Below are 72,089 nucleotides of genomic sequence, written 5' to 3' on the forward strand. Positions count from 1 at the left end.
AAGGGTATCAGCGGTGACTGTAGATTCATACTGCCGGTGTTAATCATTAAACCAACAGCAGAAAAAACCATTAAATTTGAAAGAAAAAGCAACAAAAAGAGAGAATAATGGATACCTAAATCTCGGTTGATTTCGAAGATGGTAACAAATCCAGGCTGTGGAAACGAAGGCATAATCTTCAACCCTTTCTCTCTTCAATTTTTGGGTGAAAAACGAAAGAAAAAAAGAGTTTTGAAGTAAGAGCAATTGTTGAGCTTCGAGAAGGCAGGCTTTAGGGGGGTGAAAGAGGGTTTTTCTTCGACTCTATTATACAAGTTGGTGTTGAACTTTATAACTAGGGTAAATTAAAAATTTGATGACTAAACTTTTATGAGATTCTTATTTCAGTCATTATACTTTCAAAATTTTTAATTTTCTCATTGAACTTTTTTTTATCGCTAAACAGTTTAATCAATAACAGTTGCATGATGTGGAATTATTTAATATTAAAAGAGCCACATCAGATTGGCCACATCAACAAATAAGCCATGTATGATTTACACGTAATAAAATAAAATTCATAAAATATTAATATTAATCAAAATCATCCCGAGAATTTTCTAAACCCAAACTTCAATGCTCACACTATGTTGATAAATGCTCAAAATGTAACCATTTCATAACGGTATTTAATTATATTAAAAATAGAATTAAATTGAACATTTGAAATGTCATTTTTGCCCTCATTATTTAGCTTATAAATAGTGGTCCATCTTTCGGGTGTATGGAATTTGAAAAATCGTGTTAATTTCAAGGATTGTTCGTTCATTGTAGCGATTACACACATCAGGGTAAATTTGTTTCTAAGACAGTAGATTACTATGACACGGTTATCGTTTTGATTAATTATTTTGTTTTATATTTTCAATCAGTGCTAACGACTCATTTTATACCAATATATTTTTTCAATTTATTAAGACATGATAATAAATCATGAAACACTGTAAACAATTTTCATATGACCTTTTTATAATTAGTTTTAAATGACATAATCCACCAATTTATTTTTTCAAATTTTCAAAAATAAAAATAAAATTATTTTAAAAGATAGAAGAAATTATAAGGAAAAAAATAAAATAGAAGCTAATTAATTTCAAAAAGAGGAAAAGACAAATTATGTTGAAGTAATGTTGACACAAACCACAGCTACTTAAGCGAAATTTAAAAAAAAATAAAAGAAAATAAATAAGATAAAAAAATGTTGAAATGAGTTGAAATGAGTAAAAAAGTCTACTTTAGAAGAAATTAAAATAAAATTAATCAACATACCAAATTGATTTTTTTAAACAATCTTTGGGCTCACGAAATAATTATCCTATACTCAAATGAAAATACACGGATCCTATAGGAAATTCGGATCGAGTTCTCGAGTCATTTAATTAAATGTCATGATAATTGTACTAGCTCAAAATTTGAAGACAAATTCCTATCCCTAATTACTAATTTTAGTTTAAGAATTTTGATATCTCCCTAATTTCCCGACTTTTTTTTTGTAATTTCCTTAACTTTTTCTCGTATTCTAGTCTCATTTCATAACTGAACAAGGATCCAATGAGTTCGTCGAAAGGCAACTTGTTCATATCATGACCAGTGCCGTGGCTGGGGCGGTGCGAGATGGGCGACCGCGCAAGGCCCCCAAAAAAGTATATCTATAGTCGCGTTTTTCCAATAAACGCCACTATAGATGGACTTATTGCGGTGTTTTTCAAAAAAACTCCACTATTGTTGCGCCTTTTTATTGAAAAAATGCTACTATAGATGGACCTATTGTGGTCTATTGCGGCGTTTGTCAAAAAAAACGCCACTATTATTGCCCCGAAATCGAATATATTTAGAAAATAGGGACCCCTTTTAAGAATTTGTATATGGCCCCCGACAAACTAGCCACGACCCTAATCATGACGTTCTTCTACTACCGTCACCTTTGTTCTCCACGATGTTGGGAAAATATTCAAAACCTTTCGCGACATCTCTGCATTCGAATAAGTGCACCTGAGACCCTTCGACCTGCTAATGATGTCGATGAAACGATCGGACATCTCCATGTTTCCTTCATCCAGATTCATCTTAAATGAGCTAAATTCCAACGCGAATAAACCTTTCTTGGCTTGTTTCACTCTACTAGTACCTTCGTAAGTGACCTCGAGCTTGTCCCACATCTCCTTTGCATTGTCACACATACATCATATTATCTTCTTGAGGTCCAATAGCACAATATAAGATGTGCATCGCCTTGTAATTTAGTTGCACCATCTTGATGTCATTTGCATCCGATTCATCTTCAACCTTTGGCACATTTGATTCCTTTTCTTTCTTCATTGGAATGTATGGTCCATGAGTGATGACCCTCTATAGTTCGTAATCGTTGGTTTGAATGAACGGCTTCATCATTGTCTTCCAATACAAGTAGTTAGAACCATCGAAGAAAAGTGGTTTCGTCGTCGATTGGCCTTTAAATCGCTTTTTCTCTAACTTAATGAAACAAAAGAAAAGCCCATGTAAATAAATAACCTAAACAATTGGAGAATTATATATGTGTATATAACTATCGATATTCGATCTATTAATTGACAATAAAACACATAGATTAATGTGCACTTATTAATTATATTTTTTTAACTCGTATTCAGACCGTAACTTACCCAAGTGTTGCATTTGTATTGTTGTGGTCGGAACTGGATCGGCGAGGAAATGAGTCCGACAGAGAGGGTGAGAAGCCGGAGGGGTAAGCCTGTCGGCATAACGACATTAGGTTAAGCTCTGATTCTGGCATAGCGTCTATGTTGCCGGCGATTAGAAAAAGACTAATTAGGTGAATATATATATATATATATATATATAAAAGTAGAAATAAAATAAATAAAATATACAGAATGCTGTGCACGAGTAACGGCTAATTCAGGAGCATCCTCCAACGGTCACCAAGTGGGACACTTTAGAGATTAATATGATTTTATAATAAATTTTGAAATTCGAGAGAAAAAAAGCTGAGTTCTTTCCACGTCACGAAGAAAGATTTTTTTTTAGAGTCACGAAGAAAGATAAATTTAAAAGTTTAATTTATTTTAGGTGAAATACATAAATGGTCCTGATTATAGGGTACAGTTTTATTGAGTCATTTGATTATTAAAGTTATAAAATGATCCCTAATTATAAGGTGATACTTTATTGAGTCATCTGATTATTAAAAGTTACAAAATGATCACTCGACTATTTATATGTTCCAAATTCATGGGTTTCTATTAAAAATTAACGACTATATAAGTTGGACATTAATGTACTTACTGTGATATAATAAATAATATTTGAATGATGTATATTAGCATTACTATTACTTTCAAATACTAACTCAATAGATTATGTCCAAATTTCGCAAATAGATTATGTCCAAACTCGATTCGATCTTTTGAGATAAAACTTGAATCCAACCCGACTTGAAATAATATATTCATAAAAATATTATTTTTGTTCAATAAAAAATAAGGATTTAATTGAAATAAATAGTATATAAATGAGTCTTATTGTAGTTTTTCATAAATATATAAGGTAAAATTCTTTTTAAAGGTCGGTCAAATATGTATTTTTCATCCTAAACTTGAACCCAACTTGAATCAAACATAATCTCTAAAAAATCTGACTCGATTCGATCCGTATCCGACTTAAAAAACTCGATCTGATCGGATCGAAACTCATCAGGTTCGAATCTCGTGCCCATCCCTACTTGAGCTTAGAGGTGGACATTAGTTGGCTTTTCATTCAATATGATATGATCCGAAAATCAGTGTTTTGAAAATCGGACCGGACTGGTCGATTCAACCGGGAATTATTGTCTGGTCCGGTTCATTCTATACCGGTCAAACCACTACTAGTGAACCGGAAGGAATCGTTAAACCGGTTGTGAACCGTTCGAACCGGACCGAACCGTGAACCGATTGAAAACCGATTCTATTTTTAAAAAAAAAATTAAATCAAAAAACATCGTTTGTTAAACGAGCCGAGTCAAGCTTGAGTATTGCTGAGCTCGAATCGAACTCAAAAACTTTAAAAGTAAGCTCAACTCGACTAAAAAACTCACGAGCTAAAATTATCAAGTTCAACTCGAACTCGAAATATAATATTGAAACTTGAACTCAAAAAGGCTTGAACTCAAAAAAATCTTAGAAGCTCAATTGAAGCATGAAATTCGAGCTCAACTGAAGGAAAAGAATAGTTCGCTCTGTGCTCACCAAAAGACTCCATGATTTTGAATGTCAAATTACCTATATTATTTATAGAAGTCAGTTGGGTTGCTCTTCTATGTTTCTTAGCCATGTGAGATTTAAAAAAATTAAATCAAACAACATCGTTTGTTATGATTTTTTTAGCCCCAAATTTATTTTTTGATTATAGTTGTAGACACCCGTTTTTGTCCGGGTCATTTTTTCTTTATTTTTAATTTATTATTATTATTATTATAATTACATTTATATTTTTGCAGGCTTAATGGGAAGCCCAGATTACAGACAAGCCCAATACACCCAAGGCCCACTCATGTGACCCATCAACCCAGAAGCCCAACACATTAGGGTTTCTAAACCCTAGCTCAGCCGCCGCCTTCTAGCTCCCACCAACGCTCCAACTGCCGCCGAGCCACCAAGTCTCTGCCAAGCCTCCTGACACCATCGCCGTCGACAATATCTGCACCAAACAGTGACCATTGTACATCCATCAATCCATCAATAATAGAAAATTCAGAAAATCCAAAAGAAATCTTATCCTAATTCTAGGATATTATGAACCTATATGAAAAGCAATCAAATCTATCATCCAGCCATCACCAATCACAGAGACAAGATAAAAGGAAAAAAAGAAAAGATAGAGAGGGCATTCGGGTTCAGGGGGAGGAACGAAAAAACCAGAAAAAAAGGAAAAAGAGAACTACTCGAACCAAACAAGAAAAATACAAAACCAAGGAGAAAAATAAAGAGAGGGGGTTCTTACCTTGGTTCGAGGCCGTAGAATCCGTAAGGTCGCTGGAGCCTCCATTTCCCGAGAGGTAAACCCTCTAGATTTGTGTCTTTAGGGGATGTTTTAGGCTAAGGGGAGTCGGGTTTCGAGACGAGAGTAAGGAGAGAATGCTTTTGAGGTGATTTCCTCTCTCCGACCACCGCCGACCACCGTGAACTCCGCCGTGAGTTCCGCCGGTGGCCGTTGCTTCTTCTCTTTGTGGAGGAGAGAGTTGAGAGAACTTTATTTTTCTCTCTTCTCTCTCGGTTGAAAACCAGAGAAATGAAAATGGGTGGCCTTTTTAGGCCTTGAAAATCATATATGTGAAACTCCAAACGGTGTCGTTTTGGCACTAGCAGAAACGACACCGTTTCGCCTCTCCACTTTCTGTGTTTTATGTTTAGGGGTAAATGTCCCTTTTAGTCCTTATGATCTTGTAATATTATTATTAAATCATTAAATGAAGTCTCATTTTCTTTGATTTCGAGTACTTACATTTCAGAATTTATATTTAAGTCACTAGTTTGTTTATTTTACCATGTTTGTTTATATTTGACATTGGTCATATTATTTGTGATTACCTCATTCTAGTCACTGGTTTATTGTGTTATCATATTTTGTTAATATTTGAATTTAGCCATGGTATTTGTAAATTTATTATTTTAGTCACTATCCATGTTTTATATCATTTTTGTCTATATTTGATTTTTGTCTTCAATATTTTCAAATATTTCAATTCGATCACTGATTCCATATATTTTATAATCTTTGCGCTATTCGAATTTGGCCACCATATTTGTAATAATTTTATTTTAGTCACTTATCTTACATAGTTCTGCGATTGCTTGAATATGGTCATGATACTTTTAATTATTCCATTTTAGTCATTGTTTTAGTGTATTGTTCATTTTCATTGACATCCTAATTTGGCCATGACATTTGTAAAGTCTTTATTTTAGTCACTGCTGGATATTTAGTTTAATTATTGTTTAGTCCTCTGTGTATATGGTTATTTTATTTTAGTCCTAAATGTTAATTATGGTTTTATTTCATTTACAGTTCCTGTATTATTAAACATTTGTGATATGGGTTCTATTTTATTTGTAATTATTATTTTGGTCCCTTTGGTTTCTATTTTTATTATTTTAATCCTTTATGTTTAAATTTGTGTTATTTTTGTCCTTCAAATTTTTGTTAATTTTATTTTAGTCTTGTAAATGTTTGTATTTTAATGATTTCATTTTGGTTTGTAATGTTTACTTATTTTGATGCTAGTCATTTATGTATGAATATATTTTATTTATTTTATGCTTATGTGTATTATGTAAATAATGTTTTCAATTTCATATAATGTAATCATGTTATTTTTGTATTTTTAGTAACATTTATTTCCATTGTATTTTACCCATGGTTGAAATATTCGAATCGTTTCAAGGACACGTATTCGTAAAATGAGCGTGGAAAGTATCACTTGGTCGAAGTGGTGCGATCCGGTACGGCATTTTAATGATATAGTAATTTGAAACAAATCAAGTGTATGTTACTAATTAATTTATTTTAATGATGCCCTGTGTTTTTTTATTACTCACAATCCATTTCATTTTATGCGAATGCAAATTCTCGATATTCATTTATATTCAATTTGTATATTTTAATCAACGAGGACTAGATATTCTTTAACAATAGAAAATAGTTGAAATAGCTTTCCCAACGGAGGATTGTTAATTTCAAGATTTTTTATCAAGTTAAAGGATTTTCTTTAATTACAAATTTTGAAGTAAATTAATTATATTTCAATAAATGGATCGTAATTTAACTTTATATTCGATTAATAATTTTCATCATTACGACAACGTGTAAGCGACACAGTACCAATTTTGGGTGTTATGGGGGTGTTTACCCTTCCCCACACGTAACCGATTCCCAAATCCATTTAAATAAATCTTTGGTAACGCAGACCAAATTTTGTCTTAAAAATGATTTTTTCTTAAAATTATTTTAAAAGACCTTTCTAGGTATTCGACATACCTAACCCAAAGGTCGATGGTGACTCTTTTTAATTTAATTTCAAATCCCCAATTTTTTCAAATAAAGGTCATAATCATTTTTTAAAATAATATTTAATTGTTTTACCTAAAAAATGGTTATGACAGCTTGGCGACTCCGCTGGGGACCTTTTTTTTAGAGAGTCAGGCTGTAGGTCGCTTACTCATTGTTGTTTGGTGGAAATTATTAATTCTAGTCTTTAGTTAACTTATGATCCGTTTATTGAAGTTTTTAATTGTTTCATTTTTAACTGTCATATTAACATTTGAATTTTTTCTTTCAGATCGGTCCAAGTTTTTATCGAGTTTTTTTCGTTTTTGAGTAAAAGGTAGGTACGTTCCTTCTCACACACATCACATACATTTGCATAACATAAGCTCTAGACACGAGCTTCGATCCAAATTAGTCGGGTGAATGCTTTACTCTCGTAAGAATTTATTCTTCGTATGAGTTTTAGCAAATAACCCATGGGATACATATCTTATACCTTCGTAGGGATTTATTTCTCGTATGGGTATAAGGCAATGGATCCCCTCGAATTGAACTCGTTCTGTTTGAAACCTGTAATGGGTGAGGATCGAGGGTTTGGCAACCTAAGGGGGCACCTACATCAAGGACAATTCAGGTACCATTTTTCTGTTATAGCCGAAACCATGCATATAGTAAACCCTAGAACGGTCACCCTAGGTATAGTTATATCGAACCTCTGTCCGCCAGTAGGTACCCAAATTAGGTATACACAAAGGAGGATTATTTCTGAACATTTCCTTTTTGCTTTAAATTTTGTTAAATAATTGCATGCGAACTAGATATCATGCGGTTAGGACCAATTTCTTGAAAATAGATAATTTTGGGTAGAAATCATGTCCGGGTAGGATTGCTATCTATTGAAAGCATGTTTGCGTAGTATCATGACGGGGTAGGTGTTATATTTATCTTGGAATAATATTTTTATCCATATCAATTATTTTACATGTACTAACTCGTTTTTCTCTTTTGTTTTTACACACTAACTTATTTATTTTGTCTGTGTCATCTTTTTTATCATTCTTTGCATTGCATTGCAACATCATAATATAATGCGAAAATGTTGATCATCAAGGGGATATTCTAGAGAAAATTTTCACAAGAATAGGTGAAAGTTTTCAATCAAGCAGTCATGTGCACAAACATGCGTCGAAGGCTAAAAGGAGTTCAGAGTGCAAGAACGATAATTGCTCGAGGATCGTGCAACATTCAAGACTAAAATGATGATCCACTGATTCGATGAGTAATCCAACAGTGGAGTTTTATCTACAATCATATCATCGCTAGTCATCAAAGAGCAACACAATGTCTTCAGCACCATCGAGGCATTAATGATTTAGTTTGTAGAGCATTGAGGGGCATCAGTTCCAAATACAAAGATCCGAGATGAAGTAGTGAGCTCGAAGATTGTGCAACATTTGAGACTGAAACGATGATTTATTGAGCCAAAGAGTAATCCAACAGTAAATTCTCATATACAATCATTCCATCGCTAGTTATCAAGGAGCGACACATCGACTTTACCATCACATGGACATTAACCGAGTTAGATTACAGAACGCTTAAAGGGGATCATTTTCGAGGATGAAGATCCGAGATGAGATAGTGATCCACTTCAGACTCAATATCTAAGCGAAGGCATGTCTGTAAGTGGACTGTCTTGTAATGAGAAAGCTTTTATCTCTGGTGAAAATTGGTCTACGATATTCATCGTTGGGATCAACATTTTTGCATCTGCATTTGCATCTTTGCATTTTTGCATATGTATTTTATTTTTGAGCATTATCATATGCATCATTCATAAAAACATGGGATTAATTTGTGGAGAAGTCAATGGAAGTGATCCTGATCACGTTACCATATTGAGAATAGAAACAAGAAGCTGAAATCAACATGATGAAAGCTTGTTCGACTGGTTGTATAATTGAGCTCTCCAGGATGATCTGAGAAAAGAGTCATCATATCATGAGGTCTACGATGTTGATCTCGTGTAAAACTACCACATAAGAAGCTCCAGACATTCCGCTAAGAACTACAAGGCACTAAAGCACAAGATCCAGAACCTGATTTACTTAGGGGCATGGGCAATCGAATAATGATGGGGCATTGCATCTACCATTTTCATTGAGAGATTATTTTGTTTGAACTCGTTTTTGTTCTATCTTTAATTTTCTTAAATATTTTTAATCTTAATGTTTGAATTTATCTCACATTCTAAGGTGGAATAATTGAACAAATTTTAATCTTTAGTTCTTTGAATATCGAATGAAGTACGTATTCTTTTAATTCTTCAAGAATTATAGATTTTTGACATATGGCAAGATTAGACCTTTCATATCCTGTCCAAAACCAAAAATAAAATCTCTCGATTTTTACCCAAAATAATTCATTGTCACTACCAAAGAACCAATTTTTGACATTCCCTCTCTTTGAGACCTTGAAACATTCTTTTCGACCTTGAAACATTGCATCTATCCTTTCGATACACAAAAGTCATACACATTCTTTTTTTAGCCAATAAAATTACCATCGTCTTCTTAGAAGTAAACCCGACATATTTTTCTACCAATAAAACCTACAAGCACTAAGTACAAGGTGTTAACTTGAACATGAACCTTCCTATCATAATAAACAATGTGGGGCATCTTGAGAAGACAATGAGGAGTATCTCGACTCAACTTCCTGAAGATAAGTTTGTACAATTAAGGCATGTTGAAAGCAAGAAGCAGAAAAAAGAAATTATTTCAAAATAATTCTATCATGCATTAATTACATTTTTCATGTGAATAAAACTAATCCTGAAAATCTATCCCCCTGGGGATATCTCTTCTGCGTGGACTTCTGTGTATGAGATGATGAACGGCTTTCTTTCTTTATCCCTTCACAAAAGGAGAAAATATATCCCTTGTGTCCCCTTTTGAGCCTGAATGATATTTTTTCTGATTCAACCCTAACCAAGGATCACCCTCCACATTGGGGGGCAAGTTGGAGGATATCTGCTCGCATGAGTGAAGATATTGATTCAGATGAGATACCAAAAGGTGAACCAAATACATAGTGCAAAGATCATATCAAAGCGAAGAGAACAAGAAAAAGAGAGAAAAGAAGCAAAGTAAAAATAAAGGGCAAAAAAAAAAAGAAAGAGAAAAGAAACAAAGAAAAAAGCAAAAACAAAGAAAAAGCAAAGAACAAAAAGAGGACAAAGAGCACAAACAAAGTCTCTCGACTCAAATGACGCATCGAGCTTCAAACTGTGAGATTGATCAAGCACAAGTATTTCAGAATCACTTCACTAGAAGATCACAGAACATCAAGAGAAAGACACATACGAGTAGATTCAAATTGAGCAAGACAAAATCTAAGGCATCATAACAAATTGATCATTGGTTCAATTACCCTTAAACACTTATTTGGGCCTATTTATCCATTTATTTCATAACCGTGAACCATGGCCTACGTTATGTTCCTAAAAAGTCCTTTCTAATCATACATGGATTTCTAAGCAAAAGATACTCTTCAGATTTCATTCCACCCATCAGGATTAATATTTTATTTAAAAAAAAGGTTTTCTAAAATCTTTAATGCATGATAGAGAAAAAATAACAAAGGGGGTTCAAGATGTAAATTCTAAGTAACGTCTTGAAACCAAAGGAGGATTCGAGTTGAAAACCTGAAAAGGCAACTCGAATATGGAGACTATTTCATATGAGGCGATCGTACAAGTCCCTTAATAAGGCATCACACAACCCGAATAAGAACACGAGAACTGGGAGTCGGACCAATAAATGAGTACAAAAGCTACTCTATCAGATTAGTGAACAAAAAATAAAGGAGAACACCATACCTTTGACCAAAAATAACCACTTTAGACTTTTTTATCATTCCTTACTTAACCATTTCTCAAAGATAGCATTGATCTTGACACTTGTCAAATAGCTATAATTTATTGAAGGATTAAAAGTGTAATTAATTCTTTGATATCCAATGAACTCTTGTTCTATGATTTGTCAATTGTGAAACCTTAAAAGGTGCAATATTTTCAAATCTTTTGATTAAACATTTTTCAAAACTATTTTAATTGATATTTTCAGACTTTTGAAAATAAAAAAATAAGAAAAACATTTTCAAACAAGATAATCTCTCTGGAGGCGTATCTTGGAATTCAAAAAATATATCTCTGAAGCTCATAATCGAAGCTGGGGCAAGAGAAGACAAATTTTTGGGGCAAAATTTGATGGGACAAAGAAAACAAATTATCTCAGGTCGAAGTTTGCAAGAGTACACCCTGGTGGAAATGAAGACAAACAAACTGAGTCATGGATAGAATGAAGACTGCTCACGCAACCATCCCCCCCACAGATTAACATGCATACATCAATACATACATCAACACATACATACATATTACATGAGTTTGCATCATCTCATCAAACATTTATCATCATGTGTATTAAAGACATTTTTCGCCTCACTTGAGGACAAATTCAATAAAAAATCAAATAAATTTCATCTTGACATCCATCATAACATCCAAGATAGTCAGTCAAAAACATACCATTTCGATCTTTCAGGAAATAAAAGCTCAGAAATGACCAAATGTATTCAACCTGAAAGAACAATGACATCCAAAGATGTGACTTCCTGAAGTCAACAATTAAGACATTTCCTTCATCAGCAGGAACAAACAGACTAGCAGTATCCTTTGATCTTGTTTCTCTCGAAACAAAATGTCGTCTCGCTAGAGGCAGTTTCTTTTGAAAAACAAATTTTGTCTCTCTTGAGCCAGTTTCTTATGAAAAACCAACCTTTGAGATTGTTTCATTTGAAATAAATTTCGTCTCACTTAAGACGTAATCTATCTTTGAGTATGTTTCTTTGGAAACAAAATTTTGTCTCTCTTGAGACAGCTTATTTTAAGAAAAATCTTTGAGTCTGTTTCTTTAGAAACAAAATTAATCATCTTTGAGTTTGTTTCCCTTGAAACAAAACAAACATCTTTGAGATTGTTTCCCTTGAAACAAAACCTATCTTTGAGTTTGTTTCTTTTGAAATAAAAATCTTTGAGTTGTTTCTTTTGAAAAATTCTTTGAGTCTGTTTCTTTTGAACCAAAGTTTTGTTTCTCTTAAGACAATTTCGTGAAAAAATCTTTGAGTAATTTCTTTTGAAACCAAAATCTCTGAGTTTGTTTCTTTTGAAACAAAGTTTTGTCTCTCTTGAGACAGTTTTCTTGAGAAAAATCTTTGAGTCTATTCCTTTCGAAAAATCTTTGAGATTGTGTCTCTTAACGAAATCATCTGTGATTCTATTTCTTTAAAAATAAATTTTGTCTCTTGAGACAATTTTTAATGAAAAAACCAACCTTTGAGATTGTTTCTTTTGAGAAAAATCCTTGAGTCTGTTTCTTTGGAAACAAAATTTACAATCTTTGAGTCTGTTTCTTTTGAAACATCATCTTTGAGTTGGATTCTTTTGAAATCATTATCCCTAAAGATGGTCATAACTCTTCATCATGTATGAGCGGTGTCATCTCCTGACCAGATCTCTTCATCACGTAGGAGTCGTGTCACCCCTAGATAACCAGACGTCCTCATCATGTAGGAACTGTGTTATCGCCCTTCCTAAAAATGGCCAGAACTCTTCATCACGTATGAGTCGTGTCATCCCCTGACCAGATCTCCTCATTGCGTAGGAGCCGTGTCACCCCTAGATAACCTGCCGTCCTCATCGCGTAAGAACCGAGTTATCACCCTTCCTAAAGATGACTAGAACTCTTCAGCACGTATGAGTCGTGTCATCCCCCGACCAGATTTCCTCATCACGTAGGAACTGTATCACCCTTAAACGACCATAACTCTTCATCATGTATGAGCAGTGTCGTCCCCAACAAACCTTATCAAATTTTTACGCATAAAAGGAAGAGAGCCAGACAAAAACGTGTTGTCTTGTCGTCTTTGCCCTATTCTTGTTAACACAAGAATGTGCAAAGAGGGGCAGCTGTAGACACCCGTTTTTGTCTGGGTCTTTTTTTCTTTATTTTTAATTATTATTATTATTATTATTATTATTATTATTATTAATATAACATTTATATTTTTGCAGGCTTAATGGGCAGCCCAGATTACAGACAAGCCCAATACACCCAAGGCCCACTCATGTGACCCATTAACCCAGAAGCCCAATACATTAGGGTTTCTAAACCCTAGCTCAGTCCCGCCTTCTAGCTCCCACCAACGCTCCAACTGTCGCCGAGCCACCAAGCCTCTGCCAAGCCTCCTGACACCATCGCCGTCGACAATATCTACACCAAACAGTGAGCATTGTACATCCATCAATCCATCAACAATAGAAAATTCAGAAAATCCAAAAGAAATCTTATCCTAATTCTAGGATATTATGAACCTATATGAAAAGCAATCAAATCTATCATCCAGCCATCACCAATCACAGAGACAAGATAAAAGGAAAAAAAGAAAAGATAGAGAGGGCATTCGAGTTCAGGGGGAGGAACGAAAAAACCAGAAAAAAAGGAAAAATAGAACTACTCGAACCAAACAAGAAAATACAAAACCAAGGAGAAAAATAAAGAGAGGGGGTTCTTACCTTGGTTCGAGGCCGTGGAATCCGTAAGGTCGCTGGAGCTGCCATTTCCTGAGAGGTAAACCCTTTAGATTTGTGGCTTTAGGGGATGTTTTAGGCTAAGAGGAGTCGAGTTTCGAGACGAGAGTAAGGAGAGAATGCTTTTGAGGTGATTTCCTCTCTCCGACCACCGTCGACCACTGTGAACTCCGCCGTGAGTTCCGTCGGTGGTCGTTGCTTATTCTCTTTGTAGAGGAGAGAGTTGAGAGAACTTTATTTTTCTATCTCTTCTCTCTCGGTTGAAAACCAGAGAAATGAAAATGGATGGCCTTTTTAGGCCTTGAAAATCATATATGTGAAACTCTAAACGGTGTCGTTTTGGCACCAACAGAAACGACACCGTTTCGCCTCCCCACTTTCTGTGTTTTATGTTTAGGGGTAAATGTCCCTTTTAGTCCCTATGATCTTGTAATATTATTATTAAATCATTAAATAAAGTCTCATTTTCTTTGATTTCGAGTACTTACATTTCAGAATTTATATTTAAGTCACTAGTTTGTTTATTTTACCATGTTTGTTTATATTTGACGTTGGTCATATTATTTGTGATTACCTCATTCTAGTCACTGGTTTATCATATTTTGTTAATATTTGAATTTAGCCATGGTATTTGTAAATTTATTATTTTAGTCACTATCCATGTTTTATATCATTTTTGTCTATATTTGATTTTTGTCTTCAATATTTTCAAATATTTCAATTCGATCACTGATTCCATGTATTTTATAATCTTTGCGCTATTCGAATTTGGCCACCATATTTGTAATAATTTTATTTTAGTCACTTATCTTACATAGTTCTGCGATTGCTTGAATATGGTCATGATACTTTTAATTATTCCATTTTAGTCTCTGTTTTAGTGTATTGTTCATTTTCATTGACATCCTAATTTAGCCATGACATTTGCAAAGTCTTTATTTTAGTCACTACTGGATATTTGGTTTAATTATTGTTTAGTCCTCTGTGTATATGGTTATTTTATTTTAGTCCTAAATGTTAATTATGGTTTTATTTCATTTACAGTTCATGTATTATTAAACATTTGTGATCTGGGTTCTATTTTATTTGTAATTATTATTTTGGTCCCTTTGGTTTCTATTTTTATTATTTTAATCCTTTATGTTTAAATTTGTGTTATTTTTGTCCTTCAAATTTTTGTTAATTTTATTTTAGTCTTGTAAATATTTGTATTTTAATGATTTCATTTTGGTTTGTAATGTTTACTTATTTTTATGCTAGTCATTTATGTATGAATATATTTTATTTATTTTATGCTTATGTGTATTATGTAAATAATGTTTTCAATTTCATTTAATGTAATCATGTTATTTTTGTATTTTTAGTAACATTTATTTCCATTGTATTTTACCCATGGTTGAAATATTCGAATCGTTTCAAGGACACGTATTCGTAAAATGAGCGTGGAAAGTATCACTTGGTCGAAGTGGTGCGATCCGGTACGGCATTTTAATGATATAGTAATTTGAAACAAATCAAGTGTATGTTACTAATTAATTTATTTTAATGATGCCCTGTGTTTTTTTATTATGCGAATGCAAATTCTCGATATTCATTTATATTCAATTTGTATATTTTAATCAACGAGGACTAGATATTCTTTAACAATAGAAAATAGTTAAAATAACTTTCCCAACGGAGGATTGTTAATTTCAAGATTTTTTATAAAGTTAAAGAATTTTCTTTAATTACAAATTTTGAAGTAAATTAATTATATTTCAATAAATGGATCGTAATTTAACTTTATATTCGATTAATAATTTTCATCATTACGACAACGTGTAAGCGACACAGTACCAATTTTGGGCGTTATGGGGGTGTTTACCATTCCCCACACGTAACCGATTCTCGAATCTATTTAAATAAATATTTGGTAACGCAGACCGAATTTTGTCTTAAAAATGATTTTTCTTAAAATTGTTTTAAAAGACCTTTTTAGGTATTCGACCTACCTAACCCAAAGGTCGATGACGATTCTTTTTAATTTAATTTCAAATCCCCAATTTTTCCAAATAGAGGTCATAATCGTTTTTTAAAATAATATTTAATTGTTTTACCTAAAAAATGGTTATGACAATAGTTATATAATTATATTTATTATTTAACATGTTTTACCTTAAATATTATGTTGTAGTTGATTTGAATCATTTTGTTTCACTTGATTTTATTGTTTTTAACTTATATATATTATAACTTGCTTTGAATATGACTTGTGATATAAAAACTGTTTTTTATTAATTTTTTTTTATATTTTTATTAAATTTTTTAAATAATTAATTAATTATGACGTCGTCCGGTTCTTCCAACCGGTTCGACCGGTTGAACCGGTGAACCGGTAGCACGACCGGTTCGCTGATCGGTCCAGTTCTGAAAATCATGCCAAAAATATACACTCCACCTGAAATTCAATCAAATTCGAGTTTAGGGGCGATTTTACCCAATTCGAATTTGATCTTGTTCTGATGCGACCTAAAATAAATATTTTTAAAATATATTATTTTTATTTAATAAAAAATAAAGATCTAATTTAAAAATAATATATAGATGATTATTATTGTAATTGTCCTTAAATATATAAGATAAATTTATATTATTTTTCAAATCAAATCAAATCAAATCATTTATTTTATACTCTAAATCCAAACTCAAACCAAATATATTCTTTAAAAAACTCAACCCGATCTAATTCTATCTTTTAAGAAAAAATATAATCCGATCAAATTAGATAAATCAAAATCTATTAAATTTGAATCTCGTGTCTATCCCTACCTTGAACATCACTTGAGCTTAACTCTGGTTTAGAAATCTCAGTCCCGTGAATATGGTGTAGGCCGGTCTAAAATAAAAAACATTATTCTAAAGAATTTAACGTCTTTTCTAATTTTCTTTCTCGTGACAATGTAATTGCCCGAAGGGTGAACTACCAAAATGGTTAATTTCATTGATAAAGTATAAAAATGGTCCCCAAACTGCATAGAGTTATTTTACTGAGTACTTTTATTATTAAAAGTTATAAAATGATCCTTTAATTATAAGATATTACTTTGTTAATTCCATCAACTATTAAAAGTTACAGAATAATCATTGAATTATAAGAAATTAACGGCAATATGAGCTAGGCCTTAATGTCCAGCTTATATTGTTGTCAAATTTTAATCGAAAATGATGAATTTGAAATATATAAATAGTTGAGTGATCATTTTGTAATTTTTTATAATCGAGAGATCAAACAAAATAATTTTCTATAATCATATAAATCTTTTTATAACTTTTATAATTAATGGACTGACAAAACAATACTTTATAATAAAGAGACCATTTATAAACTTTACCTTAATTTCATTTCACAAGTGATCATTTTTTAATCACTATTTTTTTTATATCTAATTATTTATATTACCAATTTATAATACTTTAATTATTAAGAGTTAAATATTGTTAGTTTAATAATTTCACAATTAATAACGGTAAAGTATAAATTTAGTAACTGAATTTTATTCTCTTCTCTATTCTACTTATTATATTTTAAATCCTTTCAATTTTCTCACTAAATTTAATACATTATATTTTTTTTGTTATTCAGCCATTTTCTCACTAACGGCGTCATGACGCGTTTTTTCTATTTTATTTTTTAATGACTAAATTATAAGTTTAATCATTAAACTTTATTCTTTCTTCTATTTCAATCACTATACTTATAATTATTTTAAATCTAATCAATAAACTTTACACATTAGATTTTTTTAGTCACTCCTCTTATAACAACAAAAAAACACGTCATAACATCCCTACTGATGAAACGAATGAGTGACCAAAACACTCAATATACTAAATTCAGTAAAGAAATTAAAAAGATTTAAATTACAATTAGTGAAATAAAAAAGAGTAAAATTTAATTATAAAATTTATAATTTACCTATTAATAATTGAATTAATTTTTAATTTAATTAATAATTTTGGAATAAAATATTAATTTAACGTTTAAATTTTAGATAAAATAATAAAAGAAATATTAAAATCTAAATAGAATATTAATTTAATCAAATTCCAACGACTATATTTTGGTAAAAACAATACAAAATTTGAAAGTGGACCCTACTTGGAGACAACAAGCATTGATTGTCGGTCGCTGTGCCACCAGTTTCCTTTTTCGAATAAATAAATACACAAAATATTAAATAAAAAAATAAAAAAAATAAAACGCTCTCCTCAAAATCAACCAATCAATCATTCCATTTCATAACCAAGGCGAAAGAAAACAAGGGGAGAGAAAGAGTGAAGAGATCGCCTTCCTCAGTCTTTTGTGTATTAAGCCCTAAGGTAACCTTTCTCAATCTCTTCAACTTGTTCGGTGTCGGGTTCTTTATGTTTTCTTTTTTTTTTTGTATTTTTTTAAATTTTTTTGGGGGTTTAATTTAGTTTCTTTTGATCGGAAAAAGAAAAAGTAGATTGGTCGATTCTTTCTCTCTTTCGATGATAATGCTTTCCTGCTGAAATGGGTATGTTACAGATTCTTTTCTTGGTTGATCTGTTGTATGGGTTTTCCTTTTTTTCTCGGTTTTTAATACGCACTGAGTTGTTGGGAAACGTGTTAGGCTTTGACTTGGTGTTTGATTTAGGTTTGTTTTCTGGAGATATATTCGTTGGATTGAAATCCCTTTTTGAGGGTTTTGATAGTATGTTCATAGTTCTTTTTGGGTAAATTTTGCATTTAGTACTTAAACAAATTATCAGTTTTGGTTTAAGTTCGTTTTAATACCTAAACTTTTTTTTTGTATGTTCATAGTTCTTTTTGGGTAAATTATGCATTTAGTATCTAAGCTATCAGATTAGGTCTACTTTAGTAGTTAAACTTTCGTTTTTTTCAAAACCTAGCTTCAAATTTTGAACTGGTACTAAGAAACAAAAGCTAAAGTTTTTGATGAGATATTAAAATTAAATAAAAACTAAACTTTAGGTATGGTTTTGAATTTTTTTTGAAAGTTTAGGTAATAAAATAGACCGAAACTTATAATTTATGTATTAGACGTGTAATTTGCCCTTGTTTTTTTAGATGCTGATTATAGGGATATAATGTATGAGCCACTGCATGCTTCAAACAGATTTTTCATTTGCTTGATGCTAAGTTTGACTTAATTCGTTTTTTAGAAAGAGAATGCATAAGCAGTTGGTAGTATAGATGTAATTTGTGAGTGAAATATTATCTTTGCTCTGACTACTTTGTGCTGCAGATTTAAGAAACCATTTGATGCTAGTTGAGCTTGCTTGACTGCAAATGAGAAATGGAATTTCACTTGTTTTTGTTTCATTTGGAGTATAAAATATGAGCTATGTTCATCTTCTGACACTTTTTATGGCTTGTTTTGTGATTGCAGAATTCTTGCCTTTCTCACTGTAAGTAAGTGCAAAAGTTGTTGAGCTTTTGTGACGAGTCTTACCGAGGTTCTGAGCCTTTTCTTCTAACATTCTTGTTCTTCCCTTGGCATGGTAAGTTTCTGCCATTTGCATAACACCATTTGTTCTTCCTGTCTAGCTCAGTTGGTAGAGCGCAAGGCTCTTAACCTTGTGGTCGTGGGATCGAGTCCCACTGAGGGCAATTTATAACGGAGGTCTTCCACGGAAGCTGCTCTCAACCTGGCGTTGGGGGCAGCCTACTATCCTACCTCCCCCTTACCCCATTACATATGGGAATAGGGTCAGCTAATTTTTTTGTTCGATTGTGAGTTGCGTGTTATTCCTTTGCCCTAGTTAGCTAAGAAAGATTTAGGGATATAGTTTCATATTAGACACACTTGTATATGGTGTGGCATTTTCATGAACTTGTATTTTGAAATCTTTATTTTATCGTGTAGCTGTATAGGAATTATATTGTTTGTTTGTGTTTTGTTAGGCGACCAATGAAAATCTTCCACCAAATGTTATAAAGCAACTGGCGAAGGAATTGAAGAGTCTTGATGAATCGCCTCCGGAAGGCATTAAAGTTAGTGTAAATGATGACGACTTTTCGATCATTTATGCTGACATTGAAGGGCCAGGCATGTAGTTTTGTCCACACAAATTTACTTCCTTTGCGGCATGCTTGTTTCTTTTCAGTTACTGAGTATTTTTTTGGCCTTGCAGCTGGGACTCCGTATGAAAATGGTGTTTTCCGTATGAAGTTGTTACTGTCTCACGACTTCCCTCATTCTCCTCCAAAAGGTATGTTTAATAGGTTATCGTGGTAAACAACGCATAATTAGATTCAACACTGCTACAAGCTACAAAAAAAAATTATAAAACCTGAGTCATGTTAGGCTTCTGAAGTATGATTCTGTTTGTGGTGCAACTATAAGTAGAAAAATGTTTTATTTTGTGCACCTAGTGAATATTCTGAAGTCCTTTGGTCCCGCAGGCTACTTCCTGACAAAGATTTTCCATCCTAATATTGCGACCAATGGTGAAATTTGCGTAAACACGCTAAAAAAGGATTGGAACCCAAGTCTTGGATTACGGCACGTGCTCATTGTAAGTTCCACTGCACCCGGACTTCATTCGGTATCTGTTTTTCTATCAGTTTGTTTGATCAAACCAGGGACTGCAAATTTCTTTCGTTAATCCAGCTTTAGATATTTAGCTTCACGATTTCTTTATCTTCCTCGGCACTGCCTAATGCCACTGCAGGTAGTTAGGTGTTTATTGATTGAACCATTTCCAGAATCAGCTCTAAATGAACAGGCTGGCAAGATGCTGCTTGAAAACTATGACGAGTATGCCCGACATGCCAGGTGAGGCTTGCCTAACACATCATTCGTTAGTTCTTTAATATTTTGCGATGCGGAAACATAGAACCTTCAGCTGGAAGGGAATAAACTCTTCCAGCTGAAATGGCTTCGCATTTGGTAATATTACTTTTGTTGTTCGAATTCTACAAATGATCGATCAAGCTTTCAATTATTGTATTCTATTACACCTTATATGATATTATAGTATACTCTTGAAGGAATTCAATCGGCATGCGGTTCTCACAATCTTCTGTCCTTAACACAGGCTTTATACCGGAATCCATGCGAAGCCGAAACCCAAGTTCAAATCAGGAGCTATTTGTGAGTCAACTACGGCACTGAACGTGGAGCAGCGTAACACCTCGGTTCTGAATTTTGAGCAGAAAAATGCAGCAAGCAGTGCCGGGTTATCATTACCAACCCCACTCGCTCCATCAACCGCATCAACAAAAGGAGGCAACAATCCGGACCACCAGCATCAACAGTCCACAGGTCTTGCAAGTGAAACCGGGGTTAGTGGAACCGGCATTGTAGGAATATCGGGCACCACCGCGCCTAAGAAGGAAGGTTTGCCAAAAATTCTTGCGGACAAGAAGAAAATGGATGCTAGAAAGAAAAGTCTCAAGAGATTGTAAAGTCATGGTGTCTTAAGTAATAAAACAACGTAAGGCGTTCGGAAACTGGTTGTTTGTAATGGGTGCTTTAATTTGGGAAGGTGATGAATGCTTTAATTTGCTTTAGGAACCTTTTTTACAAGGTTTAATTATATGATATGTTTTCGTCTATCTTTGTAACACACATTTCTTTGTCTTTTGGTACATTTTCGTTCGTCTGACTTTTTTTTATTTAATTTTCTCAAAATTGAATTTGACGATACATCGACTGATCAAGATGATATTTATTTATTGTCATATTGATCTTCATTGTTTTGGACCGTTACATTGGTTTGTATATGTGATTTGCATTCAAAGATGTTTTTCTCTCGACGTCAACTATGGTTCGTGATTGTTTATAGTTTTTCAATAATTTAATCTATTGTTGTGGTTCATTTGTTAATATAGTCAAATTTGTTTGTATTGATCTTTTGTTCGCGTTTTTTGGATTGACTTTTAACATTTTCCTCGTATAATTTTATATGATTTCAAGTGACTTGTTTATTGTGTCAATGATTATAGAGATATATCCTAATTATATATTTAGTTTACATTTAAGATTATAAATTTCCGTTGTAATTTTAATATTTTCCCAATAAATTTAGCTAGGGGTGTTCAATCGATCGATTCGTTTAAAAGATCGAATCAAACTTTCAAAATTTCATTAACCGAATTTTTTCTTTAACCGTTAATAGAACTGTAATTTTTTCGAAAATAATTAATTGAATTGAACAAAATTTGATAATCGGTTGGTTAATCAAATTAAACTAAATTTATAAATAATATATATTATATTTTTTAATATTTTGTATTTTCTATAATTCGGTTAAAGTCGAGGTTTAAACACTATAATATATAATATATTAAATTTGTAATAATTTCGGTTAATTTGATTAACTTATCAATTTCGAATCGAATTAACTGATAACCAACCAAAGTTTAATAAATCTTTAATCGTTAATTGATCGAACCTAAAATTAAGTTAATTAATCGGACCTAAAATTAAACAACCAATTAATAAAAAAAAGCCTTCGATTCAATCGATTTTAACCGAACTTTGAACACCCGTAAATTTAACTGCTTCAAAATCGCATTAATTTTTTTAATAAAAAATAAATTATCTGCAAATATCTTAATAATTTACTTACACTTTCCATTTGTTTTTCTCATCTCCTCCCTCAAATGCGAATTGAATTAACCATTCACTCATTATCAGTGGTCTCACTTACATCTCTTGTTTGCTTCATGCCGCCGCAATTCATCTTCATCTTCAGCCGTTACTCTCTCTTAGGGTTTGGTTTCTCTCAGATTTCTCAATCTTCAATTTGATTGCTGATTCCATTATTCCTGTTGATATTTTAACGATTAGAAAGCAAGAAGAAGGAGGAGAAGAAAAGAAGCGGCAGGTGAAATGGAATCGGAGGATGAGTTCGATATGCACGACGCCAACAACGAATCGGGCGAAGAAGACGATTTCTACAGCGGCGGCGATGACGACGACGATGATGCTGAACCCGTCGGTGCTTATGAGAATTCCGATGCGGATGTTGCCGATTACGATTTCATCGACAACGATTCGGATGATTCCGACTATCTTGTCTATCACCGACACCAAGTATTTCTTTTTCTGTTCGATTTTTTGCTTTGTTTTCGCTGGTTTTTCAATTTTCTTTTTGGAATTTTAAAGCTCTAGCTACCTGGCTTTTGTTAGTGTTAGAGTATTTTGGCATCATTTGATGATTTGGTCTGGTTTTGATTAGGATGTTTGTCGAATCTATACTATTTAGTTTGGTATGAAGTAGGAAGAGCTAAGTGACCAGCTCAAATGTTGAACGTGGAAGTGCAAAAGAACCAGTAAGATCATAAAATTTGAAAGGGAAAAACAAAGGATAATTATATGTTTCAACTTTCTATATATATTTTTAAAAAGCCTTATTTCTAAAAATAGTTACTTATTTTTCCGTTTACATAAATTGCCAATTATATTCATGTCATTTATCAACCTTAACAAGAAACTAGTAAACTGTCCACTTTTTTCTTTACAGATGCCAACTCTAGGGTATAATTACTCCGTTCTAATTCAAATCAATTTTTTTGGGTGTATCATGTATGATTTTGCGTATTACCCTTAACTACAAGAATAGGGTTGACATAGATTGTATATGTTAGACAAATTGTAGTTTATTTTTGTTGAGGCAGTGCTTGCAAAGCTTTGGCTATCAGGAATGTGTTTGATTTTAATTCCCCTTGTTTTTTAATTTTTTTGACAATATACAAAAAGAGTTTGAATTTCATTGGTGGATTTGGTTTAATGCAAGTGGTGTAATTGAATCCTAATAACTAGAAAGGAGACCTCAACTGTGAAAGGAATTTACCTATTCTTTGCTTCTAAGATCGAAGCTTTTACTTAAAATGAACTATTAGATTATATCAATACTAAGATTACTGAACAGTTCATAGTGAATGTTGGAAAAACCTAGTTTTTCTAATGCTGCATAGTAAACTTACAGCCCTATCTAACATCTAAAATTGAAACAACTCTTTGTCAATCTTATGATTGGTCTTACAAATGTGATAATTTCTGCTCCACTTTGCACAGCATGCATTCAGCTATTTTGCTATTAACCCTTCCTCCAAGCTTATATCTTTTCTCAACCTTGTGTACATAAAAGTTTGTGGTTTTTGAGCGCTTCTATTGTTAATTATTTTGTTTCTCCAAAGCAGTTTGTACTAAATTGATGTTTCTTTTTGTCTTAGCATAATTATACCATTTTGAGTGAAGTAGATATTCGCCAGCATCAAGAAGATGATATCATGAGGATATCTACTGTGCTCTCCATCTCAAAGGTTGAAGCAAGCATCCTTCTACGGTACTATAGTTGGTGAGTGATTTAAATTATGTTAATTGAAATCTCTTTCCTTCTGCTCCTTTTCAAATTTTGCTTAGTTTTTTTTTTTTACTTATTTACAAAATTATTTTTAATAGACTTTAACTGCATCTCTGTAAATGTAGAGTGAAATTAGCATTGTTTTTCTCTGTTTTGATGAATAAGGGTCTATTTTGTAATCTATTGGCAATGATATATTTGGCGGCTTGATGTTGTAAATGATTTATGTTCATTTTGGACTTACAGGAGCGTCAGCAAAGTACACGATGAATGGTTTGCAGATGAGGAGAAGGTTCGCAGGTCTGTTGGGTTATTGGAGAAGCCTGTAGTTCCATTTCTTGATGGTAGAGAAGTGAGTTGTGGAACACTCAACCGAGAGTTTTCACATTTTTTTAGCTAGAATTTCCTATGCTCGTTCGGTCTGTGCTCTTTTACACCTTATAACTTTTATATTTCTTTTTCTGGCAGATGATTTGTGGGATATGTTTCGATAACTATTCTTATGATAGGATTCATTCTGCTGCATGTGGTCATCCTTTCTGTAAATCTTGCTGGGCAGGTTTGTTTTGATCCAGCTATGCTTTATGTTTTTTGGTTTTTAGTTTTGATGTTGTTTCAAGAAGTTATAGGTCAGATTTTGGAAATCTTTTTTTGGTCTAAGCGATGGCTGAACATGCTCAGCTGGCTTTGAAGGGGTAAAGGGATAAATGATGTGCGAATAATTATTTATTTAAACTATTTATCCTGATTATATTGAATACTCCATATTTTGGAACTATTAATCAGCTTAATAGTGCCCTTTTACATGTAAAAACAATTTTTTGTAATTTATTATCCACATTGTACTTTAGCTGTATTTATTGTTAAGCTCAGTAGCTGGTCTGACAGTATTTTAGCCATTCTAGCTGTACTTTGTTTACCTTTCCATGGAACTGACCTTCATCTCAATGATTTTTCTGTCCGAGTTTATATGCAAAGCTATTTGAAGTTGTGTGTTTACTGACCTTTTCATATTTTCTTGTGAAATTTTCTTATACATACCCTTGTTTTCTTGCTTAGGTTATATTAGCACAGCCATCAATGATGGTCCTGGATGTTTGATGTTGCGGTGTCCTGATCCATCCTGTGCTGCTGCTGTTGGTCAAGATATGATTAGTGCATTGGCTTCTGAAGAAGACAGAGAGAAGTACTTCCATTATTTCATTAGATCTTATGTTGAAGACAATAGGAAGGTAATAATACTAATGATATGCGTATTCTGGCTTGTTTTATCCCAAAAAATATGCGTATTCTGGCTTGTAGGATTTAAATTTTTTAAATTTTCCTTAATGATTTTGAAGTTTACTATATACATTTGAATGACCGTCCAGCTCTGTTGGTAGAGCACAAGGTTCTTAACTTTGTAAAGAAAGAAAAAAAACTTGTTCAGAATAAATCGTGTTTATTTCTGCTGAATATGGCTGACTTAAATAGGGTTTACAATGTAACAACTTTACATAAAAAGATGCATAAAATTAGCAACATAATAAAAATGATTCTATTTAATTAAAAATGATCCTATCTAATAACTAATAGAATAAAAAACTGATTCTATCTAATTAAAAATGATCCTATCTAATAACTAATAGAATAAAAACTGATTCTATCTAATTAAAACTGATCCTATCTAATATTTAATTTAGATATTCTCGACACCCCCCCTCAAGCTGGAGAATAGATATCGATCATTCCCAGCTTGGACAGAAATCCTTCGAACATCGTAGTAAACAGTCCCTTGGTGAGAACATCGGCGAGCTGCTCTGATGATGGAACAAACGGTATGCAGATATCGCCATTTTCCAGCCTCTCCTTGATGAAATGTCAATCTATTTCGACATGTTTGGTCCTGTCATGCTGTACAGGATTCTGAGCAATACTGATTGCCGATTTGTTGTCGCAATACAACTTCATCGGTTTATCTCTTTCAACCTTCAGCTCCTCTAAGATCCTCCTAAGCCATAACAACTCACATACTCCTTGCGCCATGGCTCTGAACTCGGCCTCCGCACTGCTTCTAGAGACAACTGGTTGCTTCTTGCTCCTCCAAGTAACTAAGTTGCCCCAGACAAAGGAGCAATAATCGGTAGTAGATCTTCTGTCTGTAGAACTTCCGCCCCAATCAGCATCAGTGAAGATCTCCACTCTTCGACTTCCATTCTTCGAAAACATGATTCCTTTACCAGGACTCCCTTTCAAGTAATGAAGAATCCGGTAAACAGCTTTGGAGTGTTTTTCTGAGGGACAATGCATAAACTGACTAACCAAGCTCACAGCAAATGCAATATCTGGTCTCGTATGAGCCAAATAAATCAGTTTCCCCACCAGTTTCTGATACCGATTCTTGTCCACAGGCTCAGCACCATCTTCTTTTTCGAGTTTTTGATTCGGATCAATAGGAGTCGCCACTGGTTTACATCCGAGTAATCCGGTCTCTTTCAAGATATCGAGGACATATTTCCTTTGCGAGATAATTATACCTTTTGAGGATCTAGCCACCTCCATTCCAAGGAAATACTTGAGTTGTCCTAGATCCTTGACTTCAAACTGGTTGGATAAGAAGTTCTTCAACGACTCCAACTCTACTGTGTCATCTCCTGTCATAACAATGTCATCTACATACACAATTAAAATAGCAATTTTACCATTATTGTGTTTGTAGAACATAGTATGATCAGACTGGGCCTGAGTGTAACCATGTTGTTTCACAGCTCTCGTGAATCTCTCGAACCAGGCTCTCGGAGATTGTTTCAATCCATAAATGGATTTCTTTAGCTTGCAGACCCTGCCATCCTTCTTCAATTCATCAAAGCCTGGAGGAACTTCCATAAACACCTCTTCCTCTAGCTCACCGTTTAGGAACGCATTCTTCACATCAAACTGTCTGAGAGTCCAATCCAGATTGGCGGCTAGTGAGAGTAGGACACGTACGGTGTTTAGTTTGGCCACAGGTGCGAAGGTCTCCTCGTAGTCAAGGCTGTATGTCTGAGTGAAGCCTCGTGCTACGAGTCTTGCCTTGTATCTCTCGACCGAGCCATCTGCATGGTATTTGATGGTGAACACCCACTTGCTGCCTACAGATTGTTTCCCCTCAGGTAAAGGAGTTAGATCCCATGTGTCATTCTTCTTCAGGGCCTTTAACTCCTCAAAAACTGCCTCTCTCCATCTCGGAACTTCTAGAGCTTCATGTATCGACTTAATCCATAATCCTGGTGGAAAAAGCTTTGAAATCTGGAGAGAGTTTATTATAAGATAAGAAATTGGATATTGGATGTTTTGTGGTACATGATCTAACACCTTTGCGCAAGGCTATGGGTTCAAAGAATTCTGTAGAAGGCTCTAAATTTGGAGAAGAAATAGGAGAAAGAGAAGTCGTACCTTGGACCATAGTCGAGTCCGATGGTTGACATACCTTGGGGATCGGTGGAACATTACTTGGTCGAGTCATCCGTCTAGAATAAACACGAAGTTCAGTAGGTGGTTCCAAGTTGGTTTCTACCTGAGTCTCACGAGGTTGTGAATTTATAGGTTGTGAAATCCTAGGATTAGTTACGGAAATATGAATTGGTTCCACTGAGCTATTTACAACCAATTTTGGCAAGGATGTTTGTTCCCAAAAACTCATTTCAGAGTCATTCTCCCCCGGAAGAGAGTTTTTGTCAAAAAAAGGTTGTTTTTCAAAAAACGTGACATCCATACTCACATAATACTTCCCAAATTTAGGATCAAAGCATTTATACCCTTTTTGTGTTGGTGAAAAACCTAGAAATATGCATTTATGTGCTCGGGGATCGAGTTTTCCTCTATTTTGGCCGTGTATATGAACAAAAGCAATGCAACCAAAAATTTTAGGTGTTAAATCAGTGAAAGATCTATTTTCAGGAAACATATTCTTTAGAGCTTGCAAAGGAGTAATATAATTAAGAACTCTTGTAGGCATTCGATTTATCAAATAAGACGCTGTTAAGAGTGCTTCATTCCAAAAACGATTAGGAACATTCATAGCAAACAGTAAAGCCCTAGTCACCTCTAATAAATGCCTATTTTTCTTTCAGCAACTCCATTTTGTTGGGGAGTATCAACGCAAGAACTGTGATGAATAATTCCTTTTTGTTTCAAAAAATCACCTAAGATTGCATTAAAATATTCTCGACCATTATCGGTTCTAAGAACTTGAATATTTGCTTGAAACTGAGTATTGATCAGTGAGTGAAAATTTTTGAAAACACTTGCTGCCTCGGATTTTTGTTTTAGTAAATAAATCCACGTGACTCTAGTGTGATCATCAATGAATGTGATGAACCATCTAGATCCTGAGGCTGTTTTTACTCGTGAAGGGCCCCAAATATCACTATGCACAAGAGAAAAAGGTTTTGATGGCATATACTTTAAAGATGGATAAACAGATCTATGATGTTTTGCCAATTCACAAGCTTCACACTGAAAAGAAAAACCGTCCCTTTTTTTGAAAAGATTTGGAAACAAATATTTCAAATAATTAAAACTAGGATGGCCTAACCTATAATGCCACAACATTATTTCATTCTCACAAGACAAGGTAGTAAAGCATCTCGGTTTCTGAACTTGTTTATTTGAAGGATTGTCCGTGACCAAGTGATAAAGTCCATCAACCTCCTTAGCATTGCCAATCATCTTCCCCGAACAAGGGTCCTGAAATTCAAATCCAGTAAATGTTATTGTAGCAATGCATTTGCAATCATGAATAATACGATTAACAGAGATGAGATTGCAAGAGAGCTTTGGGACATGTAGGACATTTAGTAATGTGAGAGATGGAGAAATAATGATAGAGCCTTTTCCAGCTATAGAGGTTAGGGAGCCATCAGTAATTTTTACCTTCAGATTACCAGATAAAGGAAAATAAGATGAGAATATGGAGGAATTACCGGTCATGTGATCTGTTGCCCCTGAATCTATGATCCAAGGGTTTGATTTAGAACCGGCTATGAAAGCTGTAGGATATGTACCTTTCTAGGCTAATGATGAAGAGGCAATATAAGATGATGGGTTAGGAGTGTTGGATATGGAATGAGAACTCATTAGTTGATACAATTGCTCTAGCTGTTCTTTGCTGAAGGCAGACAGTTCTGAGGCAGGTTTCGGCTCTTCAGAAGCATCTTCAGATGAGGCATGGAATCCCTTTGCATTACGAGAATTTCGATTGGTTGAAAAATTCTCGGCTGGCTTCCCGTGTAGCTTCCAACACTTGGCTTTAGTGTGTCCCGGCTTGTTGCAGTGCTCGCAGATTGGCCGATCTCTGTCGTTCCGACGATCGTTGCGACGTGGTGGCTGACCCGAGAACAAGGCAGAAGACTCGGTGGGATTTGGTGAGTGGCCTCCAAGCATGACTGTCCGCCGGCTCTCCTCTCGTCTGACTTCGGAGAAGACTTCTCTTGTGCTTGGTAGTGGTTCACGACCAAGGATGCGCCCTCTGACTTCATCCAATTCCTTGTTAAGGCCGACAAGGAATTCGAAGACGCGTTCTTTTTCCACCATCTTCTGGAATAGAGCCCTGTCCTTAGCACAACTCCATTCATAGTCGCTGAACATGTCAACCTCTTGCCACAAGGTCTTGAGTTCAGTGTAGTATTGAGTGACAGTTTTTTTTCCTTGTTTTAGCCTCCATAATCGAGTTTTTAGTTCAAACCATTGTCCTGCGTTCCCAAGATCAGAATAGGTCTCGTTCACAGCATTCCAAATGTCATGAGCAGTAGGTAGGAAGAGATAAGTTCTCCCTACACTCGGATCCATGGAATTTATGAGCCAAGACATAATCATCGAGTTTTCTGCCTCCCATCTTTCAGATTCTTCATCTTCTTCGGCAGGTTTCGTAGTGATACCTGAGAGATAGCCGAATTTTCCACGGCCACGAATAAACAGTTTCACAGATTGTGACCACTGTAAGAAATTATTTCCATTCAACTTGTGAGAAGTGATGGATATGTTTTGGAAGGATTCAGTGTTTAGGGTGATTGAAGGTGAGCGAGTAGAACTCATAGAGTCGATACCAGAGGTATCATCGTAGAATTTGGCCATTTTGGCTCTGACACCATAAAGAAAGAAAAAAAACTTGTTCAGAATAAATCGTGTTTATTTCTGCTGAATATGGCTGACTTAAATAGAGTTTACAATGTAACAACTTTACATAAAAAGATGCATAAAATTAGCAACATAATAAAAATGATTCTATTTAATTAAAAATGATCCTATCTAATAACTAATAGAATAAAAAACTGATTCTATCTAATTAAAAATGATCCTATCTAATAACTAATAGAATAAAAACTGATTCTATCTAATTAAAACTGATCCTATCTAATATTTAATTTAGATATTCTCGACACTTTGTGGTCGTGGGATCGAGTCCCACGGAGATCATTTCATAATTCGGAGGTCTCCTACGGAAGCTGCTCTCAACCTGCCGTTGGGGGCAGCTTACTATCCTACCTCCCTCTTACCCCATTACATATGGGAATAAGGGTAAACTAATTTATATAATATATACATTTGAATTTTAAAAAATATAAAAATATGAATTTTAAGTAAACCTGTTTTCTATATTTTTTTATATGTTATTTTGTAGACATTTTTTTAATTACTGTGTTGTGTGTATTCAGTACCATAATCACTAAAAGAAATAGATGTATAACTTTTCATTAATCAATTTTCACCTCTTTGGTATTGTAACCCATTTTTCTAAATTATTTATGTGCTATTTTGTAGACCAAATGGTGTCCTGCACCAGGGTGTGATTATGCTGTGGAATTTATTTTGGGCAGTGGAAATTATGATGTTACATGTCGCTGCTCATATAGCTTTTGTTGGAATGTAAGATTTTTTTTCACATTCTTTCTCGTTATAGTTCCTTTAATGATTCACGCGTAAGAATTTCTGCTTGATTCTATTTCACTTTCAAAATTGCTAACATGAATTTTGACCCATAATGTGCATTTGACCTTGCAGTGTGCTGAGGAAGCTCACCGTCCTGTTGATTGTGGCACTGTAGGCAAGTGGATACTGAAAAATAGTGCAGAGTCTGAAAATATGAATTGGTAGGAATTAGTAACTAGATTTATTTCAATTCACGAGGTTGTTTAATTCATTCCATAATGTGAGGTTCTTAGTTTGTGTGGTATTGGCACACCTAAAAGAATAAATTTGCTTGCTTTCCCTTACTAAAAGTAAACAGTATGTGCGTTAGAGTGCTTTGTTATCTGAATATCACTTTTTCTGGAGAAAGCTTGTCTAGATTCAGTCCTTAATCATTTATGTTCTTTTCTTTGTACTCTTTTTGCTACATGTAGTTAAATAAGAATTCCCTTATACATGATATACATCTGCACCAATGACAATTTTATACTAATGCATCATTTAACTTTCTTCTGAATATGTTGAAATTTGAGGTGAACAAAGTGAATGTGTCTTAATCTTATATATAAAATGAAGTTCCATTTTCTTTTTCCCCTTCTGCCAATGGACCTGAAGGTGAATATTATAATGGTTCTGCAATGTTATATCATTCCATGCTATATTGTCATAATGGTCAGTTTCTCAATCATCGTGTCTGTTTTAATCATCAGGATATTGGCTAATTCCAAGCCTTGTCCAAAATGCAAGCGTCCAATTGAGAAGAACCAGGGGTGTATGCATATTACATGCACACCACCTTGTAAATTTGAATTTTGCTGGTGAGCTGCTACCTCTGCTTACATATGCGTTGCTTGTATTTTGATTAAACTTTGACATCCCAATTTTATTTGGGTTATTTTATTTTTATTGAAAAGCAAAATAAATAATAGCCCTATTTGTGTGTATTTTTTGTTATTGTTTGTTTAGCTTCATTGTCCACTGAACTAGAGGTAGAGTACTTTTCCTAAATGAAGGCTGAACCTAAGATTTCGTGTCAAAACAAAACGATCCTTTCTCTTTCTTGTTTCTCCACTTTATGAGAATTGCTATCAGTTGACCATATGTATATGTAGGCTTTGCCTTGGTGCATGGTCAGATCATGGTGAGAGAACTGGTGGGTTTTATGCCTGCAACCGTTATGAGACAGCAAAGCAAGATGGTGTGGTATGGAAAGTGTTCTTTCCTCTGGCATTCAGGATTTCTGGGGATTGTCATTAGTCATTTTGCGCCATTCTTTAACTTTACTCCTTGAGTTTCTGATCCATAGTATTTATTTCTAGTATGATGAGGCTGAGAAACGAAGAGAGATGGCTAAAAATTCTCTGGAGAGATATACTCATTATTATGAACGATGGGCAACAAACCAATCGGTATGTATTACTTGCAAGATTTATAGTAAAAATGAGATGATGCTTGTCACTGTGACTGTTTTCAAATCCTATTGACTGCTTAAGTTTATTTTCTGGTAACACTTTCTGGGTGATTATACACAATATACTTGAGTGAGAAAACACTTGCTGCTACTTCTAAATCTTTTCTTTACTTGATGCAGTCTAGGCAGAAGGCACTAGCAGATCTACAGCAAATGCAATCTGTGCATGTAAGCCAAATTTGTATAATTTTTGACCAACTATTAGTGATGCTGGTCAAGACGATTATTTTTACTACCATTTACATGAATGTGATGAAGATAGTTTTTGAAGGCTATCAAAAGCATTGAAGAATGTCTGATAATTTTGTGTCAATTGCAGCTTGAGAAGCTGAGTGACATACAATGCCAACCTGAGTCGCAGCTGAACTTCATCACTGAGGCATGGCTACAGGTGATTTCCAGAAATTTGTTTGGCTCACTAACTAAATGTTTCTTTAGCTCATCACTGCTACTTTAATTGTGCAGATAGTAGAATGTAGGAGAGTTCTCAAATGGACATATGCCTATGGATATTATTTACCCGAACATGAACATGCTAAACGACAGTTCTTTGAATACTTGCAAGGTGATGCTCGCAGTCTATGAGCTATGTGTAGGATAAATTGGACCTATGAGCTATGTGTAGGATAAATTGGACCATTCTTCAGAGTTTGTTCTTATATTTATTTATCTTAAGCTTATTTTATTTATGCTTACGGATGCCAAAAAAAAATCACATATCGTTCACTTTTCTTCACTTAAGTGAGTTTTTTTTAGCGCCTTTTGCCTCAGGCAATACATTTGTTATAGCAGCCAAACTGCCGCATTGTGCCCTTAACATGACTGGTTTGCACTAATGCTCTCTATTATCTTGCAGGTGAGGCTGAGTCTGGGTTAGAACGACTTCATCAATGTGCTGAGAAGGAGCTGCAGGTTTACCTCAATGCAGAGGGGCCGTCAGAAGATTTTAATGAGTTTCGGACAAAACTTGCTGGATTAACGAGGTAACTTTTTGCTTAAAATATGTTAACCACGTAGATTCCTTTTGAAATTCATGATGAAGTAGAATTTGATGATCTTATCATTATTGAAAAAATTCTGTTCAAAAGCTTTGCATGTGTGGAAAAATCTCTTATGTTAGAGAATTAGCAACCCTTCTTTTGTCTGAATTTAGTTATAAAACTTCGTGACCAGTGTGACACGGAATTACTTCGAGAATTTAGTTCGAGCTCTAGAAACTGGCCTATCAGATGTGGACTCCCGGGGAGCCTGCAGCAGGATGGGCAGCTCGAAGGGCATGGGAGGCGGTAGTAGTAGGGGAAGAAGTGGAAAGGGCAAAGGTTCAACCTCTAGACCCAGCTTCTCCAGCAGAAATATCGACGACTCTGGCCATTGGTCCTGCGAATATTGCACCTTCGCGAACATCAAGTCGGCCACCATTTGCCTAATGTGCCAGCAGCGTCGATAAATTTCATTGGCTATACCGGATCCAAGCCGGCCTTGCCTCTTGTTTCCATGGCATAGGGCTTTAGAGGATTGCCAAAGGGCAAGCAAAAAAAGGTTTTTCCACTTCTCTTTTCATCTCTTAAATCAAATTTGCCGTGATACAACGCCTGAGAAACTGATATCGAGCGAAGGGGTATGTTTATGTTATGCAAATTGTATATGGTCATACGTGTAGGTCCGAAAACCCTTCGACTTGCTTCCATTGGAGTCTTTCCAATATATTCCTGTGTTATTTTCTAGGGTTCAACTAGGATTTCAAGCGGACCGCAATGAAAATTCGATGATAGGCTGAGCTGTGACCATCTGCAGTGATAAATAATTTGTTGTAACCTTTCAAATTAGTGGGGGGTACTAAGTTTATTACGTGCTTGTATTGTTGCATGGATAATTTGGTCCGATGTCTTCATTAATACTTGTAGATCGGTTGTTGGTGGTGTCGAACGGTATAAATCGAGTGGCGTTTTCTTCGATCATCGACGGATGCTCTTTGTAATTATGTCTTACATGGTTTTCCAACACATTTTGCTGCGTTTTCAATAACATGCTGAAGTGAACATAAAAGATCCTCTATTTATTAAGATTGATTCTCTCTGCTTGTATGCTCAGGTATCTAGGATGATAATGATTTTTAGTAGGATGTGCAGTGCATACGTTAATTTTCAAGAGAGTTCAAATATAAAGTAAAGTACATAAATTATCTCTCGATTATAGGATAATATTTTATTAAATCTCTCGACTATTAAAAGTTATAAAATGATTTTTCGACTATAGAATGTTGTTTTGTTAAGTCATTTAACTATTAGGGGGTGTTTAGATGGGGAATGTGAAATTCCCATGGGAATTGAATTCACATTCTCCCGTTTGGTTAGTCCGAAAATTCCATTCTTGCTTATGTAAGATTATCAATAGTGTATTTTTTTTAGTATATTATCGAGAATGTCATTACCTCCTTTTCCTTATGTATTGTTGGATTACCAGCGTTTTGGACTAAAATGCTCTTAATATTTTTTAAATATTATTCTTCTGTCATTGAATAAAAAAAATTCTACGAAAGTTAAATTATAAATTTATCTTTAAACTATTTTAGATTTACAAAAAAAGGTTATAATTAAAATTTTATATGAAGTTCAGGGGTTAAAATAAAATTTTATCTTTTAATTAAACCTTTTTATATTTTTAATTTTGTAAAAAAATTATATAAATTTTATGAATTTAAATTTTTTAAGAAATTATATACATATTTTTCAACTTGTTAAAAAAATAAATATATAATAAGGACAATTTGATTAAATATACATTCCAATAATCTTTTATTCTTTTAACAAAAAATAGTAATCTTACATTTCTGCTAAGTTAACCAAACACAAAATACAACATTCTTAGTATTCATATTCCCTCATAATCTTACATTCCCAACGGTAATCTTACATTCCGTGAACCAAACACACCCTTAAAAGTTGTAGAATAGTTACTCAATTATTTATTATGTTTTAAACTCACTATTTTCTAGTAAAAAATGTACGTTGTCTAAACTGTACACTAACATGATAATTGAGATGTGATAATCGTTTAAGATTATGAGATTAGATTTTATCATATAATCGTCAGTAAGTTAACGTTTAGTTCATAATATCGTTAATTTTTTAATAGAAAATGACAAGTTTAGAACATAATGGATAGTCGAATGATTATTTTATAATTTTTGACGGCCGAGGGACTCAACAAAGTAATATTATATAGTTAGAGGATTATTTTGTAACTTTTAATAGTTAATGAACTTAATAAAATAATACTCTATAGTTGAAAACCATTTACGTACTTTACCCTTAAAAGTCTAACTTTCGTACTTAGAGCAAGCTGGGTAAATTTTAATCTCAATTACTCAATGAGTAATCACAACACTCGATAAAATATTAAGTTTAATAAATGTTTGAATAGTTTTTCATCCTTTCTTTCATGAAATCCACGTAATTGTGTTGTTGAATAGTTTGATAATGAACGTTCGATCAACTTGCTGCAGCCATTGGTACTTGCATTGATGACTTTTAAAAATAATAACTATTCTTTTTGTAACACCTAGACCTGATCTATGCGTTACGATCAGATCTAACAGATTACAATAGAATTTTTCAAAATAATTTCTGAACTTTAATAATCATAACTTCTTTAAAAACAAGGTTATAACAATAAAAACCAAATTGAGTGATGTAAAACATAAAATATCGCAGGTTAAATAAAATACCAATAACTAGTGTAAATATAATCTATACATCAGAGGTGGTAGAAAATACGTCATAAAACAATATATCGAAACATAGTCACATGTCACCAAAATAAACGTAGTTTGAAATATTAAAACATTACAACAAAATATATAATATACAGAACGTGTCGATCCTTCAAGTGTCTGATCTAGAAGCCTATCCAAAATATCTCGCGAAACGGGTCGGTCCAAAAAATCTACTGAGCACCAATCTTGCTACGATCAAAAGCAGTAAACGATTAAATAATCGCGGCTCACACGACCAGACGCATCGAGAGGAGCTGGATCTAGCAATCTAACATAGGGAGAATCATGGGTACCGTCGTCGATGATGTCAAAAATGGTGACGATAAGGTGATCCACTGGTCGGGTTTTGACCGGAACTGGACGAGGAGTCCAACGAAACTAGACTGAAATTTTTTATATATGGGTACTGAACCCGACCCGATAATATATATAGTTTAAATTATATTTTTATTTTAGGTTCCTTAATATTTGTACCTTAAAATTAAATTTAAATCTCTAATTTTTTCTTACATTTGTATTATGTACTTTTAATTTTTAAATTTTACAAAATATGAGATTCGAAAAAAATACGATCGATATTAATAACTTTAATTTTTTTTCTTTTGGAAATAAACTTTAATATATATATATATATATCTCCAAATATTTATCCTTAAAACTAGCTTCAAATCACTATTTTTTGTGTATGAATTGTGTATAATACACCTTTAAATTTTTATGTATTTTCTATGCGTTTTTTAAAAAAATATTAAATTAAAAAAATAGATGAACCAGATACCCGTGACCAAAAAATGCGGGTACTCAAATTTTACGGGTACCCATACTTAATGTGTCGGGTCACATGCTAACAAATATACTACCCGGAGAACTAGGTACCCGATTTTGAACACCCCTAAAAAAATACAAAGAGAAATAATCTATCAAGTTGCCATAGTGGTTAAGGGGAGTATTATTTTTTTTCCCAGAGGTTCTGGGTTTGAACAATTGTATTTGTAGGGTGTATGTGCGTTGTCAACAATTAAGAAAAATTCTAAACAGAAACTACTTTATAATCAGTCTAGACTATTAAAAAATACAATTAGGGATTTATATGTATAACAAAAAGGTCTAGGAATATACCAAACATAATTAGCAAGTTCAAACAACCATAAATCAAAATTATTCATAATTATTTTTTATGAGTTTAGAGTGATTACAAGATAATACTTGTTCGAAAGATTCAATAACTTGATAATGAGAGTTCAAACACCCACATACTACATGCTCAAACCTGAGACCTCTAGAGATAATAAATCATTCATTTAACCATTAAAATCGCTTGGGTAGTGCTATTTATAATCCTTTCAAATTTATAAACCAAGGACTAAATCGAGTTTAAGTGGGCCCAAACTCATTTGTTTCAAGTTGGACAAATGGGCCATGCCAATTAATTAATGGAGTCATTGGGCCTAATGTTACACAACTCTTTACTTAAGTTAGGGCAAATCATCCTTTGCTAATCATAACAAGAATGGTCTAATAAACCCATTCTTTCTTCATCAAACCATTCACCTAATCCCAAACTTTATGGGATCATAAGAGTTTAGGTTGAAGTTCTATCATAAGTATATTATGTGTAAATTTTGTTTAAATTTATTATAGTTTAAATTTCGTTGCGAATGAACCGTACAAGTGAAGAGAAGAAAAGAAAATGAATAAAATTTGAATGATAAAATGATATTCGTAAACTCAACAAACTCTAATTTTTTACTTATCGAATACTCCCACTATGCACACCCTAAACTTAAGTAAGGTTTCAAGTTCAAGTATTGTCTATAACAAAGAGAAATTTACTCATGTTTAGGAGCTCGACTCTAATCGAATCCACTATGAATATAATTGAAATCTATAAAACACTAATAAAAAACTAATATTTTAACTAGTTTATTATATGGTAGGTTGATACATTATTTTGGTCAATTATAGATGAATGTGGTTGACGAACTTGACAAGTAAACAAACCAACAGAAGAGCTATGCTAAGCAGAAGACAACAGTTTGAAACATCAGAGAGAGAGAAGGGGTTAATAATAAGGGTAAAATATATAAATGATCTCCAACTATAAAGCATTGCTTTATTGATACATTATTTTGGTCAATTATAGATGAATGTGGTTTACAAAGTTGACAAGTGAACAAACGAAAAGAAGAGCTATGCTAAGCAGAAGGCAACAGTTGAAACAACAGAGACATAAATGTTCCCCTGGAATATAGGGAGTTATTTTGTTAAGTCCATTAACTATTAAAATTTATAAAATGATCCTCCAACATATGGTGTTGCCTTATTGAGTCTTTGTTGAAACTTACAAGAAACCCTTAGAACTTTATCAAGAAACTTATCAAAGATGACTATTAACCAAGATATGCAGTGCATTTTTATATTACCTTATATTTACCTCAAATTAATTAAAAAAATTCGAAGACTCAAAACAACATCATATAATCAGATAATTATTTTAGAACACTTAGTATTTAGGAGCAACGTTATATAGTTGGAGGACTATTTGTATATTTTACCTATTTGTATATTTTACCCTAATAATAAACAGGGAGTGGGCAAAGCATTGAATGGAAAAGCATCATTTCAAAAGTACGTAATGATTACCATGCATGCAATGCAAAGGCAGTTTTTCTCTCTTCTCCATTATCAATGAATGAAAATATTGCTTTGGGTTTAGAGATGGGAAAATGGCAAACGCAAGTGAGCCTTAAATGCTTTCCTTTTTCTTCTTCTTTTTTTTTTTATGAATTTTTTATGACATTTTCCTCTGCAAAATGTGAAGCTTAAATTCCCACACCAACCCTCCCTTTTGTCCTCTTTGTCTTATTCACTTTCTTCTGTTTTCTATACCTAACCTGCCTCTCACTTTTAATGCTCATGTATATCCTAGGGATCACAATTGGTCGGGTTATGGTAAGGGACGGATGCATGATTTTATGTTAGGAAGGACGAATTTAAACTTATAAAATTTTCAGGATGAACTTGAATTTATAAAATTTTAGGGAGTGAAAACATATTTTCAATAGAAAATACATATAAAATATCTTAAAATTTATGGTAATTTTAGATTTTCCATCCCTGGTTACGGTCAATTTGATTCAAAAAATATGTATCCTCCAATCGAACTCGACCTGATTCGAAAAATATATATCTTTCATCCGACATCGACTCGACCCGGATTTTTTGAAGTATAAATCCAACCCGATCTGACCTAGTATGAAATAAAGACTTAATTAAAAATAATAATTATTTTTGTGGAAATTATATTATTATTTCCGGGTTAGATCAAGTCAGGGTTTTTTACCCTCCACCCAAACCCGACCTAATTCGACCTGAACCCAATTTTTTTAAAAAAAGTTTGACCCCATCAGTTTAGGTCGGGTAGCAACCCATCAAATTCGTATTAAAGTGTCATCTCTATCTATCTCCCTTCTCCTCTTTCTCCTTTTCAATTTGAAGAAGGTTTAGTTTATCTAATATTTAAATTCATAAGGACTTACATTGTCATTAGATAGAAAAGGGTCTCTATATGTTCATGATTGTACTTGAAGTCGTTAGTTTTATTAAAATAATTTTTCTTTTCAATTTTCATATTTCAAATTGTGTGCGTATGTGTTAATGATCGAACATTGAGAGGGTTAATATACTTTTAAAATATAATATTTTATTTAGTATTCAAATTAAAAAGTTAGGGAAGATGTAACTTATCTAATATTTAAACTTATAAGGATCTAAATTGTCATTAGACAAAAATTCCGAGAGAGGCAGAGACCCTCTCAACCCTTTTATAGTTTCGACCATCACTTAAACCCTTCGATTTTATATGATTAATTCGGATATGAACTTAATATATCTCAATTTGAATATAAGATATCGACAAATTGAACCTATTAAATCTTAATGATTCAAACTTATATTAGTTTTAACCTAAAGTGTATGAATAAGTTGTCCAAAATAACTCGAATAGAAAAATTTGAGTGATAAAATCAAATGATTTGAGTATAAAAGGAGTCCGAACCAAAATAATTTAAATTTAAATTATTTCGAATCGTACCTCAAACAACGTGAATCTAAATTGACTCGAACTCAAGATCACTTAAATTATCTCAACTAGAAATTAACCTCTCCTAATTGTATTATGCTTAGGCAACTCCTCACTCTATGCCATATCCAATCATTTTTTTGTTGTCATTCCGATTCTAAGGTTTTGTCTTGACTAATTTGGACCGACCTGTATCGCATATCTGATTTTGGTGGGTGAGTCTCTCAGCAGGGACTTTATCTACACACAATGACTCGAACTCGAAACCTTACTTAAACGATATTAAATTACTTACAACTTAATAATTAATTATTATCTTGTGTTATATTTAAATAGATCAGAAAATGTCAAAAAATTAAACTGTTAAAATACACATAGACAAAAATAATATTCTTGACCAGCATGATAAAGATATCAAATTGATTTAAAATTATAAAAGTACGTGGACAAACCGTTCAAAGAGGCCTTGCCCCCAAAAATTTTAGAAAATTAATATTTAGTCCTTTAAAAATTTTAATATGACCCCTTCAAAAATTTTAAACATTCTTATTATTATATATATATTTATTTATTTATTGAATATTTAGTTATATCTACTATTAAAATTTGTAGACTAGTTAAGTTTCAAAAATTTTGAAATTTTTTGTTAAAATCTAATTTTTTATAATTTTTAATTAAACTTTTTGAAAAACAATAAAAATTTAATTTAAGGCTGTAAAAATTTTGAAAATTTTAAACAGTACCTCAAACTATGTTATCAAGATCCGCCACATAAACCTAATATAATCTTACACTAATATAAGTGATCAGGGGTGAAACATCCGGGTCGGGACACGGGTCGAGAAATCACCGACCTGGATGTTGCGGGTACCCAGTAATTAGGTACCCGAAAACCCAGATACCCGGATTTGCACACCCTTAGTGAAGGCGATGGCTCCCCAAAATTTAAAATAATTTAGAGCTTTAAAATTTTCAAAAAAATGAATTCCCCTCCAAATTTTTGTAATTAAACCGTCTCCTATAATATTTAAAATTTTCATTAAGACTCTTAAAATTTCAAAAAAAAATAGTTAAACCCTAATTTTTAGAAAAAAATGTAAACTAAACCCTTCAATCTTTATAAAAATTTTAATTTAAACCTTTGAGTTTTTTAAAGTTTTAAGTTCGTCCCCCAAACTCTTTCATCAAATTCGGCCATTGTAAGTGATTCTCTATTCATACACACATATACATACATACCCCCAAATGATATGAGAAAAAGAAGAACTGTAGGGTGAACTGTTTGAGGAGAAAAATTCAAAAGAAAAGAAACAAAAACGAAAGCATGGGTGGGCACATTTTAAGAGGCGAAAGCCCCACGAACTAATGCTGTTACTGTAAGTCTGGGAAGAGTTTTAGTACATTTGGTTAAGCTCAAAATACATCACATTATGATTATCGTCATAAAATATTACTAAATTAAACACTAAAAAGAAAGGAAGTCGTTTATATTATGTCTACCAAAAGCAAAGCAGAAACAGAGAAGAAACCCTATTTTAATTATTATTTAATAATTAAAATGAAAACTCCAGTCTCTCCACGCTGAATCTTTGGTTTGAAATCTCCCACCACCATTACCTGCATTACAAGCAACCTTCTAGCTCAATCTTCCCAAGAATAATATCCCCGTTTAAGTTCTCGGTACACTAACAGGCTTCTCGATCTTAGATTCGAACAATCACGGACATAATATATATAAACGAAAACCCTAAAATCATATGAATATGTCGAAATCTATACATGAACATGGTCACGAATATGAAAACTAACTAATAATCATGCATGTCAGTGGCAGATTCAGAAATTTAAGAATATAGTCAAAATTTTAATATTATTTTGTTAAAAATAATGGGTATACACAAATTTTTATTTATCTATTTTTCTTAACTTTTTACACTAAATTTCACATTTTTTCCTAAATAACGGAGATACACTTGAACCCTAGCGAGCTTAGTGCACAGCCCCCGATGCATGTATGATTATATATATGTTAGTAGGCTGTTTTGGTCAACAACAATGGAGAACTGTGTCTTGCTATCCCTCAAGGATCTTTTATTGTTATATATATATTTTTAATTTTATTAAGGTAATGGTATGACCACAACAATACCATACACTCCATTCTAACAACCAATTAGATTTTTACAAATTTTGGAAAAAAATCACCATTTACAGTCTACCTTTTTGTGGTAAAAATTTAAAAACTAGGGTTTCACAGTGACCTGGTCAGGAATGTTTTAGGGTTCCCCTAACGCTTTAAAGAGTGTTCAAGGTTTATTTAATATATATTTTTCAATATGAAAAAATATTATTTTGTATAGCAACTTAAAGAGTGCCTGGTTAACAAAGTTGTTAAGTTAATTAAATTATTATTTCTTGATTAAGAGTAACAACTTAATTTGTTATCTTTAATTTTAACATATATACACGTAATTATTTATAACATATACTATATATACTAAATAGAAATATAGTACTAGCAGTCTAGCATATAGGTAATTATTAAAAGAAATGTATTTATTAATCAATAAAGAAATGTAAATTAGAATGCAAGTCTTATGCTATTTAAAGCTCCTTTAGTAATTTGTTATGGAAATAAATATATATAATAATTAAAGAGGGTGGTTTATTCAATTTATCTAAAGAAAATAATTCATATATATTTTAAAAAAATTGTTTAAAAGAAATACTAATTAATAAATGATATCTTTGAAAATATTTTTGAAAACTTAAGATTGCATGCAATTTTGTTTAAAGGGAAAGATTATTTGAGATTTTTACTTGTTGAATTTAAACCCTAATTTTAACATTTTATTCAGCACCAATAAACCCTAGTTTTTGTGATTGTGACACTGAGTCAACTCAATAGCCATGGTTTTCAACAACGAAAAAAATGGGATAATAATGATGATAACAGGGAAGGGAGAAGTGTACCTTTGGGTGGGTGGGTGTGATGATTTTAGGGTTAAAAGAAACCCTAACCCTAGGAGGGATGAATAGAACGGCGGTCATCTCCGGCAGCCGCTCTAGGGGGTTGAAAGTGACTGAGTTGACCGATCCCCGACGAGACATTCATAGCGAGTAGGTTTGAATCATAGTTACTGCCAGCATCGAAGTTCATTATCATTTGTTGTTGTTGTTGCTGCTGATCCCTAGGGAAGAACTGATGGTGGTGGCAATGATGTTCCCGCCCTCCTCCGCCGCTCCCGATCAGATTCATCCCCAAATTCTGATGTGTAGTGGCCGTGGCGGCAGCAGCTGCCGCAATGAGCCCGGCGTGTCCGGTGATACCGCCAAGGCTCTGGTACTTGGACAGCTCGGACTTGGCGCAGCTGAGATCCATCTGGAGCTGGCGGAGCTGGTGCTGGAGGAGCGATATGACTCCGACACAGCCGTAGACGGGGTCACGCAGCCGCATATCCGCCTCGTACGCCAGCGAATTCACCGCGTCCTCCCGCTGCGACGGGTGCAACTCATTGAGGAGCTTCGTGATGTTGCTGGCGCCGAACACCTTGTGCACGTTGACGAACTTCTGCGGCTGATCCGGCGGGAAATAAGGCGCGAAAACACACTCCGGCTGACATTTCCGCCGCAAAAACTTACAAGCTGCGCAAGGAGAATTCGAAGACGACGACGCCATGTTCCACCTCCTTCTCTGCATTAAAAAAAAACCACCACAAAATCTCACTTTCCACATCAAAAAACAAAAAAAAAAAGAAAACACCGGAGAATTTTCCAGTACCATATAACAAGAAATAGAAACAAAATTTTCTTATTTATTAAAAAAAAAATGAAATCTGAAAATGATACGTTCTTGGCCAAAAAAAACCCAGAATTCATCAGACTGTAAAATTATAGGGTTATGGGAAGAGAGGAAGAAGAAAGGCAAATTTAGGGTGGCTGATAATTTACCAGTAGGTTAGTGGGCTTGATTGGATCTCGCAAAGAAGACCTTTTACTACACAAATTTCAATAAAAAAGCTTTTGGGGAACAGATCTTGCTTGAATTTCATAGAAAAAAAACACTATATTACCACCAGCTGCTTCATTTTGCTGTAAAGGCGTAAACTTTATTATACCAAAAAAAAAAAAAATCAACTTCTAATATAATCGAGATCTAATATAATCTACGAGCATATAATATAATAAAATATAGGTGAAGGGGAGTTTGACTCTGACTATAGGAGATCATGGGATTGAGAGTTAACATATCATTCTTATTCTTTTTGTCTTGGGAGTTTAATAGAACAAGAAAAGGTAGAGAAGAGAAAAATAGTGAGAGTAAGTGATATTTACCAGTAGCGTAGTACTGGACGAGAGCGTGGCCTCGGTTTCTTCAGTCAAACCTTTTAAATTTTACTTTTATTTGCTCTCTTTTTTGTGATTTACTTTGCTGCAACTCCTTTTTACTGCAGTTGAAAATGAGCAGGCACTCTCTCTTAATGGTCGCCGGGGGGAAAAAACACAAGCGGGTGGTGCAATGAAAGTGCATGAAAATGATGATTTATGTGTGTTGTGAAAACCATAAGAAGAACTCTAGCTATATAGGTATGAAAGAAAGAGAGAGAAAGTGATAGAAAGAGAAAGAGAAAGGAAAGGGGAAGTTGTCTCCCCCAGGAGCAGAGGCAAAGGGGACGGGGAGAAAGCAATGAGTGATTTGAGGGTGGTGAAGGGGGACTCTTTGTGTTTGTTTTGTTTTTATCTTTCTTCATTATCCATGGTCGAGGGTCACTGATTTAGAGTTTTAAATTGAGTTATTCGAGTTAACGGGTCTTATTTTATAACTCAAATTTTATTTGGAGTTTTTTTGTGTCGAGTTGCATGGTTTGAGTTTATGTTTAAATTCAATTGTAAATATTTATAATATTATGATACTATTTGATTTCAAAATAAACGGATTTTTATAACCATATACAGAGTTGAAAGGCTCAACTTTCAACTCTAACTTAAAAATTAATCTTCTAGTTACTAAATAATTTGAGTTATTCGAGTTCTATTTTATAACTTGACTCGAATTTAAAATATTTTCTAATCAAGTTTAGTTTATGAAATTATAAGTCAAGTAAAGAAGATCGTTTTTTCGAGTTGAGTTTTTCTTAACACTTAGTGACTACAACATTAAGTTTAAGTCCAATTAAATTATTTTGAGTAAACAGAGATGACAAATCATATTTTATAAATTATTTTATTTGAATTTTTTTTTCAACATAATTAAATTGTTCAAGTTTCAGTTTAAATTTATTTATAAATATATTGATTTTAATTTAAATGTCCTTTTATATTTGTGTATGATACATATATATATTTCTTTATATTTTTTCATATACAATATTCATATATCATGCATAACAACGAAACTTATTTTATAACCTAAGTTTACATTTCGAATCAAGTTAAATCAAATATTTTAATGTTAAATTGATTCAAAAATTTATTTTTTCGAATCGAGTCGAATATAATTTTTTAAGGCTCTAACAATGAGCTGTTTGCTTTTATGCTTATTATTACTGAGAGTTATCAGAGATTTTTGGGGCATGTTGGTGTTGGTGTTGGTGTGACATGACCCTTCCTCCTTTTTCTCTGCAATTTTTGTACCATCTCTTTCCATTTCTCTCTCTTTCTTTTAAAGGGTTTTTATTATTGCTTCAGGTTGTGCATGTGTCCCCATTCTGTGTTTTTACCCACCCACCTACTTTCTGTAATTTATATATATATATGGTAAGATTAATATAAAAATAAGTGTTTAAATTATAACGTATTTTCATATAGGTATCTAATATTTGTTGTTAATTCATATGTTTAATTTTATAAATATTATCACTTTATATGTCTGGATCATAATTATCATTAAAAATTTCGTTAAATAACATATATGTTTTGATAATTTTGAAATTTTTTATTTTAAATAAAATTTAGAAATTATAATTAAAAAAAATCAAAATGTCCTCAAATTTAAAAGAAATCCAAAACTTTGAAAACTCTAATTCTAATTCCGTACCCACATCGGCTGCCAGCTTTTTTCTTGCCGTTGTTGTCGATTGACCTACGTCGACTGTGCCTCCACCCGATGAACAACCCCAGTGGCCGGCCATCACACTCGTCTAAATTTCTAAACTTAAATTCCTAAAATCTCAAATATTCAAATCCTAAAAGATCTCCTAAATCCCTTTGACCGACTGTATGGGCAGTGACAATCGACCAGCTGTTTGGGTAGTGGCAGTGGAGCCGGTCATTTGGGCAGTGACAGTCGGCCGGTAGTTTGGTCTTCTTCAACCGGTGTCGTTTGATCTTCTTCAACTGTAACAACGCAGTTATGCGAGGGGAGGGGAGAGGAGGGGACGCACGGGTGGGGAGAGATGAGGGACCAAGGGAAGTTATTTTTTAAAAAAGTGATTTTTTAAGTAATTTTAATTTTTAAAATAAAAATTTGAAAATTCTATAAAAGTGATACGTGTTACTTAACATAATTTTAATGATAATTATGATCAAAATATTTAAAATAATAATATTTGTAATATTAAATATTTAAATTTATCGAAAAAATTAGACACTTAAATAAGAAAAATATAACTTAGTTACTTATTTTTATACAAAGACTATATATTATTACCCCATATCCTTTCTATAACATGGCTTAAATCATAATCCACTTCGTGCAAATCAATGGAAACGGGGGCGCCGCCTGCATAGCTCTTCTTGGTGACCCGGCGATTGCGGGATGATTGTTGGGTACAGTGATCCGAACGACGGTAAATGGTAGCGTTGGATTTATAATATAATATTTTTCTACAAGTTTTCCGACGAATTATCCGGCGAGTTAAGATCTATGACGATGACTATTGATTATCACCATTCTTAAATAATTTACAGATCCTAATTCTGAATAAATTATCGTTTGAATTAATTATTTTTTAATAAAAATTATAATTAAATTATAATTATTAAAATTAGAATTAAGTTTTAATTAATGATTAATTTTAAATAAATCCTTATACTTTTTAATATTTATATAATAAGGACAAATTTGCTTGTGATACATTTCGGTACATCACTTTAGTGGTACGTTACAGTACGTGACAAACACTAGAGAATTTTCCTATTCATTATTAATAATTTAATAATATTATTTCTATAAAATTAATAAATAATATAAATTTTATTAATAATTTATTATATACTATTAAAATAAAAATATAATATATTATATTATATAATATAATTGAGTATATTATTATAATATTAAAAACATAATATTATATTATTAGAAATATTAATAAATATATTTTAAATATTTTAATAAATAATATTTTAATTAAATGATATTAAAATATTATATTAATATCAAATTTATAAAATAAAATTATTTTAAGTATTTATTCTTTGGAGTGAAAAGTTCGGAAAATAACTTATGGAAAATCAGACCGTAAGTCATTTTCTAGAAAATACAAAGAAAATTATGTTGATCAAGAAAATATCTTACATTGACCTATCAGTTTTCCTCCAACCAAACATTGGAATGATGAAAATTAACGTTTTTCGAAAAATGTTTTACGTGAAACAAACATACCCTAAATTAAAAAGATTAGACTTTAGTGATCAAAGTAGGAGTGAGAAGATAGTTGAGTGATAAAAGATGTAATTTACCTATAGAAAATGTGTTACATGCAAATCGCCCTTGATGTTTTTAAATGCGAGGTACTAAAATGAAACAAAAACTAAACGTTAGACATGCTATTGAAAAAGTTAAAAGTTTAGGTTAAAATGGACAAAACTGATAATTTAGAGACTAAACACATAATTTACCATATACTTTATTTGTAGGAGGGGGAAGTTCTATCGTACAACAGTCTTAATATACTGCTAAAGAAAGACGCTATCGAAAATGCTATTATTTTTTTAACATTTTCGATAAAAAATTACCTAAAACATTATTTTTTAACCTAAAACATTAATGTTTTTTAACATTTCTAATAGAAAAAATAATGTTTTAGGTAGTGCTTTACCAGACATGTTAACAAACTCGGTAAAGCACCCAATAATGACATTTCCGGTAGAAATATTAATGATTTAGGTAATTTTTTACTGGGAATGTTAAAAAAATAATAATATTTCTGTTAGCGCATTTCGTTAGCCGTATATTAGGCTGCCGCACGTAAGACTTCCCTGTAGGAGGGGCCTTAACCCCACCTTACCCTAAATTTTTCAATAAAATATATTTTATCTTCCTCGAATTGGTATTTTGACTCCATGTTAAACTTTGAGATCATCATCACTAATTCGATATTCCCTCTGTCCCACTGAATATCTCTTATGGTTTTTAAAATTGTACAATTCAAAATGTCTTATTAAAAAAATCAACAAACAATAACATTTATATTTATTTTTTTACTCTTATATGTCTCAATTTTTTACACCTATCAAAAATGAATTTGTTAAATCTATCAATCACCTTTAAGGATAATTTTGTCGTTTTTCTTAATGAAATATATACTTCCTAAAACTTTATACATAGTCGATATAAAATACAAATTATATTAGTAGACCAATTTTTACAATTTGGCGGATGTATATAGAACTTTGGGTGGACACTTGTTCACCTTGAAATCCGAGTTTCTTTAGGTTAATTGTTCATTTTTCTGAATACATCCATCTTAAAATCTTATTTGTGCCAGTTCTGTACGATAATCTTTTTATTATTAATATATATGTATTCATCTTATAAAATATTTCTGAATCTGTCACCAGTTACGGTGCATATGATATGATTCCACGAATGGAGCTCCTTAGTAGTAGCATTTTCCTTTTTCCCAACGAGGCAAGGAGCTTTGAATGGGAAACAGTGGTGTTTTCATATTAATAATTATGCCAGATTTGGTCGCATTTGGAAACATGTTGTTGGCTGCTTCTTGTTACAGGTAGTTTGGTCAAACATACAACAGTTGAAGTGAAATCCTCATTTTTTTTCCTGATTTCCATGACCACTCTACTTTTAGGTCTGCACAACCCCATCTTGTTTCTCTTTTGTTCCCATTTACTGGTTCCATCATTTCTCTTTCGGCACAAATCGAACAATCTCCGTAATAAAAATTATTATTATTCTTTTAAGTTTTGGATTCAAACATAAAAATATTAGGGATGCGAGCGTTTAATATTAAATAATTAAGAGTTATTTTTAAACAGATACTACCTTAGGGATGTGAACGTTTAATGTCAAATGGTTGAGAGTTATTTTTAAGTAGATATTACCTCATACTTATCTCAGATTAATAAAAAAATATTGTTTTCTTTCAACTATATGCTTTTAATATCTCATAATCATCCTAAACCTAAGATATAGGGAAACAATTTGAAAGTTTTCTAAAACTGATAGTTTAGGTACTAAACGCGTTAATTTTTTAAAAGTTGATACTAAAATGAAACAAAAACTAGATGCTAGACATGGTTTTGAAAAAAATCTGAAAATTTAAGTATTAAAAAATGAAAAAAAGTGGATATTTAAATCCTTCAGGTCATATGTAAGTCTTTCGAGCAAGACGATAAGTCCTTCGGGATATCCATAAGACCTTCGGACAAGATGTTTTCACATGTTTTTCGAAAAATGAGAAAGGTTTCTCATTTAAATCTTAAAATTGAAAATTTTGAAAAGTAAGAAAGGTTTCTTACCTAGTAAACTGTTTCCAAAATTGGTAAGTCCTTCGGGCCATCAATAAGTCTTTTGAGCATGATGCTTAAATCCTTTGGGTCATATGTAAGTCTTTTGAGCAAGATGATAAGTTCTTCAGGTCATCCATAAGAACTTCGGGCAGGATGTTTTCACATATTTTTTGAAAAATGAGAAAGGTTTCTCATTTAAATATGAAAATTGAAAATTTTGAAAAGTAAGAAAAGTTTTTTACCTAGTAAACTGTTTCCAAAATTGGTAAGTCATTTGGGCCATCAGTATGTCTTTCGAGCATGATGAGTAAATCTTTCGGGTCATCTATAAGCCTTTCGAGCAAGATGACAAGTCCTTATGGCCATCCACAAGACCTTCAGGCAGGATGTTTTCACATGTTTTTTTTCGAAAAAATGAGAAAAATTTCTCATTTAAATATGAAATTTGAAAATTTCCGAAAAAATGAGAAAATAATTTCCAAATTTTCTTATTTAAGTCTCTCCTGAAAAATGAAACTTTTGCAAAAGTAATCAATTCAGATTTCCATGTTTGATGGCGACAAGACAAGCATCCGCATGAGAAATCACTTTCCAAAGATTATCCTCCCAAGACTTTCAGGTATGATGTTTTCGAATTCTCAAACATATACTAACAAGGGTTAATGTTTAATTTTCAGATTTGATATGCTTGAAGACAAAGAAGCACATCGAACCCCATTCCATCTTTCCTGAAGAATAATGGAATGAATCAACGTCCCTTAATATGATTTTCCCTCAGGAAAAAGCGAAACAAATCTCTCTTTCAAGATTTGATATTCCTTGAGTAGCAGTGGAAAAAGTCTGCCTCAATTCAATCTTCTCTGAGGAACAATGGAATGAATCAACATCCCCATATATGATTTTCCCTCAAGAAGAAGTGGAACATATCTCTCTCTTTCAAGATTTGATATTCCCTAAGTAACAGTGGAACAAGTCTGCCTTGATTCAATCTTCCCTGAAGAACAGTGTGTTGGGATTTGGGGAAGCTCGAATAGACAATTGAAAGAGTTTGCCAAGAGGGGTTGAATTGGTTTTTGTGTTTATGGAGTAAGGAGATTGGAAATATAGACAAATTGCACAACGATTTATAGTGGTTTGACTTCTCAACCAAGTCTACCTCCACTACCTTAGCTCTTCACCAAGGTTTTTCTAACATATTCACTAATTTGTTCTTTCTTTTTACAGGATCAAGAGATAACCTTTACACTTCCTAGTTTTTCAATGGCTAAACTAGAACCAATCCCCTTTTCACTAAAGAAAAGAAATGTAAACAAGAAAACCTCTCTAAGGTAGGTGTTTACAAATAATTAAGTTCACAAGAACAAAATATTTACAAGAGAGATAAAATAACATTGAAAAACTCTTCTCTTTTGTGTGAACGCTTGGATAGGTGTTCTCTTATTTCTTCAAGTGTCTTGAACTTGTTTTTATAGGTTGGAATGAGTTTGTGACCGTTTTTAGCCATTGGGGATGTTTTAGAGCCGTTGGGGATTCATTTTCTGCAAAATAAAGCTACCCAAAACAGGGAGTATCGATACTCCTTTAATGAGTATCGATATTACCTTTGTAATATTTAAATAAACTAGCCATTTATTACCGTTGGCCTTGATAGTATCAGTCTTGTTCATATAGTATCGATACTACTAGTATCGATACTGTTCATATAGTATCGATACATATTTTACATTCTGGAATTTTTGAGTATCGTCACTGTTCATATAGTATTGATATTATTGTTCATAGTATCGATACTACTGTTCATAGTATTGATACTACTATTCATACAATATCAATACTATTTATACAATATTGATAATATTCATACAGTATCAATACTACTTATAAAAATTGTTTTGTGCTCAATTTCAAGTTTTAAGGACTTTGAATTATTTTTGAAAACTTTTAAAAACGTTGAATAAATTCAATTCAAGTCCAAAAACATTTTTCCATAAATTGTTATATCAAAACTTAGTTCAACACAGTGGAATGAATCAACGTCCCCAAATATGATTTTCCCTCAAGAAAAAGTAGAACAAATATATCTCTTTCAAGATTTGATATTTCTTGAGTAACAGTGAAACAAGTCTACCTCGATTCAATCTTCTCTGAGGAACAATATAATTAATCAACATCCCTGGATCTGATTCCCTCAAGAAGAAGCGGGACATATCCCTCGTTTTCAAGATTTGATATTCCCTGAGTGATAGTGGAACAAGTCTACCTCAATTCAATCTTCCTTGAAGAACAGTGGAATGAATCAAAGTCTCCATATTTGATTTTCCCTCAGGAAGAAGTGGAACATATCCCTCATTTTTAAGATTTGATATTCCCTGAGTAACAGTGGAACAAGTCTACCTCGATTCAATCTTCCCTGAAGAACAGTGGAATGAATCAATGTTTCTCGATATGATCTACCTGGAAGAAACAGTGGATCAGATCCAATATCAGATTTCAAAGCACAATTTTGACCGGAAAAAACTCGATGTCTCTTCGTCTTTGCCCTATTCTTGTTAACACAAGAATGAACAAAGAGGGGAAACTATCGACACTTGGTTTTATCCGGATCGAAACCAGTTATTATTATTATTATTATTTCTTACATGTTAGAATTACATGCCCAACCGGGCCCAAAAATACAACCCAATCGGCTCAATTACAACTCAAGGCCCAACAACCCAAATCCGGCCTAAATTACAACAATTCACACCTAAAGCCCAACATATACGGCCCAGACCCGGTTGCAGCCACACCAACCTTCTACTAACACCATGCTGTTGTCTACCACACCTGCCACCACCATCCTGTGCCCATCCTGCTCCATCTCCCACGTGAAGCCACTGCCAACACCAGGACCACTGCAGCACTCTAACAAAATCAGTAGAATTATTATTATTTATTTCTATTATGTAATAGATATAACCCATGAAAAAACAATGTTAAGGGGGCTTGGTTTTTCTAAAAAAAAATGAAAGTTCGAAGAGAGGGGAACCCCAATTCGAAAAAAATAAAGATTATAAGGGCTCTCGGGATGAAAAAAAAGTAGATTGTAAAAGAGAGAACTTCCCTCCATTTTGAACAGGAGTAAAAAAAGTTTGGAGCAATTTTTTTTTTCCAGATTCTTTCTTTTCCATTCAATATATATATATATATTGCAATATTAGAGTAAAAAGAAAAAGAGGATAAGGGAGAAGGGACTCTCGACCACTCTCCTCTAGCCGTTCCCCAACATCAGCCATCGAGCCCTTCCATCACATCCTTATCACCACCATTCCCTCATTCTCACCACCACTCGGCCATAACCGAAACCTTCACAACATTAAAACTACTGCTCCCAACGCTCGATAGTCACCCCATACCAAACCAAAAAAAAACACATTAGTCAAAAAGAAAAAAAATGAGAAAGTGTTACCAACATTTGACTATAACTGGTAGGCTCTCTAATGTTCGGCATCCACCGCGACAATCGTCAACATTGATTCAAAACGACGATGGTGAAGAATAAAAAAAGGAGAAATAAAAATCATAAAAAACAGAAACAATAAGGAAAAGGAAAAGGAAAAAAAGCAGAGAGCTTAACTTTCGGGTTTTCGACGGTGGTGGCTTCGAAGCTTGAATAATAGTTTCGAATGGTGAAAAGTTGCATATTGACGAGAAGACCAACATTCTCAGAAATCGTGATGATCCGACGCCAGACAACGGAGATCGGAGTCCGGGAAAGTCGAACAAACTTTGGCCATTTTGCGACGTTCGGAGCATCCCCTGGAGAAATGGACACCAGATCTGGATTATAGTCATCGAGATAAGTTGATCGGTGTAATTTGGTGGCCAACGGTCATCGACGATGTTGGCGACGTAGCAGTTGGCTGCGGACGAGACGACGACCGACGATGGCCAATTTTCTAGAGAGAATGAAGATCCTCTCTCTAGAAGTTTTTAAAAAAAAATGGAAATGAAAACAATTAAAAAGAAAAAGATTGTCTTAATAGAAAACTTTAGGGAAAATTGCACTTAGGTCCCCTTAAGTTATGCATATTTTTACAAATGATCACATGTAGGGACCATTTTTGTAATTTATCCATTTCTGATGCATGTTATATATTTTTAGTTTAATTTTTGTTTAGTCCATGTATATTTATGCGTATTTTACATTTTGTTCCTTTACTTTTAAGTTATGCATGTTATATATTTATGTGTATTTTACATTTTTGTTATATATTCTTAGGGATTGATTTAGTGATTTTACCTTTTTTATTTTTGAGCACTAACTTTTTAGTTTATTATCTTCTAGGTCCCTCTACTTTACGCGTGTTTTCCCATTTCGGTCACTCGTCCTCTGTTTATTTTATTTCTTTGATTTTGTGCTCTAATTTGTGCTTGTTTTAATTTAGTCACTATTATTATTGTGGTTTATTCAAATTTAGTCACTAATTTTTTTATTTTTATTCAGTTAGCCATTGTTTGGGGTTCTATTTATTATTTTATTATAATTTAGATACGATGTCTGCAATTTATGCATTTTAGTCACCGATTGATTATGATTTGGCTATTGTTTTTATTTTTATTTAATTTTAGTCCCTTTCTGCTTGTTATTTTATCTTTATGCTTATTTTAATTCGAGTGCCTTATTTTAATAATTTTCATTTTGGTCATGAATGAGTGAAGTTGATTCATTTATGATTACATCGCCTAGTTTGTAAAATATTCGCAATGCTTGCCTTGATTTTTTGTTGGTTGTATAGTTTAATCCCTAAAATCACCATCTTTATTATTTTGACTCATTATTTCCATATTTGTTAATTTCTTGCTATTTGTAATATTTTTAAATATTATTTTACTCGAGGAATTTATATAAAACGAGTCTTAACTGATAAGGAGTGTGTTTCCAAGAATTGTTCGAACAAAATAATACCTTTTATATATTTGAATGAATTTGTTTTTTTTAATATAATATATGTGTATTTTATCTAAAAATAGGGCAATATTATTTTGTACGAAAAATCCATGGAAATGCCCCCTTAACTGACAAGGAAGGTATTTCGAGAATTGTTCGTGTAAAATAACAATCCTTATATATATATTATTTTTTAAAAAAAGATCATAATTTAAATGTATATTCGAATTTGCCAATTTCAATATTTAGATGACGTTTAATCTCTTAGGTACCGATTTCGGGTGTTGTGGGGTGCTAATCATTCACCACGCGTAATCGACATCCAAACCTTTTTTCACAACGAATTTATGATTAAACGCAAATCATTTTTTATATTTTAAAATTATTTTTCTTAAAATTATTTTAAAATGTATTTTTTGGTATTCGACCTAAAGGTCGATGGTGACTCCAAATTTATTTATTTGTTCTTTATTTTATAACCCAATATTTTCCAAGATTAAGTTAGATCGATCCCTGCCATAACCCTAAAAAACTTAAGGACCGTTCCGACAGGTGTAGTCTCTTGAGGTTCCTTCGATCGAAGAGATCTGAGATTTTGTTCTATTCCTCCTAATAGAAATGTTCTTCATTGGTTTATCACTTCTGGTCTCAGGAGCCTGAGTATTTCTGCAATCTGGTTTAACTGGAAGTTTCCCAGTCGCCTTCTCCTTCTTGAAGTCCTAATAATTTAATTTATGAAGGATTTATACGAGGAATTTAGTCTAATTTATTAATATCAACTGTTACACACCGGAAAGAAAGAGAAAAAACCTAAAGAATAAGATACTAACAGAGAGAGAAATAGTAAAAGTTATATGGAGCGGTTATATATATAATATTAATTTGCTTTAAAAAAATTTGTTTAGTATTTTTTTATATTATGTACATTAGACATTAAAATTGTAATATTTTTTTGGGATAAATTATACATTTAATACATAAACTATAAATTTTGATCCATTTATTACTTAAACATTCATTTCCCCCCAAAATCATACATAAAGTTTAGTTTTTGTTGCATTTTAGTATCTGCCGTTAAAAACTTAACACATTTAGTACCTAAACTATTGATTCGTTTTAGTGCCTAAATTTTCATTTTTTTTCAAAACTTAACGATAGTGTACTAAAATGAAACAAAAACTAAACTTTAGGTAGAGTTTTGAAAACATTAAAAGGTTAGGTACTAAAACGGATCAAAACTGATAGTTTAGGTACTAAGTTGTTTTGCATCATCTTAAACCCTAAACCATAACTTAAAACCTTAAACTATAATCCCTAAATCTTAAACACTAAAACTAAACCCTAAACAATAGTAAATATTTTAAACATTGATGTAATTAAATAACTTTAAGGGCTAAATTGATGCGAAAATACCATAGGAACAAAAACGATGAGCTAAGTCTACTATAAGGAAAAGAATAACCCTTAAACCTAATTATTTATTGGGTTTTGTACTAAAATTCGTGTCAAGCATTCACATTGGATGTGTAATTTAGCATCATCGAAGAAGGATAATTTGACTAAATTGGCACAAGAACATACTTTCCAAAAGAATCAAATTCCATTGGCATTTTTCTATTCTCCATCCTATGTTACTTATTCTAACCACAACTACTATAAATTCATCATGAGTTTAATGCTAAAAACACCACTTAAACAAAAGCATTTCACATAAAATAATATAATTTTAGATATGGCACCAAGGCAACTCGAAGCAGGCGACCACATCTATTGTCCAAGAAACTTAGGTCTATATTATCACCATGGTTTGTTTCTCGTTCTTTTCTATTTAATCAATATATATATATCGTTGTACTTCATATCCTCTTCAAGGGCAATACTCTTGCTATTAGGGTCGTGGTAGGGTTTTCGGGGGTCCTGTACAAATTCTTATAAATGGGCCCCTATTTTCTAGATATATTCGATTTCGGGGCAACAATAGTGGCGTTTTCTTGACAAACGCCACGATAGATCCATCTATAATGGCGTTTTATCAATAAAGACGCAATAATAATGGTTTTTTAAAAAACGTCGCAATAGGTCCATCTATAGTGGCGTTTATTGGTAAAACGCCACTATATATATATATATATATATATATATTTGGGCCCCATTTATTGGGCGCCCTGCGCGGTCGCGCCGCCCCAGCCACGGCCCTGCTTGCTATCACTCTTTATCCATCGAGCTTTGAAAATTTCAGAATTCTTTAAAATTTCCAAAAGATATTTTCTGGAGTTCTTCAAAGCATTTCGTATTTGTTATCTAACAACTATTTCTATATCATGATAAGGTGTACGGATAATCATCGTGACCTAAATTTGACAATAGAAATAAAGGTCATTATATATAAATTCCTCGTACAAAATAGAGGAGATTTCTTCTCTTCCAACAATTTTCATATTGGTATGATGATAAAAAATGTCTATAACATTTTGATTAAATAATCACTTTTTACTCCTATTCTTTTTTGAGCATTTTGACCCACAATGTTTTATTTTGGAGCAAAAAGACCCATGTGGATGGAAATTGATAGTAAACAAACAATCAATGTTCTGAAAAAGGGCCTTTTTACCCTAAAAAAAAACATTTGGGAGCCAAGATACTTCAAAATAAAAGAAAAAGAGCTAGAGTGACTATTTAGCTGAAAGTTAGAGATCTTTTTGTCTTAAAATGAAAAATTGGAAGGCAAAATGCTTTAAAAAAATATGAATTAAATTAGGGACACATCATGCTTTTCAGGTTTCTGAAAAGCCAGATAACTTTAACAACCTATGATTCTAACATATACAATTGATTCTTCGCCTAAACTATCAAAACTATAAGAGATGAATCATCTCCAATCGACATAACATACATGGTTACCATCAATATATATATATATATATACACACACACATTTGGATGTTTATGACTAATCCTTGCAGGAATATATGTGGGCGGCGACATGGTGATTCATCTCCGAGGAAAAGGAAAGAAACTTAGCGAGCCATCTTCATGCAAGAAATGTGGAAACAAGCGATTCATCAATGGCGAAATAGCCAGAGTATGCATCAATTGTTTCCTCGAAGGAGAAACAGTTCGGATCTATGACTATGGAGTTTCTGTTATTGAATTCACTTTCAGAAAAAGCGGCACCTGCTCTCGTATCCCGTCCAAGCCTCCCCATGAAGTTATCACGACTGCCGTCTTTTTCCTCGAAAAAGGGTACGACCACTACGACGTGATCTTTAACAATTGCGAGGACTTCGCCACGTATTGCAAGACGGGAACCGCCGCGGGCAGCCAGGTTGCAGGCCGTATTGCTGCTGCCGCCATTTTGCTCGCTCCTGCTCCTGCTGCCGTTCCTATTGTCGGAGCTTACTTGGCTACGAAGGCAATAACCGCCATCATAAAACCCCGTTAACAAAACGGTTCGAACATAGATGGATCGAGGGATACTGAAGTTCGAGCTTGTCGTCAACTTCTGCTACTGATGCACGAGTCTTAAAAGTATTATAATAACTCGAAGAAGGCAAAGCTAGTATGTTATGAAGATATACCTTATCTTTATATTGGTGTATAAAATCTAAGAAATGCAAAGACTAGTTTATCTATTTGTGTTAGTTGGTTTACTTTTAAGTTTATTCATATTCCGTTCGTGCTTATATGTTTATTTTTAAGTTTAATATATTTCAATCAACATATTATCGTTCAACTCAGATGACAGTAAATTTTTTTAATATAAATAATATTTCAGTTATTTTTAATTTTAATTTTTTATTAATAGAATGTTTACAAGCCAATATAATATCTTTTCGAAAGACGATCATCTGTTTATAAAAGTTTGAACACCTCTATAAACATCATACTTGAATTCAAAATCGTTAGAGATAACAACTATTATTCTAATCAGTGAAATCATTTAGTTCGTATAATAAATTTAAAATTTATAGTAATTAAGAGAAGATATTATGATATTACTTTTAAAAATATGGTCAAGCTAGTCCATATGTATGGATATGGTATTTTGAGGAAATGCCCGTACGATGCTTTTAAGCGTATGTATAATGATAGGAAGTGGAAAAGAGGAAAAGATTTGGAAATGACGGGCTAAATTATGCCATATCTGCGTGAGATTTCCAACATGACCACTTAAAAGATGCCACTGGGTTTTTCTTATTCTTAATTATTGATGTTTAATTTATTAATCGATTAATTAAATTCAGATACTGTAAATCTATTACGAAGATAATTCTCTTATTTTAATTTTTTCATTCACAATCACGATTTAAATTAGAATATGCATGGGTCGAGTTGGATTAGGTTCTTGGCCAAATCGACTCGAAAAATAGATCTCCTCCTCCCAAATCTGACTAGACCCGAGTTTAGGGTGACTTTTTAGACCCAATTTTTTGAGATAAAATCTAAACATTACTGACCCGCAATAAACATATTTATATAAAAAATAATTTTATTCAATAAAATAGGAATCTAATTAACAAAAATAATATATGGAGGGTTATTATTGCAATTATCCCCAAATAAATAAGGTATAATTACAATATTTTTTGGGTTCGGGCAGGGTATTTTTCACCTTAATTCCAAACCTAATCCAACCCGCAATAAACATATTTATAAAAAAATATTAATCTTATTTAATAAAATAGAAATCTAATTTAAAAAGTATATATAGAGGGTATTATTATAATTGTTCATAACTATATAAGACATAATTATGTTACTTTTTGGGTCGGGTCGGGTATTTTTCATCTTAAATCCGAACCCGATCTGACCCAAAAATAGATCTCCTTCACCCGAACCCGACCATATTCGAGTTTAAGGTGACTTCACCTGACCAAATTTTTGATATAAAACCCAGACACGACCCGACTGAAATAAATATATTTATAAAAAATATTAATTTTATTTAATAAAATATGGATATAATTGAAAAATAATAATATATAGAGATATTATTGCAATTATCTCTAAAAAATTATAAGATATAAATACATTATTTTCTGTCGGATCAAGTATTTATCACCTTAAATCCAAACCCGACTTATACCCGGTTTTTTTTAAAAAAATTCTGACACAATCGGTTCGGGTCAGAATCCACTGGATTCGAATCACATGCCCATCTCTAATTTAAACCTTTAATCTTAAAAAGTTTGATACCTCGTTCCACTACAAATTTCTAGTTGGTATAGATTCATCTTTATGGTCACTGATTGCTTCACTAAGAGGACGGGGAGCTGGCGTAATTGAGATTAGATCATCACTCAACAAATCTATGAGAAAGGAGATTTTTTGTGCCGATAAGGGTTGCTGTAGGCTGTAGAGAATCATCTCAGATAATGGTTTTGAATTGGAACAATAAAACCATGAGAAAAAAAATAGTGTGAGGAATCATTTTATCTCCCAAAAATAGAATATAAGACTTTCATATGCTTAAGATTCGGGTTCGAGTTCGAATTGAGCTTGGTAATTTTAATCTAACGAGATTTTAAGTCAAATCGACCTTAGTTCTAAACTTTTCGGGACGAATCGAGCCGAGCTCAGCAATACTTAATACTATTTTATAGCCCTAGTTGTAGGAAATAAGATGTTTATGTTGACCGTGGACGATTCACCTCTTATGGTATTTTGAGGAAATGCTGGTACGATGCTTTTAAGCGTATGTATAATGATAGGAAGTAGAAAACAGGAAAATATATGGAAATGACCGGCTAAATTATGCCATATCTGCGTGAGATTTCCAACATGACCACTTAAAAGATGCCACTGATTTTTTTTTTCCTTCTTAATTATTGATATTTAATTTATTAATCAATTAATTAAATTCAGATACCGTAAATCTATTACGAAGATGATTCTCTTATTTGAATTTTTTCATTCACAATCACGATTCAAATTAGGGAAATGCATGGGTCGAGTTAGATCAGGTTCTCGGTCAACCTAACTCGAAAAATAGACCTCGTCCACCCGAATCTGACCAGACCCGAATTTAGGGTGACTTCACTAAACCTAAGTTTTTGAGATAAAATTTGAACCTGACCTGGCCCGTAATAAATAAATTTATAAAAAATTAATTTTATTCAATAAAATAGGAATCTAATTAAAAAATAATATATGAAGGGTAATTATTACAATTATCCATAAATATATAAGATATAATTACAATATTTTTTGAGTTGAGTAGGGTATTTTTCACCTTAAATCTAATATGACCCGCAATAAACATATTTATAAAAAAATATTAATTTTATTTAATAAAATAAGAATCTAATTAAATATATATATATATATAGATGTATTATTGTAATTGTTCCTAACTATAAAAGACATAATTACGTTATTTTTTTGGGTCGGGTGGGGTATTTTCATCTTAAATCCGAACCCGATCTAACCCAAAAATAGACCTCCTTCACCCGAGCCCGACCATATCCGAGTTTAAGGTGACTTCACTCGACCAAGTTTTTGATATAAAACTCAGACTCGACCCGACCGAAATAAATATATTTATAAAAAATATTAATTTTATTCAATAAAATATGTATCTAATTGAAAAAGAATAATATATAGAGAGGCATTATTGCAATTATCCCTAAAAAATATAAGATACAATTACATTATTTTCTGGGCCGGATCATGTATTTTTCACCTTAAATCCAAATATGACTCATTCCCAGTTTTTTTTAAAAACATTCTGACATAGTTGGATCGGGTCGGAATCCACCGAGGTCTATTTTGTAACTTTTAATAGTTGGGGAATCAACAAAATAATTCCTTATAGTCGGGGATCATTTGTGTACTTTTTCATTTTTTTAAATAGTCGGGTTTTGAATTGGGTGAATATAAGATAATATATGTTCAATTTTTTAATTTATTGATAACACAAACACATTTTGTAGATATAACAGTTCGAATTTGAATCTTTTAGGAAAAATTATCCCTTTTAGTAAGTAGTTTATTTTATAATAGCATCACATCTTGTGTTGTCTAATGTGTTGCGAATGAAAGTGTTGATTTTTTTTTGAAAGATTGATACTTTGTATTGATAAGGATACAAGGTATATCACCCCATGGACCTCATTAAAAAACCTCCCTAAACCTATTGGAGGAAAAAGAGTGAACCATGAGGTGGAAAGAACAGAAATCCGAAGACTAGCTCCTGAGAACCAACAGAGCCTGAGATACATGAGACTACCAAAAAAACGTCTGACCTGTTGTTATGCAAACAACTACACACAACCACAAAATTCAATTGACAGAAACACCACCCCACCCCAGAAGCCTCCACAGGAAAGAGCAAAACAGAACTGTCTGACTCCAAAACATCAAGCATATAAATCCTCAAGGACATCATCCGAACCTTCTGGATGATTAATCCACCAAAACACCTTATAAACCAAGAATACATCACCAAGGATCATCCAAAGAGCACTCCATTCGCCTTTTCATCTAAGGAACCCAATATGGTCCTAGGCTCACTACATCACAAATAATAATCGAAACAAAAAACACACATGAGAAATTTAACCAGATCCCCGTAGCAAATCGAACACAAACGAAGTTGTTCTCAAAGACCGAAAACAATCACCTAAACAATCCCAACAATACACTAACTAACGTCAATGCATAACTGACGATGAGATCTTCTAGAGAACCATAGTTTCGGGACTACCAACCATAAGTCCAAGTTGCCTATCTAAATACACTGCCTCATGCGCTTCAACAAAAGCTTCTGTTAGAGTATGTCCAAAGACCAATCATATGATGATTGTAATAATACTTTTATTTACCGATTTTATTGAATAAAGGCATTGCCGCTATTATTTTCAGTTATATATATGTGTTTAACATAAACTGGAAGATAATAAAGTCCATGTAATGACATAATTGTTATTATTACAAGATCCCTAGTCAAGTATTATTATGGGCATGGACAATAATAATATGCTTAAGACTAACATGTTATTGATTGATGACAATGAGTTGTCAATGACATAGAGATGTCAGAATTGATACATGATTATATTGTTAGAGAACAATGTATTGGATTGACCCACCATGAGCATATGTCTTGGATTATTATGTGACAATCATAACATTGCTCATGGTGATAACTATATGTATGATCCTCAGACTTGAGATCAATATTATCCCAACATATATTAATGTATGTTTTGATGCAGTTAAACAAGCTCCGTAACTGGTTGCTCTATAAAGACTGCTATTGAATATATCTCAATATATGTAGTGGGTGTGTATGATTAAGATAGGATTTGTCCTTCCTACATAATAGGAAATATATCACAGGCCACTTGATTGAATGAGACTAGAAACGCATGGCCATGCTCGAATAAGTTGATATGAGATATCACAAACTATTCGTTAATTAAAGTCTACTCTAGATATTAAGAAACAATAGATGGGCTATACAAGTGTGACTATTCCAAGACTTGTGCCTATTCTAGATATAAAGGACAAAAGCATGTAATACATAAAAGAGTTAATCACCAAGATGATATGTCGAATCATATTTTCTTGTAACTTAGGTGACAATGATATATTGCTAGATGTCACTCATTATATGTAATTTTAGAATTGTTCTAATAATTACTACTAACGTTACAAGAACCTACAGGGTCACACCCTAGGATTGAAATGAGCAAAGTGTACAATTTGTTGTACGTTACTAAAATATATCTAAAGTTAAGATATGTATATTTGATATACATATGAATTTAATTATCCCGAATATATTAAGTAAGCATTAAAAGAATGTAATTTATATTACAACTCTTTTAATTGATATATATATATATATATATATATAATTTGGAATAATTAAATAAATGTTTTAAGTAAACATTAAAGATTGTAATTCTGATTATAAGTCTTTAATGTATATTTAAGTTGAATTAATTAAATAATATTTTATTTATTAATTCAAAATAACTTTAAAAACCCTAAGATGTTAGGGTAATGGATATAAAAGGGTGTGTTAGGTCTAGCAGCCGTTTGGTAACACACACAAACCCTTCAGCCGTTTTTTCTCAAAATAGTTTTGGGGAAAACAAATATTGCTCTCAATCGGGTGAACTGAGTAGAGGTCGAGACGTGATTTCGTGGAGGCTTTCGATTCGAATCGATCTACACCATCAGTATTCACTGATGTTCTTGCTGTTTTCAAGGAACCTGCTGTAAGTATTCGCATCATTTCCTCCCAATTTCGGTTTTTCGTACTTGGATCGCTGGTGAGACCGTCGAGTTTTGTTTCCGCTGCGTAATTGGGTGCACCGACGGTCTTAACAATGGCATCAGAGCCACTTGTACGATATGAAATTGGGTTAAATTTTTGGTTGATGCGATATGTATGAGATGCATGTTCTAGTTTTATCGATTTCGGTAAATATGTTGATATCATTGTTCAAATCGATAACCGCAATGATTAATATGTTAATTTGTTAATATGTTTTTCAATCGATTTGTTGTTGGATGATCTGTGGGAGTGCGATAACAGATCGCGTTTGGCAGTGGAACAATAGTTGTTCTGATGCAGAAAACCTTTGTGATTGAAAATCCCAAAAGCACGATTATGTTGATAATTGTTATCAAATCGTGAAGTTTTTCCATGGAAACATGAGTACTGTTTTTCAAAAAAAATCCTACCACGCTAGGGGCTCCGCCCCTAGACCCCTCATCAGCAGTACAAATTGAGGGCCCATATTAATATTTTTAACAAAGGCGTAACAACGTGTATATATATATGTTTGTTTTGCACGGTGTTTGATATGCATGGTTATAGGCCTTTTTCAATTTACAATGGTTTATTTTGAAATACGGTCTGCGAGCCGTGCCTTTCTATATCTCTATTGTATTTCTCTTCTCATCTTATTCCCTCGTATGTAAAGCGAGTTTCTTTTAAAATTCTAAACCTATGAAGATTCACAAGGAGCAGAAGAATGGCGAGAAGATGCCTAGAGAGTAGTCTTAGGCTTTAGGGTTCTTGGTTCTCCCATTGGCTTGGGATGGGCCACCTTAGTCATTATTTTGGGCTATAACCATTGCATCTTATTTATTGATAAATTTGATATGTATGCAATGCATCAAATGATAACATAAGAATAAATATTGATGAGATCAATAAGGGCCTAATATTAAAACGAATAATGATGAGATAATTACGCAAATCCCTCTTTATAATCTAAGTTAACTTAACCGTCCGATATTTACCCTCGTTAAGGCTTTGATTGATATTGTGTAGGCTCTGCCAAAGCATTGGCACATAAATCTATATTGGTTAAACGTGAAGAATAAGCAAGTGATATTCACCGGTTGAAATATTGGTAATAACTTAGCTAGGTTATTCTAATAGGATTAGAAACCTAGAGGTTAAATATTTGCATAAGTCATGAGATGACTTGAACAAAAGTTGTTCACCAAAATGAGGAGTTACATAAGATGTAACTAGTAAAGTGTTACTTACCTAAATAATCACTATCCTAAAAGAAAAGCCAAAGCTGATTTAGGAAATTGATGTATTATGGATCCTCACCCACTAGAAAAATTTTCGTTGAATTTTTCTGAAATTAAAATAGAGAGGGTTTTTAATTTTGAATAAAATAGTGGGAGTAATTTGTAAATAAAGTCCTATTTATAAATTTTAATTCGGTAAATTCACTTACTTTAATATTTCCATTGTTGTAGATTTAATGGCAAACAACACTTTATCACTACGATCACTCCTTGAGAAGGATAAACTTAATGGCATAAACTTCTTTGACTGGTTTCGTAATTTGAGAATTGTTCTCAAACAGGAAAGAAAATAATATGTCATTGAGGAACCTGTTCTTGATGAACCGGCAACTAATGCTTCAAAAGCTGACAAAGACAAATTCAAGAAACATATGGATGATATATTAGATGTTGGATGTCTAATGCTTGCCACCATGACTCCTGAGCTTCAGAAGCAACATGAGGACATGGTTGCATATAAGATGATTTAAAATCTCAAAGAAATATATGAAGGGCAAGCACGTCAAGAGAGATATGAGACCTCTAAAGCTCTATTTCAATGCAAAATGGCAGAGGGAACTCCTGTAGGAGCTCATGTCATTAAGATGATGGGCTATATCCAAACGTTGGAAAAGTTGGGATTTCCTCTCAAAGATGAATTGGCTACCGATGTTATCCTGCAATCGTTACCATATAGCTTTAGCCAATTTGTCCTTAATTTCAACATGAATGAAATTAACAAGACTTTACCACAGTTACTTGGCATGTTACGAACTGCTGAAAGTAATATGAAAAAGGTTGGACCTAAGCCCATTCTGATAGTCCACAAGGACAAAGGAAAGAAAAAAAAAAGGTAGTGGCAAAGTCTAAGGGAAATGGTAAGACCAAGTCAAAAGGGAAAAATGCATTGAAACCCAAAGGGGGAGTTAGAAAAGAAGGAAAATGTTTCTATTGCGATAAGACCGGACACTGGAAGAGAAACTGCCCTGTTTACCTTGAAGAGGTCAAGAAGGCAAAAGCAAACGGAACGTTTGTTTCAGGTTTTTATGTTATTGATGTTAATTTGTCAACATCTACTTCTTGGGTATTAGATACCGGGTGTGGTTCTCATATTTGTACTTCTGTACAGGGACTGAAAAAGAGAAGGAATCTGGCTAAAGGAGACGTGGACCTACGAGTGGGAAATGGAGCAAGAGTTGTTGCATTAGCTATAGGGACATATGTTTTATCTTTGCCTAGTGGACTTGATTTAAATTTAGAGGATTGCTATTATGTGCCTAGTTTGACTAAGAACATTATTTCTATTTCTTGTTTGGACAAGATTGGTTTTGAGATTATTATTAAGAATAATTGTTGTTCTTTTTTATCTCGATAGTGTTTTTTATGGTTCGGCACAATTGGTTAATGGTCTTTATATTTTGGATCAAGAAAACAAGATTTATAACATAAATACTAAGAGATAAAAAACAAATGACTCAAATCAAACTTATCTTTGGCATTGTCGTTTAGGCCATATAAGTGAGAAACGCATATCAAAACTCCATAAAGATGGATTCTTAGATTCATTTGTTTTCGAACAATATGATGTATGCGAATCTTGCTTGTTGGGAAAAATGACTAAAGCTCCTTTTAATAATAAAGGTGAGCAAGCAAGTGATTTATTGGGGTTAATACATAGTGATGTATATGGACAAATGAATACATAAGCTAGAGGTGGATTTCATTACTTCATTACTTTTACTGATGACTTCAGTCGGTATGGGTATATTTATCTTATGCGCCATAAATCTGAAGCCCTTGAAAAGTTTAAGGAATTTAAAAATGAAGTACAAAATCAATTAGGCAAAAGTATTACGGCACTTCGATCAGATCGAGGTGGAGAATACTTAAGCATAGAGTTTGATGAACTCCTAAAAGAATGTGGGATTGTCTCATAGCTTACACCAACTGGTACACCACAGTGGAATGAAGTTTCTAAAAGAAGGAATCGAACATTGTTAGACATGGTTCGATTGATGATGAGTCATAGTGATCTTTCGACTTCTTTTTGGGGACATACACTTGAGACAGCTGCTTTCACACTAAATCATGTTCCATCTAAATCAGTTCAAAAGACACCATACGAGATATGGCCTGGGAAACGTCCCAGTATGTCTTTTATGAAGATTTGGGGTTGTGAAGCTTATGTAAAACATCAGATGTCTATAAAGCTCGAATCTAAATCTCATAAGTGTATGTTTATTGGATATCCTAAAGAAACTAAGAGATATTATTTCTTCAACCCCAACGAGAACAAAGTGTTTGTTGCTCGAACATGAGTTTTTCTCGAAAGAGAATTTCTCTCAAAGAAAGGGAATGGTAGAAATATTGAACTTGGAAAAGTTCAAGAGCAATAAATAAATGAACCTGAAGTTGAGCATGTTTCACAAGTTGTTGAGGAGCATTCAACAGATTTAGAAACACAATCACTGCGTAGATCCATAAGAGAACATCGTGCACCTGAGAGATTTGGATTTCTTGTTACGACACATAGAGATGTTCTTCTTATGGATCAAGATGAGCCCATGACTTATCAAGAGGTAGTGTCTAGCCCAGACTCTGAGAAATGGCTTGAAACCATGAGATCTGAGATGGATTCCATGTCAGTAAACCAAGTATGGACTTTGGTTGAACCACCTGAAGGGGTCAAACCTATAGGGTGTAAATGGGTTTTCAAGAAGAAAACTGACATAGATGGTAATGTACAAACATACAAGGGGAGATTAGTCGCTAAAGGTTTTCGACAAGTTCATGGTGTAGACTATGACGAAACATTCTCCCCTGTAGCTATGTTTAAGTCCATCCGGATCTTGCTCGCAATAGATGCATTCCATGATTATGAAATCTGGCAAATGGACGTCAAAATCGCCTTCCTTAATGGAAAACTTGAAGAGGATGTGTATATGACACAACCAAAAGGTTTTGTCTTTCCAGGAAATACTGGAAAGGTTTGTAAGCTACAGAGGTCTATTTATGGACTAAAACAAGCTTCTCGAAGCTGAAATTTTCGTTTCAATGATGCAATCAAAGAGTTTGGTTTTATCAGAAATGAAAATAAGCCTTGTGTTTATAAGAAGGCTAGTGGGAGCATTGTTTCTTTCCTAATCTTGTATGTAGACGACATACTCATCATAGGAAATGATATACCTACTTTACAGTCTGTTAAGACTTAGTTAAGTAGCTGTTTTTCTATGAAATATTTGGGTGAGGCAGTGTATATCTTAGGAGTTAAGATCTATAGAGATAAATCAAGACGACTTTTAGGTCTAAGTCAAAGTACAAATATAGACAAAGTGCTGAAAAGGTTCAGTATGGAAGAATCCAAGAAAGGATTTTTGCCTATGAGACATGGCATTTCTCTTTCGAAGGAAATGTGTTATTCAACTCCACAAGAAAGAGAACGGATGAATAAGATTCCATATGCTTCGGCTATTAGTTCTATCATGTATGCCATGATATGTACTCGACCAGATGTATCATATGCTTTAAGCATGACGAGTCGGTATCAAGCGAACCCTGGTGAAAATCATTGGGTTACGGTTAAAAATATCCTTAAGTACTTAAGAAGAACTAAGGATAAATTTCTTGTCTGTGGAGGGGAGGAAGAGCTTGGTATAAAAGGTTATACTGATGTCATCTTCCAAACTGACAAGGATGACTCACGATCGCAATCAGGTTTTGTGTTTTGTCTTAATGGAGGTGCTGTGAGCTGGAAAAGTTTGAAGCAAGACACAGTAACTGATTTTACAATAGAGGATGAATACATTGCAGCCAGTGAAGCAGCAAAAGAGGCTGTTTGGATCAAGAAATTTATAATGGAATTAGGGGTTGTTCCTAGCATATCAGATGTTGTAGAAATCCGTTGTGACAATAATAGAGCCATTGCACAAGCAAAGAAACCCATATCTCATCAACGATCCAAACATGTTCTTAGGCGCTTTCATCTCACTCGAGAGATCATTGATCGAGGAGATTTGGAAATATGTAGAGTACACACGGATGACAACATTACTGATCCCTTGACAAAGACTCTTACACATCAGAGGCATGATCGTCACACTAAGTCACTCGGTATTAGATATGTGAGTGATTGGTCTTAGTGCTAGTGGGAGATTGTTAGAGTATGCCCAAAGACCAATCATATGATGATTGTAATAATACTTTTATTTACCGATTTTATTGAATAAAGGCATTGCCACTATTATTTTCAGTTATATATATGTGTTTAACATAAACTAGAAGATAATAAAGTCCATGTAATGATATAATTGTTATTATTAAAAGATCCCTAGTCAAGTATTATTATGGGCATGGACAATAATAATATGCTTAAAACTAACATGTTATTGATTGATGACAATGAGTTGTCATTGAAATAGAGATGTCAGAATTGATACATGATTATATTGTTAGAGAACAATGTATTGGATTGACCCATCATGAGCATATGTCTTGGATTATTATGTGACAGTCATAACATTGCTCATGATGATAACTATATGTATGATCCTCAGACTTGGGATCAATACTATCCCAACATATATTGTTGTATGTTTTGATGCAGTTAAACAAGCTCCGTAACTGGTTGCTCTATAAAGACTGCTATTGAATATATCTCAATATATGTAGTGGGTGTGTATGATTAAGATAGGATTTGTCCTTCCTACATAATAGGAAATATATCACAAGCCACTTGATTGAATGAGACTAGAAACGCATGGCTATGCTCGAATAAGTTGATATGAGATATCACAAACTATTCGTTAATTAAAGTCTACTCTAGATATCAAGAAACAATAGATAGGCTATACAAGTGTGACTATTCCAAGACTTGTGCCTATTATAGATATAAAGCACATAAGGATGTAATACATAAAAGAGTTAATCACCAAGATGATATGTCGAATCATATTTTCTTGTAACTTAGGTGACAATGATATATTACTAGATGTCACTCATTGTATGTAATTTTAGAATTGTTCTAATAATTACTACTAACGTTACAAGAACCTACAGGGTCACACCCTAGGATTGAAATGAGCAAAGATGTACAATTTGTTATACGTTACTAAAATATATCTAAAGTTAAGATATGTATATTTGATATACATATGAATTTAATTATCCCGAATATATTAAGTAAGCATTAAAAGAATGTAATTTATATTACAACTCTTTTAATTGATATATATATATATATATAATTCGGAATAATTAAATAAATGTTTTAAGTAAACATTAAAGATTGTAATTCTGATTATAAGTCTTTAATGTATATTTAAGTTGAATTAATTAAAATAATATTTTATTTATTAATTCAAAACAACTTTAAAAACCCTAAGATGTTAGGGTAATGGATATAAAAGGGTGTGTTAGGTCTAGTAGCCGTTTGGTAACACACACAAACCCTTCAGTCGTTTTATCTTAAAACAGTTTTGGGGAAAACAAATATTGCTCTCAATCGGGTGAACTGAGTAGAGGTCGAGACGTGATTTCGTGGAGGCTTTCGATTCGAATCGATCTACACCATCAGTATTCACTGCTGTTCTTGTTGTTTTTCAAGGAACCTGCTGTAAGTATTCGCATCATTTCCTCTCGATTTTAGTTTTTCATACTTGGATCGCTGGTGAGACCGTCGAGTTTTGTTTCCGCTGCGCCATGGGGTGCGCCGACGGTCCTAATAGCTTCAACCCACATTTGTTTTAAAACAGAATCTGAAATAGATTTCCTTGATAATTCGGATAATAAAAGATCCAATTTCTTCAAATTGTATTTCTTCAGCATAAGATCTCTTCTTCTTCTCTCAGTTTTAGATAGGATTTTGCCTTGAATGTCCAACATAAATTCAAATTTCTTCAGGTTCAAATTTTTGGTAAATGACCGATACGACATTACCAACGTCTCCTCAACATCGCCCCCCACAGGAGACTTCGATATAGATCCCTCATCCGCATTTCAGAAAGAATCTAAACCTACATTTGGACTAACGACAATTCCCTTGCAAATCGTCCTATCCAAAGGCGACAGAGGACCAACAAAAGCATTTTCCACGTGACCAGCATCCAAAGCCATTACTGAGCCCGCATGCGAAATATTAAAATCCTCCACCACATTTGAATTTCCGCTCCTCTGACAGGAAACATCATGCTCCACCTTGTTCATGGGCACTACAGAATGTGACAAAGCCACCTTTAATTTATCACCAACTACACTAGAACTTAAATCCTCAATAGGATCCACGTGCGTCAAAAAAGGTTCCTCCACCGCATAAGAAAATCCACTCCTCTGGCAAAATACAACATGCTCAGCTGCCCCATAAATAGATGCCTGAGAATCTAATTCCTTAGTCCACACCTCTTCGAAGCCATCTTTGAGCTCTCGATACTCTGTATGAACATCATTCATATGACTGGAATCAATATTAACAAGGGAAGGCAATCCGACACCTATCTCCAACTCAGGAGGAATATCTGACAAGCCACCATGAAGCTCACCCACCGTAGAAACCGGGTAAGCAACGACCTTTTCCAATAACAACGAATCTTCCCAGACTGATTCTGGGTTGAAACAAGGTTC

The 72,089-nt window shown here is 33.1% G+C and overlaps 5 protein-coding genes across 7 annotated transcripts in view; 3 read left to right on the forward strand and 2 right to left on the reverse strand.

Annotated features, from left to right (window-relative positions):
- LOC120183990 (aladin-like) overlaps positions 1-270 on the reverse strand; it is a 4,999-nt gene extending 4,729 nt beyond the window's left edge. The window contains exons 1-2 of the mRNA XM_039188570.1: positions 116-270; positions 1-17 (exon numbers count right to left, since the gene is read on the reverse strand). The exon at positions 1-17 is cut by the window's left edge and continues 39 nt beyond it. Of these exons, the coding sequence (XP_039044501.1) occupies positions 1-17; positions 116-173 (75 nt within the window). The 5' untranslated portion in view covers positions 174-270. The remainder of the gene's footprint in view (positions 18-115) is intronic.
- A 17,709-nt stretch (positions 271-17,979) lies between these two features.
- On the forward strand, positions 17,980-21,359 carry LOC120183988 (ubiquitin-conjugating enzyme E2 22-like). 2 transcript variants are annotated; one of them, XM_039188567.1, is made up of 7 exons: positions 17,980-18,073; positions 19,129-19,240; positions 19,644-19,788; positions 19,874-19,951; positions 20,145-20,257; positions 20,414-20,517; positions 20,780-21,359. In XM_039188567.1, the coding sequence occupies exons 2-7, from the start codon at positions 19,238-19,240 to the stop codon at positions 21,147-21,149; spliced, it is 813 nt and encodes a 270-aa protein (XP_039044498.1). In that variant the 5' UTR covers positions 17,980-18,073; positions 19,129-19,237; the 3' UTR covers positions 21,150-21,359. The 2 variants fall into 2 exon arrangements, with proteins under 2 accessions (XP_039044498.1, XP_039044499.1); XM_039188568.1 differs by having other exon boundaries at positions 18,037-18,073; positions 19,157-19,240.
- Positions 21,360-22,365: 1,006 nt separating this feature from the next.
- Positions 22,366-34,525, forward strand: LOC120183941 (probable E3 ubiquitin-protein ligase ARI8). Of its 2 annotated transcripts, XR_005521979.1 has the most exons (16): positions 22,366-22,782; positions 23,925-24,049; positions 24,302-24,407; positions 24,524-24,614; positions 25,115-25,287; positions 30,836-30,940; positions 31,076-31,164; positions 31,693-31,800; positions 32,095-32,185; positions 32,302-32,391; positions 32,574-32,621; positions 32,773-32,844; positions 32,919-33,018; positions 33,310-33,436; positions 33,627-33,992; positions 34,179-34,525. XR_005521979.1 is itself a non-coding variant. In XM_039188532.1 (15 exons), the coding sequence occupies exons 1-15, from the start codon at positions 22,579-22,581 to the stop codon at positions 33,898-33,900; spliced, it is 1,803 nt and encodes a 600-aa protein (XP_039044463.1). In that variant the 5' UTR covers positions 22,366-22,578; the 3' UTR covers positions 33,901-34,525. The 2 variants fall into 2 exon arrangements, 1 of the variants encoding a protein (XP_039044463.1); XM_039188532.1 differs by having other exon boundaries at positions 33,627-34,525.
- Positions 34,526-43,298: 8,773 nt separating this feature from the next.
- LOC120183982 (protein ASYMMETRIC LEAVES 2-like) lies at positions 43,299-43,994 on the reverse strand. The gene has a single exon (XM_039188562.1). It carries the CDS (start codon positions 43,986-43,988, stop codon positions 43,332-43,334), a length of 657 nt encoding a protein of 218 aa, XP_039044493.1. The 5' UTR covers positions 43,989-43,994; the 3' UTR covers positions 43,299-43,331.
- Positions 43,995-56,634: 12,640 nt separating this feature from the next.
- Positions 56,635-58,487, forward strand: LOC120183985 (lecithin retinol acyltransferase-like). Its single transcript, XM_039188565.1, has 2 exons — positions 56,635-56,737; positions 57,896-58,487. Exons 1-2 carry the CDS (start codon positions 56,665-56,667, stop codon positions 58,372-58,374), a joined length of 552 nt encoding a protein of 183 aa, XP_039044496.1. The 5' UTR covers positions 56,635-56,664; the 3' UTR covers positions 58,375-58,487.
- The last annotated feature ends 13,602 nt before the right edge of the window (positions 58,488-72,089 follow it).

This window comes from Hibiscus syriacus, unplaced genomic scaffold (genome assembly GCF_006381635.1).
Source record: "Hibiscus syriacus cultivar Baekdansim isolate YM2019G1 unplaced genomic scaffold, ASM638163v2 tig00112856_pilon, whole genome shotgun sequence".
Lineage (NCBI taxonomy): Eukaryota > Viridiplantae > Streptophyta > Magnoliopsida > Malvales > Malvaceae > Hibiscus > Hibiscus syriacus.

What these genes read in the sequence shown, in the direction of transcription:
- LOC120183988 (XM_039188567.1), top strand. An exon ending in TGCTGACATTGAAGGGCCAG is followed by an intron (nt 19,789 to 19,873) that starts GCATGTAGTTTT and finishes TTGGCCTTGCAG; the next exon opens with CTGGGACTCCGTATGAAAAT. An exon ending in GATTACGGCACGTGCTCATT is followed by an intron (nt 20,258 to 20,413) that starts GTAAGTTCCACT and finishes ATGCCACTGCAG; the next exon opens with GTAGTTAGGTGTTTATTGAT.
- LOC120183941 (XM_039188532.1), top strand. Translation starts at nt 22,579, where the DNA reads ATGGAATCGGAGGATGAGTTCGATATGCACGACGCCAACAACGAATCG. An exon ending in TTGTCTATCACCGACACCAA is followed by an intron (nt 22,783 to 23,924) that starts GTATTTCTTTTT and finishes TTTTTGTCTTAG; the next exon opens with CATAATTATACCATTTTGAG. An exon ending in CATTTCTTGATGGTAGAGAA is followed by an intron (nt 24,408 to 24,523) that starts GTGAGTTGTGGA and finishes TTTTTCTGGCAG; the next exon opens with ATGATTTGTGGGATATGTTT.
- LOC120183982 (XM_039188562.1), bottom strand. Translation starts at nt 43,988, where the DNA reads ATGGCGTCGTCGTCTTCGAATTCTCCTTGCGCAGCTTGTAAGTTTTTG.
- LOC120183985 (XM_039188565.1), top strand. Translation starts at nt 56,665, where the DNA reads ATGGCACCAAGGCAACTCGAAGCAGGCGACCACATCTATTGTCCAAGA. An exon ending in AGGTCTATATTATCACCATG is followed by an intron (nt 56,738 to 57,895) that starts GTTTGTTTCTCG and finishes TAATCCTTGCAG; the next exon opens with GAATATATGTGGGCGGCGAC.